Raw genomic sequence first — 72,089 nt, 5'->3', positions numbered from 1 at the left:
ACCATGCACCTGCTGGGTCACACCTGTTTGGAGAGATGCAACCTCTTGTTCTGGCTGGTTGCTTGGCCCTTGTGGAGCTGGTGGAGGTTGAACAGGGCCTGTTAGTGAGGGGCCCGCTTGGTCTTGCAGGCTACTTCTATCTTGAGCCCTCCTTCTCCGCTCCTGTTCCCTCTTCTGCAAAGCTTCAAGCAGGGATTCTGCTGTAGCTCTCTGTAGAGCGTCCTCAGCTGCGGAATCGTCTGAGCTAGACATGTTTGCAGCAATTCTGGCCTGCATCTGACTGAATATTTATATGTTAATCTCCCGCCATGAACAAGGGGGCGTATATTTTTCCCCGCAATGTAGTTGCTAATTTACGCCGATATTTCCGCTTAAATTACGCAGGTCTCAACGCACCTGATCAATCACCTGTATATGCACATACACAGGTTGTGGAGCATTGTGTGCTACATCGTGAAATGTGTGCACCTGTCATTCCAATGATGAGTGTTGTCAGCTGGTATCTGTTGGAGTTTGTGTATGCTTTGTGAGTCACATTTCAAAACATCACGTTATAATGCTTTCCTTACATATGTAATGAGTATGAAATTGTCATACACCAACATGTTGCATTGTGCCCCTTTTAGCAGCGTATTTATTAGTAGACGGTTGCGTGTATTCTTTTCCGCACACTGTATATACAGTACGTCTCTCCATGGAAATCGGTGTATGGTGCCCCTTTTAGCAGCGTATTTATTAGTAGACGGTTGCGTGTATTCTTTTTCGCACACTGTATATACAGTACGTCTCTCCATGGAAATCGGTGTATTGTGCCCTTTTAGCAGCGTATTTATTAGTAGACGGTTGCGTGTATTCTTTTACGCACACTGTATATACAGTTCCTCTCTATACATTGAATGCATGCTGTTGGTTATGGTGTGTGTATATCGGAACGGTCCGCGTAAGTTTCTATTCGCATCCAGTTTGTTAATGTAAGAAGGATTAATAAAGTTAATACTAAACAAACAATTTTTTACACCAATCAGCAAGCACCAAAAGTGATATATGTACCTGCAATTAATAACTGCGCCATTGCCACTATGACTTCAACCAGGGCTCGCGCGTTTTCGACCCAGGAGCTGCTGGCCTTGGTTGAGGTCATGGACCGTCGGCTGGGGCCCAGGGGCCCATATGTGTCCAACATGGACAAGCGGCGGGCGTATAATGCTGCCCGCCGCCTAATATACACCCGGACCGGCGTCCGCAGAAGCCTGGGCCAAGTCGAGCGGCGCTGGTCTGACCTGCGCCGGCGCCAGCCAGTCATGCTGAGTTGCATTCGCCGCCATATTGCCCGATGTAAGTTTTTATTACCTAGTATGTCTGCGTTTTTTTTCAAATGATTTCTGTACTTTTTATAAATATGTTCCTGAGTATGTGGGTGTATATGGGTGTATAGGGGGTGTATAGGGGGTGTATATGGGGTGTATAGGGGGTGTATAGGGGGTGTGTATAGGGGGTGTATAGGGGGTGTATATGGGGTGTATAGGGGGTGTATATGGGGTGTATAGGGGGTGTATATGGGGTGTATAGGGGGTGTATATGGGGGTGTATAGGGGGGGTTTAGGTAGTTGCTCAGTTTTTGGGTGTAGCATATCAATTAGTTTGCATGATAAATGTCTGAAATATAACAGCAATGATAATTTGGAAGGTTATGAGCATGACTAATGTGAATTTTTCTTTCCCCCTTTTTTATGAAACCCAATCTTCGATTTCTATGCCATCAACATGAACATTTCAGCACGGGCAAGGGCACGCATAGAAGCCCGGGAGCAGGCAGCACGGGAGCAGGCAGCCCAGGAGCAGCCAGACGAGGAGGAGGAAGAGGAGGAGGAGGAAGAGGAGGAGGAAGAGGAGGAGGAAGAGGAGGAGACAATGGGTCCAGCTGGGGCCCACCAAATTTCTACATCCCCTTCCACCAGCCATTTTGTATAGGATATATTAAAATATACTGTAATGTTTTTTTTCCCTTCACTACAGACACAGAACAGCACCAGGATGATGTGGAGGAAATTCTGCGGGAAATCTTCCTGACATTATTTTATTTGACTATTCTTTTTGGCCGACTGGAGGCCCTCCTTTAATTTTTTTTGCCCCCCTTACTCTGTTTTGTTGAAATAAATGTTTTTGAAAAGTTAGAAGTTTCCTGTGTATTCAATCATAAATATGTGAGAGGGTTTGTAAGAGCAGGTACATACAGATGTGTAATGTAAGTTAGATTGGTAATTTGAGGTGAGGGGTAACCATTGATGTGTGAATTTGTGTGTTTTTTGAGTTAAATAACACATAGTGAAAATGCATGAATTTTTAATGTTGTTAGATTAAAACATCACACATAACATCAGGGTAGGTATACATGTTACACATTTTGGACAAACCAATTATGGACATAATTTAGTACATACACACAAACACCAACATAAATTTATTTAAAAGTAAAAGCAATGTGGGGACACATAGATAGTGATTAAAATGCCACATTAGAACATAACAAATATACATGTAATGAGGGTTAAAATGTTGTTTTATTATGGTCTTTATTAAGGTAGACAATTGAGTTAATAGAAAACAATAATTGAATAACAATTAGAATAATTAATTAATTGTCAGAATTGTAGTTGAAAGGCAAGATTTGCAGGTCCATATATGTGAAGGGTATGCCAGCGTGCACGGACGTACGCTCACTCTCACGAGCGGTGACATAAGCTGAGTTTTCTATTGAAAACAATAGGGACCCGTCCGTACAAGCTGGCGTACGCTCAGATAGCCGCAAGAAGTCGGCGGGAAGACGGACGAGAGACGTCCGTAAACGGTGGCGTACGCTCTGTTGTACGCCAGTTGTCGGAGTCTAAGGGGTGGTCCGTCCGTGTACGTTGGCGTACGCTCAATTGTACGCCACTCCCCTTAGGCGTTGTTTCTGGCCGTACGTATGCGGCTGATTTGTGGGTGGACTTAACCCCAACGGCCGCGTACGGAGAGCGTACGTTAAAATGGAACGTACGCACGTTTGGCCGCACCGATCAGAATAACCTCCAGAGTTTGGGAACCACTGCTGTAGTTTATGTCTCCAGGGAATGGATACAATTGACTTACTGGCAGCAGCAGGATGTTCATATAATATATCAACATGCATTCAATGTGAACATTATAGAGGGAGGAATGTAATAGGGTTCTTCAATTTTTAGATCAAGCCAGAAAATAACTTGCGATTTCTAGCGATTTTAACAGCAATGTGCAATTTAAAGTAATGGTGCGATTTCTAGTAACGGGAATGTGTGATTTTGTTTTAGTAATGTAAAATTTTGAAAAAAGGCTCTTTGACAGAGGTAGATTAAGCGAGGGCTGTATAGGCATGAGGGCATTAAAGAGCCTGTGAATTTTGTGATTGTCCTAATAAAGTTGTGTGAACAGTTCATTACCCATAGAAGTTCAGGTGATTGATAGTTAGATCAGCCAATTAGGTAGAAAAGGGGTGGTAGCTTATGCAGGGGTATATATTAGGGGAGTCAGATGATGCTGCTTCCTCTTTGAGTCTGGATTCCCACCCTCTCTCCCTTGCTCTTTTCATTTGCTACCTGGCCTTTCGGCCTTCACCTAATTCGGCTTTACAGAATTAATTAAAAATTGTTGAGAAGGCGCTCTTGACCAGTGGTCAATTTTGAGGTACAGGTGGTCACTGTGCGGTATTGCCCCCCTCTGCCAGGATGGCTGGTGAGTCCTTCCTCAGCCAGGGGCGTTGGCCACTTCCTTGAAGTGTCCTTGCCATGCCATAGGAGGGGCGGTAAGACCGTCACAGTGCGATCTGTGCCTTAAATTCAATGGGGGCGGTTCATCGCCCTGGTTATAAGTTGGGGCATTGTAGTCATCGCCAATACTAAAAAATTTTGACCTGAGCTGGTCTCCAAGTGCTTTCCTGCCCATCCCTTTCAATAGGGTCATACCTCATAAATAAATATCTTTGACCTTTTTAACTTATGTTATGTCCCTGTGATTATATTTAGATAAGTTTTCCGTGTGATTCATTTCTAGGGGTAATTTAGAGTTAAGTTAAGGTAAATGTCAATCATGATAATTCAATAGGCGCCTTATAGTTTTCTTGCGATTTTTGGTCTTGTTTAAAAAATCCCACTCTATGACATCTCACCCAGAATGTCTAAATATTGTTCCTGGTGGCCCAATGGTAATTTGCCTGCTCCTGACAGCTCCAAAGTCATCTTCCAGGTTCTGGCAGTCAAGTGACTGTGCTTTCTAGAGGAGTCATTTAACGGAGCATGATATACCCATAGCCCATACACGCTCCGTTCCTGCTCCGTCCGTTTTGTACTCTGAGATGCGCTTTACATCGTATCGCATCGCATTGCATGCACAATGCATGCACAAGGCATGCAATGCGATACGATGTGTACTTTAAAAGTACAAAACGGACACCACGAACGAAGAGTGTATGGGCTCCTTAAGTTTTATTTATATATATATTCTTTTGTTGAGCCCGGCATTTTTCGATATATTATGCCCAGGTGAAATGCTTAGGTGCCCTCTGGAGACTTGACTGTCCAACACAGGTGATCAATAACTGCGGCACTCACAAGGCTTATTCAATTGCAAACAAGCTTTAATCCTGTCCGACATGTTTCGGGAGAACTGAGGATGGGAGAGTTCTCCCGAAAGCCTTGTTTGCAATTGAATAAGCCTTGTGATTGTCGCAGTTATTGATCACCTATATATTTTATATATATATATATATATATATATATATATATAGAAAAGGTTTTTGTTTTGGACTTTGGATAGCGACTACTGTGCACGTACTTCACATGGGACAATGTATGAAAAATAGATGATTTATTTAAAAACAGAAGAAAAAAGTTTAAAAATACATATGGATATTCACACAATGTTATAAAACCACAATATAAAATGTATCAGATATACACCACAGGGGAGGGGATAAAATGGATACAAAAAAAATGACACTAGATAATACAAGTCTGGGATGGCAATGGTATTAGTTTAGTATGATGATTTGACTAGTGGGACACAGCAAGTGTGCTAAAAGAACTGTAAAAAAAAAAAAAAGTGTCAATGTGCCAACTGGTATATATGCACAACTGAATAGACCAGGATATATAAAAGAAAATTTAGGAAATATAAAATGGAACAAAGAAATATATAAATAGAAAAATATATATAAAAAAAGTGAACTGCTGTTTCAGGCTGCTATCAACAAATAGTTGTAGTTAGAAATAAGGTTAGCTTAACTTATTGGCAGAGTAGTGAGGAGCAGGAGTCAGAAGTATCCCAACATGTTTCGTCCAACAGGACTTCGTCAGGGGTAAGGGACAGAATGACTAAAGCTGTATTTATAGCAGGGATGGGGTCTAAGGTGCCGCCCCCCTCGTTAACGCTGCTTAATTAGACAAAAATTGCGTTTGAAAGAAACCATGTTATAAGACTATGTAAGAGGTACTGGGGTTAATACCACCAATCCTCATAGTTGCGAATTATAAAACGAGTGTTTGAAAGTACACAATTGGCTGAAGGAGGTTTGGAGTGTGTCAGCTCCGTTTACATGGAGCCTGACATCACATCCGCCCCACTTCCGCCACACATCCGGCGTCCGTATAGCTTCACTGCGCATGTGCGCCTAGTTAGTGAAGTCTCTCAATCTGGTAGTTAAGGAGCTCCGTGCGTCTGCGCGCTCCGTCTTTCTTAGTCCTTGTCTGTGCGCATGCGCTGTGTCACTGACGATCTGTGTCACTTTGGAAGCTTTATTAAGAGATGTTCCCATACGCTTGCACTGCGTGGGTTACCATGGTGATCGCATTGTGTCTCATGTCCTTAATAGATGCCCGGATGTTCATAGTAGATTGTTCATATTCTGAAACTGTGTGTATATATATATATATATAGTTTGTAGGATAGCCGGCACTCCACGGTTCAGTGCAGAAACAACAGCACCAGGTGCCTTCCCTTGGAAGACAAACACGTCCCCAAATATATCGTGGTGGTAGGGCGGCACTCCGGCGACTTTTCAAAATAAAGGAGACAGACGCAAGCTTACATCAACGTTTCAATGAAGAGATTAAAAACTCTCGAAACGTTGATGTAAGCAGGCGTCTGTCTCCTTTATTTTGAAAAGTCGCCGGAGTGCCGCACTACCACCACGATATATATATATATATATCGCACTTTCTTCCACAGGACTCAAGGCACTTCTCTAAACCTATCCTCCATTCCTGGACCGAACCCTAATGTGGACATTCGGAAATGTCAACATTTTACAATGTTGAAATAATAGCTGCCAACATTTAAGTGTCAACTTTAAGAGTGTCAACATTGTTATCCTTGACCTAATGACGACATATCAATAGGCATTCTGGAGTCATAACTAAAACTTATGGTGGCCTTCACTTCAATTAGGTGACATCATGCTAGAGCCACTGGTGTCAAACTCATGGCCCTCTAGCCCCGCCGCAGTTTTAACAATCCATTCTATAAAATCTCTGGCAGGGCCTGCTGGGATGTGTAGTTCCACAACAGCTGGAGGGACATGAGTTTGACACCACTGTGCTAGACTTTTTCTACAATGGATACAGTAGTGTGCGTTCCTGCAACTACAGTGCCACCGAGTCTAACGCTGGCTGCATCCACTATTTTTTTTTTTTTCATTATCGGTTCTAATCTTTTATTTGTGTGAAGTTTTATTAAAGGTAAATATTTAATATCCATTATGAGCGTTACATATAAGATTTATACAACAGTGGTCATATCATGAGGCCGATTCAGACCTGTTTGCAAAGGTCCGAATTTGTCCCCGTTCTCGATGGTGGGGGAGTGCACATGCACATAGGCACACATGTGCAAACCCCCCTCAGCGAGCGCCTTCATGTCATTGGACTGCCTGATTGATTAACAAAAAATGGTCGGTGTGCCCATAGAAAAGCTGGGCAGCCTCCTGGGAATACAGGCATGCTCCTGCCTGCTCGGGGCATGTGGATGTCACATAACATCAGCGCCCATCCCCAATTCGCAGGAGACCGGGCATCTTAAAAGTAAGTCCTGGCTTATGTTTATCTGCAAACAGAGGAAAAATGGTGAGCAACCATCGAATGCTTTCTCCTTTGTGAGGGTGCGTGTGATTGGATGTGTACGCGGACACATCCGCTCGCAGCGTAGCACAGACATTCGGACGGCGGGGTGGCCGTGCACTTGCCGCAGGCAAATTCCCTTTGGGTGGAGCATGACACGCAAAGGCAAATTCCTTCTTAAATGGACAAAACCATGTGCACTGCAGGTGGGGCAGATGTAACATGTGCAGAGAGAATTAGATTTGGGTGGGGTTTTACGTCAAAGTGAGATCTATATTGCAGTGTAAAAATAAAGCAGTCAGTATTTTCCCTGCACAGAAACAAAATAACTCACCCAAATCTAATTCTCTCTGCACATGTTACATCAGGGTTGCCTACCCTCCCAAAATTTCTCCCTCCCAGCCCCTCGGAAAGGTGGGCAAACCTCCCGGATTCTGAGGTGCCAACCATTCACCCAGGGTCCCGGTATTTAAATACCGCAACGCAGTGTTTAAATACTGTGATTCACGGCTTTTTGGGAGGGGCTAAAATGACATCATTTTAGCCCCGCTCCGGCCTCGGAGACCCGTAAATTCTGGTATTTACATTGCTGGGGGTGGGGCTTGATGATGCCGATATCAGCCCCCACAGCTCTGCTGACAGTCTCCTCTCCGTGCTTCTTTTGGAGAGGAGACTGTAGAAGTAGGCAACCCTGTGCTACATCTGACCCTCCTACAGTGCACATGGTTTTGTCCATTTGGGAAAGAATTTGCCTTTGCATGTGAACCAGAATAAGGGCCAATGTACAGTATTCTACACTCAGCACAAGCACACTCACCTTCCTTACAGCAAGCTGTCTAGCTATAAGTTGGAAATAAATCATTCTGTGTCAGGTCTGCAAACTTTTACCAGACTCTTGATCTGCACTTGCCACTGGTTGGAACTGTCATTTAAAACCTAAACAATAAGCCTTATCAGTAAGCTAGAGCAGGTCTGAGCCTGCCTGGAGTTGCTGGGAAACCAGGTAGTTAAGAGCAATTGTTATTTAGAGCTCAGCAAAGGTGAGGAGACACACGAGACAGGTGAAAGACTAACAAAGATTGGAGACTGATGAGGATCACAAATACTGATCCGACACACAAAGACCTGAGTACAGTCTGTAGTTGCATTCTTTGTTACATGAAGAACTGAGGGACACAGGAAAAAGCAGAGAAATCAGGAGAAAAGCGGCAGCAAATCATCGCTTAAGAAGGATGTCAGCTTCACTATTAAATATGGTCTCAAAATAGACTTGACCTGAATCTAACATGGAAAGATTATATGCATCACTGCGGGAAGAGCTGCAAGTCTTTGAAGAGCAGGTTCAGAAGTGTCGAGTAAACTTTGACTTGCAAACTCTGCAAAGAGCACTGGCCCTGCTTCTGGAAGAGCACAAAGGACAGCTTGATAACTGGAAACACATAGAGCAATATGTCCAATCAACCTCCCATAGTGGGGATCAGAGAGCGCAGCTCCACAGGTACTTCTCTTGGATCTTATCATATTTAGGGCATCTGCGGGCAATGAAGAATGCCTTTGATGATCATGTTGTTTTTCCATTGAGTGATAACCTCTACGTAAATGATGAGGCAGAAATCACACCTCTGCCTATCCCGCTGTCTCCTCCTAACATCACAGGCACTGCTAGGCAGTTGTTTCACCACAGGCGAAGCTGGGCGCTTTTACTGAGCTCCGGGACCCTGGCACAGAACTACCATAGTTCCAGAATGCCTCATTCAATGGCATTACTGCACTGTATACCAGATATTTTTGAAGAAAGCCTAGTGACAGCTAACTTGGCACGTAACTGGATTCTCCTCCATGAAGCTAGGAGCAAGAATCCCTTAACTTCCTCCCAACATCAACCAAAGCCAGGCGGTAAATTTCATGTAGATGAGCATATTGCAAGGAGACCTTTTGGATCATTCCTATCTTCAACTGACCAAGACAGCCAAACCCAGTCAAGGGACACACGAGAACATATGATGTTTCTTATATGGAGAGCAGGACGTGCAAAAGCCTTGGAACAACAGCTGAGAGACTCAAAATTGAAAGTACAAATTCTACAGCAGGACATCGGTGAGATACAACAATCACTCCAGAAAGATGGACAGGAAGCCTCTGGTGAAAAGAAAAATACCAAGGTGGAGAACCAAAGGCAGCTGGAGAAACTGCAGAGGCAGCTAAACCTGGAGCAGTTCCAGCAGAGGATATTACAATGTGACTGGCAGCTAGAACTCGAAGTCAAGCCATTGCTCATTCGACAGCTAAATACCGTAAGTTTCATAGAATTATTGTTATACTTGAACTATTGTTAATCTTATTGTTTGCTTATTCAATTTTCAAAATGTCCGGTACCTCTTGGGGTGCCATATGCAATGCCCTCCACCCCTAGGAGGGAATTGCTAGTCTGATACCCCTATGGCATATAGTAGTTGTAAGATGGAAAGCGACACTCCTAGCTCTTCAGAGACATGGAAGAGCAGAGTTTGGTAGTACAGTAGCTCAGGTACTTACTAAGCAACCTCCCGCTCTACCTTGCCAGCAAGCAGTCCCTTCCCTGATAAAGACATCAGTAGAAATGACCAGATCTGAACTGCCTAGATCTACTGGGTTACCAGGCAGTTAAGTTGCAATTGTTATGTGGCCCACACACGGGGCGACTGTATTGAGCAATCTGAGCAATGCATTAGTGACGCACTGGGTCACGCATCGCTATCGCCCCTAGGCACAGAGCGATGTAGGGTCATTTTGTAAGCAGTCTAGTCAGATCGCTTAGAAAGGGATAGGTCGACAAGCATTGGGTCAACAAGCATTGGGCCGACATGCAGAAAGGTCGACATGGGTCTAGGTCAACAGGTTGTTGGGTCGACACAAGCATTAGGTCGACATGGGCAAGGTCGACAGTCAAAAAGTCGACATGGGGTTTTTCACTGTTTTTTGAGCCGACATGTGCCGACAGCCAGTATTTCATGCCCTACCATCCACTAGGGCGAGGTGGGAGAATAAAATAGTGTGCCCGAAGCATATTTAACACATCAGCTAAAAAAAACAGTGAAAAACAACCATGTCGACCTTTTGACTATTGACCTTGCCCATGTTGAGCTAATGCTTGTGTCTACCTAATGACATGTCGATTTCTGCATGTCGACCCAATGCTTATCGACCCACTTCTTGTAGACCTAATGATCCATACCCCTTAAAAAATGGGCTGAAATTGCCCGGTGTGTGGGCTCCATTACTGAGGGCCCAACAAAGGTGATAAGATATGTTTATTGTTGCGTAAATATACATACTGATAGCTGTAAAGAAATCAAAGACATACCTCATTTTCTAATCCTTTAACTCTTAAAGAAGGAAAAGGTAAAAGCAAATGACAGTTCTCTGTAGATGATATATTTTCTGCCGACAATCAAAAATGTATATAAATGTATATAATTATATATGTATATAAATGTATACAAAAAGAGCTTTTTTCCAATCGCACAGGTAGCTGGATAGTTATATATATTGCGTACCCCTTTATTAGATTTTATGCTCTCTGAGTATTTATGCTGGGGTGTGCTGCCACTGAGACAGGAATTGAACACAATTTGAAGAGAAAAGAAAAGACTGTCATGAATGTGGCGCACTCGAAATAAAGAAGATTGTTAGTCATAAAAATTAACTTTTAATATTCATTTTTAAAATGGCGACATATAAAAACACAACATACAGGGGTAGAAATGGGGATAAGAGTAAAAAGGAAAAAGAATTTTTCCTACTTAGTGAACCCCGCTATCCCTTGATTCACTGGTGGGTCTATTATCAATTGGATAGTGTGCACGTTACGTATCTTTTATTATTCTCACTATGGAGTGATTGTGTACGTGCATTGATATCACAGTCCTTATTAATTCATAAGGTAAGTGAATCCCCTTGAAATTGAATCACATCCAATTTGATGCGTTATTTTTTCCTTCAGAATCTCCTGGTGTGTATCAAGTATTTCACAATAAATTGGTTACACCCATCATTTGCTGTGGTATTTTCTAGATAACAAATAAATGGTATTACTGTAGGTCTACACAGAGACCGTGTCAACAAGAAAAATTGCCTTATTGTGTACCGGATGCGTTAAATTATCGCATTAGAGACATATGGGTTTGTAGGTTCAAAAGATCCTCAATTGTATGAGGTATCACTGCTCAAAGAGTCTCCTTCCAAATTGTCTATATGACCCAATGTGTCTTGGTGAAATCACCTAGTGTGTACATACCGGGGCAGATAACTTGAAGATGAGTGTTACAATTTTATAGTTCGTTTGAATGAAAACACAATTTATCTCTGCAGACCTGTTGGGGAGCGTATTTGTAAAAAGGAAAAAATAGGGTACAAGCAGTAGTCCAACAATGCATGTAATGCATGTACTATAGAGCAGGATTCACTGTGTGCAATCGTCTGCTCTTATAGATAGGGGACACACAGCACTGTTATTAGTGCTTTTAAGGCTGAAATTGCCTGATGTGTGTTAAAGCAAGTCATGCATATGCTACAGAGACAGATTTGCTGCATGCGATCGCCCGCTATTGAAGGTAAAGACACTTAGCGCTAATAGGTGCTTTTTTCACGCTGGAATTGCCTGATGTGTGTCTGTTACTGCAAATTGATTGTTACAGTTTATTGGTTTGTAACACAGTGATGACTCTAATAGATTGTTGCAGAGTGTCTACAAGAAGAATACATCTATTTATGTTGGAAATGCTTGTACGTTTTTCTCAATATGATTGCTCCTAGCAGTAAAAACTGCTGTGGGCTGTACCCGGAGGGCGCTCGTCCCAGATGCACTGCGGGTTGGTCAAGCTAAATTGCCTGATGTGTATCCTCATACAATATTAAGTGAATTTGTTGGATGATTATCACTTTTAATAGGCAAAATTGCCACTTTAGAGATGGCAGATATTATTTAGCAGGTTTGCAGGGAGGTTTTAACACAGTCGCGTTTATTTCACTTTAATTGTGGCACTCCACTAGTGTGGAGGTTACCGTCAGTTTTAATATTTCAATCTACACGCAGGAGATGTTCTGTTGAGTGTACAGTATATAAATCGGAGTGGGGGGAAAATGACACCGCAGTGGAGCCGTCACAGTGCGACTCTCACTGCCAGTGTCAAACCCCGCTCCGTATTAGCGCTTGTGCTATGAGACAGAGAGTGCAGGTACTGGCTCCGTTTCACAGCTACGTTGCTGGCTGCTCGGCAGCAGGAAGCTTGGAGTCCGTGGTCAGGGTCTGACTCCACGGCTCCCGATCAGTACTGTCTCTAGGTACTGTCTGCACAATGCGCAACTTATCACAATTCACAGAATATACATTTCATGGGGAGGGGATAGGGGGGATTTATCACACTAAGTGTGTAGGTTGACCGACCTACACACTTAGTGTGATAAATCCCCCCTATCCCCTCCCCATGAAATGTATATTCTGTGAATTGTGATAAGTTGCGCATTGTGCAGACAGTACCTAGAGACAGTACTGATCGGGAGCCGTGGAGTCAGACCCTGACCACGGACTCCAAGCTTCCTGCTGCCGAGCAGCCAGCAACGTAGCTGTGAAACGGAGCCAGTACCTGCACTCTCTGTCTCATAGCACAAGCGCTAATACAGAGCGGGGTTTGACACTGGCAGTGAGAGTCGCACTGTGACGGCTCCACTGCGGTGTCATTTTCCCCCCCACTCCGATTTATATACTGTACACTCAACAGAACATCTCCTGCGTGTAGATTGAAATATTAAAACTGACGGTAACCTCCACACTAGTGGAGTGCCACAATTAAAGTGAAATAAACGCAACTGTGTTAAAACCTCCCTGCAAACCTGCTAAATAATATCTGCCATCTCTAAAGTGGCAATTTTGCCTATTAAAAGTGATAATCATCCAACAAATTCACTTAATATTGTATGAGGATACACATCAGGCAATTTAGCTTGACCAACCCGCAGTGCATCTGGGACGAGCGCCCTCCGGGTACAGCCCACAGCAGTTTTTACTGCTAGGAGCAATCATATTGAGAAAAACGTACAAGCATTTCCAACATAAATAGATGTATTCTTCTTGTAGACACTCTGCAACAATCTATTAGAGTCATCACTGTGTTACAAACCAATAAACTGTAACAATCAATTTGCAGTAACAGACACACATCAGGCAATTCCAGCGTGAAAAAAGCACCTATTAGCGCTAAGTGTCTTTACCTTCAATAGCGGGCGATCGCATGCAGCAAATCTGTCTCTGTAGCATATGCATGACTTGCTTTAACACACATCAGGCAATTTCAGCCTTAAAAGCACTAATAACAGTGCTGTGTGTCCCCTATCTATAAGAGCAGACGATTGCACACAGTGAATCCTGCTCTATAGTACATGCATTACATGCATTGTTGGACTACTGCTTGTACCCTATTTTTTCCTTTTTACAAATACGCTCCCCAACAGGTCTGCAGAGATAAATTGTGTTTTCATTCAAACGAACTATAAAATTGTAACACTCATCTTCAAGTTATCTGCCCCGGTATGTACACACTAGGTGATTTCACCAAGACACATTGGGTCATATAGACAATTTGGAAGGAGACTCTTTGAGCAGTGATACCTCATACAATTAAGGATCTTTTGAACCTACAAACCCATATGTCTCTAATGCGATAATTTAACGCATCCGGTACACAATAAGGCAATTTTTCTTGTTGACACGGTCTCTGTGTAGACCTACAGTAATACCATTTATTTGTTATCTAGAAAATACCACAGCAAATGATGGGTGTAACCAATTTATTGTGAAATACTTGATACACACCAGGAGATTCTGAAGGAAAAAATAACGCATCAAATTGGATGTGATTCAATTTCAAGGGGATTCACTTACCTTATGAATTAATAAGGACTGTGATATCAATGCACGTACACAATCACTCCATAGTGAGAATAATAAAAGATACGTAACGTGCACACTATCCAATTGATAATAGACCTACCAGTGAATCAAGGGATAGCGGGGTTCACTAAGTAGGAAAAATTCTTTTTCCTTTTTACTCTTATCCCCATTTCTACCCCTGTATGTTGTGTTTTTATATGTCGCCATTTTAAAAATGAAAATTAAAAGTTAATTTTTATGACTAACAATCTTCTTTATTTCGAGTGCGCCACATTCATGACAGTCTTTTCTTTTCTCTTCAAATTGTATAAATGTATATAATTGACTATAGCATACTGCATATAACATACCAAAGCTATTATAGTAAAAGTACTTTGTGGCAAAAATATAGAATTCAAATGTATTGAAATAATGTTCATTTAGCAAGAAAACTTGATATTTAGGGACCAGATGTATCAAGCTTCAAAACGTGATAAAATGGAGAGTGATAACAACCAGCCAATCAACTCCTACCTTTCATGTTCAGCTCCTACCTTTCATGTTACAGGCTTGGTTTGAAAAATGATAGGTAGGAGCTGATTGGCTGGTTGCTTATCACTCTCCAATTTATCACTTTTTGTGAAGCTTGATACATCTGGCCCTTAGAAATTGATCTTTTACTTTTCTGTAAAATATAGTCATCGTATCCATACAAAAATATATTTGTCTTACACTTCCCAGGATCAATCTTGGACCGATCGTTGGATCACCTGGTGATAAATTTAAACATTGCTGCAAAGGTGACCGTGCAATAAGTTCTTGTTACCCATAGCAACCAAATATTTGCTTGCATTTTCTATATTTTACAGGAGAAATCCCATCATTTTCTGACTTTATCTGTGCACCAGTGTTCCCCCAGGTATTTTCATATGTAGCACAGCAGATTTCTGATCTGACCAAACGTTAGCAGCCTGGGCTGTTACTGTTTGGTGCAGTGAGTTATGCTAGAGTCTTATTTGCAAATAACACTATTCAATGCCACATTCATCAGTCCTGTGCCGAGCAGATAAATGGCAGCAGCCTTGCTATAGGCATAAATAAATACAGTTGATGCAATGTTACAAACTGGCCTTTACTGATTTATTTGTTCCTATTAGCTGTATAAAGGGGATTATTTAGACCTGATCGCATGGCTGCTTTCTGCAGGGTCCTGCCATCAGTTATACGCCGCCAATCAAAGTGGAATCCTGCCCTGTGGAAGGCTGCAATAAGTCTCTGAAAATAATGCCGTCCTGAGATTTGCTGCAAATCCATTTGCAATCACTCACCATCGAAGGATTTTTCTAGTGTGTTCAGTCTGTATGTACACACAGGACTTACTCGGTGGCTACAAGAGAAACAGGCTGTTTGGGGCCAGAGCTGATGTCACATGACTTCTCTTCAAACACTTGGGCACGACTGTGTTTTCCCTGATAATTCCACAAAATGGCATGTTACCACCAACAAGTGCCGTCTTTCTGCCCATAACCTTGCATATGCCCAGCGATCAAAAAAGCAGCAGGATTTTGTCGCAGGATGGCCTCGTCCATGCCAACTTCAAGCTGTACACATGCGCAATGTATAGATTATTGTGAATTGGCAGCCATGCAATCAGGTCTGAATAACCCCCAAAGTAAGACATAAGAAAATGGGTAAGAGATTTAATAAGTTTCTTGTGGCTCCAGGTCCGAGAGAGCTGCACGCAACTGGAGGCCTCACTGAATCCTAGTAAGGAGCGGCACGATGAGTCTTCCCAGGAGTCTGTAGGAGCGCTGAGTGACCCGGATTGGGACGATAGCTCAGTTTTTTCTCAGAGTTCCACGTATTCATCTGAGGTTTTCTCCCCCCACTGATGGATAGAGACTAACAGAGGAAACGTGATTACGAGGATACAACATATGTTGGCATCATGGGCCTGATCGGAGGTGGACACAGAAGGTCACGCAGCAATGTCTATTGGCGACTTTATGCCCCTTGTGTACATCTGTGCACCCAAATGTGCAAGGACTAAGCTGTTGTAGTACCGATGTTTATGCCACCATTGGTCGCACCATTGAAACCTGCAACAGCCTCATGGCTGGTGCAGCTGCTCCATCGGACTACGGACTCCTGTGTGACTCTCCCATAAAATATGGACCACTTCTGCATAAAGTAATAGCCACCTCTGAGTCACCGTCAAGATTTCAGCAATTTTGTATATATAGCTTTCGGCTGCTGCTGTGCCTCCTGCAGTTCATATTCACCCTCCACATTCACTTCCACCACCCCAGCAGCACCAAGGGAAAGTAAGGACCATAGCACAAGCCCATATGCAGATCCAGTGGGCCCATGTCCCCATGTTGTTTCTGTGAGTTTTTATGTAAGGCGAGCAGCAGGCAGTCCGGCCAAGAGAGGAGCTGACAGCCACTGGGCACCAGGAGATGAGCCCTGGCATAATCTTCTGCGCATGTTCGTGGTGCTAAGAGGAGGAGGAACGTACTAATTGCACAGGCCCAGGTCTGATGGTGGGGCCCAGTGGTACACTTCCCAACTGTTTCTATTTTTGTGGGACGGTCCCATTTTTTGAAACTGTCCCGCATCCCACCCATGGCCGCCAGTGTCCTGTGGTTTGGGGAGGGGGCAGTTGTGAGTCCCCCCTGCCACTTGCTGCTCTGCTTAACAGAGCATCAGGAAATAGATGCTGTGCACATGCACACAGCATCCATTTAGGAAGTCAGAGGGATGGAGCTTGGCCAGCAGCTGTCAGAGGACTGGTCATTCCAACCCAGCATCGAAACGGGCGCGTGGCCTTGTGATTGCGGTCTTTCCCATGAAGTCACACCCCTTCACCAACGGCCTTGCCCTCATATCATTAACGGATGCGGTGGGCCATTAGAATGTTGGGAAGTATGCAGTGGGGCCCTGTTACCTGGCAGCAGCTCTTCTCAACCCAACACTTGCTGCCGTGTGCTGGGCAGTAGTGTAGCCAATGTGGTGCTTAAAGTGCTATTTTTTTTCAGTATTTTATTCTAAGGTTGCCTGGCCACGTCTCCCATTCATAAGTCACGCCTCCTGAATAGTACCTGGGCCTGGGACTGTGTGTCCTTGCATGCTAGGGAAAGGTAGAATGCCCGGCCAGCTCAACTAGCACACACACAGAGAAAAGGACCCTGGCCCACACAGCCAGAAAATCAGCAAGAACAGTCAGGTCGTGGCTTATAGAATGAGAGGGAGATAAATTAATATGGGAGCTCCGCTTATTTAGCAAAATTGGATTAAAGGGGAGGGGATCATGTGCAAAGTGGGAACATGCATTGTCACCCTGAGCATGACCCACTGCCCTACTGTCCCACTGTGTATGTCCCACTGTGGTTCCATGTACATGGCCTCTGTTTCCCCTTTACATGCCTCCTGTAGCTCCATGTATGTTGCCCTGTGTATCTGGCCCAATGTATGTCACCTCATAATACATGCCCTCTGTCAACTTGTGTATACCCTCTGTTGCCTTATGTATGCACCCTCTGTTACCATGTGTTTGTCCCTCTGCCATGCAGTTTTAAATAAAACCAATGTTGCTTGCTCACAAATGTACCCAGTACTACTACCCTATAAGGATTCCATCCCTGTCATATTTCTCTGGATCCACCCCTGCATATGCCCCCTGGGCTTCCTCCTTATTTCTGTTCTATGGCTCATAAAGCAGAACCTAGAGCAATAGGCAGTGTTCCCCAAATCACGGCTGGTGCCCGGAGACAATTGCCTTCCATTGTCTCCTGAATTGATGCCCCTGAGTGAGTTTTAAATGTGGAAGAGGCGTGTCGAAACTCAAATTTAAATTGCAGTGAAAAAATACAGTTGTTCATTTACCCTGCATGCTAATAAGAAAAAGGATTTGCACCCCTTGTAATGCTACATGGTTTGTTAAGGTGAAGAGCTAAGGTGCCCATACACTAGAGCAATTTGGACTCTTATTTACCTGATTTAGAAACATTGGTCTGAGAAATTGAGATGCTTGTGGACCTTCAGTCAAGTTGACCTAGTGGAGTAACCGTATCCCAGGGTTGCCGACTTTTGAAGTCGCCTCTCCGGGAGAAGCCCGTACAGGAGACTTTCAGCATGACTTCGTGGGCGGGGCTTGAGTGTGACATCATTTAGCCCCGCCCCCAGGATGGGAAATAACCCGTTTTGCCTATCTCTATGGAGGGGCGGGGCTATAATGACACATTTGTGACACGTAAGCCCCGCCCCCTCAGCAGAGATCGGCAGATAGGGTTATTTAAACGCTAAGGGCAAGTTGGAGGTAGTGGCAATCAGGGGGTTAAGCGGGGGTGCCCAGGATTCCGGGAGGATTGCCCACCTCTCCGGGGGGCTGGGAGGGACCCGATTTTCGGGACCTTCCCGGCCATTCCGGGAGGGTAGACAACCCTGCCGTATCCCGTTAAGCTGTGCTTCAGCTACCTTATACCCCCAAGCTCATTCCTTATGATACCCTGCTCCTGAAGAAGCTGGGAGGTTTTCCCAGAGAAACGCGTTGAGCTCCTTTTAATTGGACATTCCTTTAAAGCACACCACAGCAATCCACAGTAAATCCACACAATTAGGACACCCAGAAGCACCAACCCATCCGGATAAGCCATTCGAGGCAGCTATTTGGACTGAGACCAAACCATCCAGGTTATACCATCCCATCCCGTCAGAGGAACCTATTCCAACATTGGACTCTGCTCTGGGACTAAATTGGCCACCTGGTTATCTGCTACTATGGGACCAATCTAAGATGTCCGTGTGGTAATATGCATATTTATATGCCCATTCATTTATTGCAATTGTGATGTGCCTGTATAACATTGAATGTCCACATATTTTATTGTACCCCCCTTTTTTATTATTATTATTACCAATTCTTTAAATTACAGCTATAGGAATTAATCCTACTAACAAAATAAATTTTATTGTAAAGGATACCATTCTTATCATCATTTTTTCAGCCTGCGCTGGTTCAATATCTCTTCATTCCTTATGCTGCCTGCATAGCTACAAAGCCATTGCTCCTATGTATTTTAGCACACTATAGGAACCTGATACAGTGGCGTAAGTTGGTCCCAGCTGCCCGGAGGCAAGGTGTATACTGGTGCCTCTCCCCCACACAAACAGACAAACAACCTTATATAAAATATATATATATAGAGAGAGAGAGAGAGAGAGAGAGAGAGAGAGAGAGAGAGAGACATATATATTTCTAAATTCAGCCATAGAAGTAATATCAATGGCTTTCAATTAATGGATTTAAACTTGCAGGGAGGAGAGGTGCCCCCTTGGGAGCAGAAGCCTGGAGGCAGATGACTCCATTGCCTCCCAGAGTTCTGCCTCTGACCTGATATAATGATACTCTCTACATGATGGTTATATAGAAGTGGTTGGCATTTAGCACCAAATGACACACCAGCTGAAATAACAATACTTGTCATTTTTAGGAAGCAGCTTTATCACTAGCATCACAGTAGAGGTAATGGGAAATATGATACATACGATAAATAGTTAGAAAGAGGTTATTAGGTCCTATGATAACCAAAAAGAGGTGAAAAAAATCTATTTTAATTAAATTGTAATTATTAAATTATGCTTGTGTTAAATCCTCTATATCTGTCAGCTACAGTATACTGATATATTCCAACATATTTCTGTATACTTTTGCTGATATCTTATTACCTGGAATCGCTGATTACTTGTAATAGTTTTGCTTGCGGCTATCTAATTAGTCCGAAAATCCGGAGCTTGCCATGGCTTATCGTGGATATTGTTTTTCCTGCCTTGGGCAGGTGAGGCACAATCTCTGAGAGCAGCCCCTTTTCCAGCAAAAACACACAGGTTTCAATGAACCTGTGTGTTTTTGGGAGAGCTCATGCTTTATATTGGGCAATCCAAATTGGATAGCCCAAATAAAACCTTGGTAAAACATTGGGGGGAAAAAAATGCAAAAAGCGCCCGATGTTTTATCTATCTATCCAACACATTCTTATATGGGCAGATGTATTAAAAAGGTGAAATATATTGACTGTCTATTTACTAAGCCTTGGATGGAGATAATGTGAGTGGGGATAATGTACCACCCAACTTGTTCAATTTGTTTACACACAGACCGTAATATAGCAGTTGGGAGCTGATTGGTTGGTATTTTAACTCTCTCCAAGGCTTAGTAAAATGACCCCTAAGTTAAGTACTGTGCCACACACACGTAAAGGGGGGCACCCCAGAAAGGTAGACACGGACACCCCTTGTTTTTAGATTTCAAGTCACTGTCCTTAGGAGAGGGGTGTATTACATATGTGACTGTGGCACCCTTTTTTGTTAAATGAAGTGTTGTCAAACATATTGTATAGCAAGGTGCATGAGCAGGCCTGCATAGGGATGACCATCAGCGGGATGACCATCAGCGGGTTACAATCAATAGTACCATCCGTGGTTAACATAGATATTATAAAGACCCTTTCTGGGGGTGAGTTTTGCAGGTGCACCAGGATACTTAGCTATGCTCTACCATCAATAACAAAAAAAAAATTGCCATAGGCTGATAATAGGCTGTTTCTGTATGTAAAACTTGACTTTATAGTTAAAAAGTAAAAAAAAAAACTTTGCATGCGCCCCCCTATACCCATAGCATAATCAGTCCCTGCTTCTTTCAGTGGGTTCTAGTTGCAAAAATAAAGGGGAAAAAATTACTTACGCCCCTCGTATTTTTTCAACCAGCATTGGGCTCCACTAGCAAGGGAGGTAATCCCACAGACTGGAGACAAGGCTATAGCATTACCCTCCCCTACCCCACACACCCCATCCCCCCACACCCCACCCCCAAGCCTATCCCGGCTGAGGTACTCTGGGGGGGTGGGGGCAATGAAATGTTCTCCCCCTCTAGGCACCCACGCCAGGGCTGGGGCCTAAGTTGAACTAATAATTAAAGTATTTTACAAGTGGGACTGCGGGACCACAAGGTTGACCTCTATTGACCTTGTGGATAACCACATCATGCCATGGTTCCCACAATAGGCTTCTATAGAGAATTCTCACAATGGAGCAGGGACTGATGTCAATGTATGATATGTTCTCTGGAAAGTGCTGTGTAATATCAATGCATGATAGAGATAACTGCTAATTAATAAATAAATGGTGAGCGACTAAATGATGTCCTTAATAAACAATGAGGTTGTAGAACCTTAGGTAGGCAAGATCATGCAATGTACTCTCTGCGACATATAGTAAAACATTGTCTCCTGGCATATTAAATCTGTCCTTGAATAAAGAGAAGTAGATTTTTCATCTGTGTCCTGGTTAGTTCATGTGCTTTACTGGAAGTCAGAGAATCCTGACTACTGTATTTCATTGCAGCCTTTGAAGAAACCATTAGGACTAATGCAGAATCTTGTGTTCTGTCTCTTTTGATCGCTCCCTTTATGTCAGAGTTGCAGAATCTTTGCGGCTCATTAAGTACAATTAGGGTTGTTTTCATATCTTTTTTCAGACTGGTACGTGTGAGCTGGGATCCTGGCCTGGCCCTTTGCCAACACACAGAGCATGAAGTCATGATTCACAGCTATTTACAGCCTCCGGGAGGGCAGAGGAAATGGTGCGTTTGTTGATAAATTATACCCCTTTTCCACTAGTAAATTCTACCCAGGTTTTTGCACGGGGACACGCACGTCACAGGTTTTTTGCTAGTGTGAACGAGTCCGACTTCTAAAACACGGGTAGAGAGACCAGGGAATTCTACCCAGGTATCTACCAGGGTAAAACACGGCAATGACACGTGTCTGTGCGCAGCTGTTCATTGGTTCTTCAGGGGCACCTGAAGATGATGTCATCAGCTGAAGACGCTGGAGACATGCTGGGAGACGCTGACCACAAGCAGGCTTCCCAGCAGCAGCTCTGCAATGCTGGGCACAAACATCTTCCCTCCTACGCTGGGCACAAGCAGTATCACAGCAGCTTCCCTCCTACGCTGGGCACAAGCAGCCATCACAGCAGCTTCCCTCCTACGCTGGGCACAAGCAGCCATAACAGCAGCTTCCCTCCTACACCGTGCACAAGCAGCCATCACAGCAGCTTCCCTTGTACGCTGGGCACAAGCAGCCATAACAGCAGCTTCCCTCCTATGCTAGGCACAAGCAGCAATAACAGCAGCTTCCCTCATACTCTGGGCACAAGCAGTATCACAGCAGCTTCCCTCCTATGCTGGGCACAAGCATCCAACACAGCAGCTTCCCTCCTACTCTGGGCACAAGCAGTATCACAGCAGCTTCCCTCCTACGCTGGGCACAAGCATCCAACAGAGCAGCTTCCCTCCTATGCTGGGCACAAGCAGCAATAACAGCAGCTTCCCTCCTACTCTGGGCACAAGCAGTATCATAGCAGCTTCCCTCCTACGCTGGGCACAAGCATCCAACATAGCAGCTTCCCTCCTATGCTGGACACAAGCAGCCATAACAGCAGCTTCCCTCCTACACTGGGCAAAAGCATTATTCACAGCAGCTTTCCTCCTACGCTGGGCACAAGCAGACTGGTACGTTTTGCTGGTGGGTCAAAACTATAGGGGAGTGGCTTCAGGGGGAAGGAGTGTGGTCACAAAATAATACAGATTTATATTACGCAGCACAGTTGTCTCCAATATTCAAATGAGAGTCCCCCTTTTTACAACACAATGTAACGATACACACCATGAATTGTATTGAAAGAAATCAATGCCACTAGTTGACTGGCAATGTCAGTGGCAGCTTCACCCTAATGAGAACTGACAGGGGCATCCAAGCCATGAACAACCTGTACAGTCCCTACAAGGACATGACTGGCATGGGCCAAAGCTTGTCACCCGTGACCGGCAGCCCCCTGGGCAATGGTTTGGGCTCCATCCACCCAGCAGAGCCTCCACAACTATGGACCACCTGGGCACAAGAAGATGCTCAGCCCAAACTTTGATGCCCACACTGCCATGCTGGCCAAAAGCGAGCAGCACCTCTCCAGGGGTCTTGGCACGCCACCTGCTTCCATCATAGTACAAAAATATTTGTATCAATATCAACAGTTATCTGTGCATCACTGCGTGCTCAGTGTGCACATATTTAACACCTGACAGAGTCAGTCACTCACTCACTAGTTAGATGCTGGGCCTGGGACAGGGACCGGGTAAGCTGCCTCGCTCAGAGTCCAGACCTCCTTGCGCAGGCTCGCACTGCTCTGCTACATCAGCCGTAGGTGGCAGGCCAGGCGCGCTGTGTGACTAATGGCGCACGGAGGAGAGGGAGGGGGAGGTAGTTGGCGTGATGCACGCAGGAGCGTGATGCACGCAAGATGCGTAAGTGTGCGCAGGGTGTGGACAGCAAAGGGCGGAAGTGTCCTATAGTAGGGCGGCAGTGGCGGGTATGTTTTTTTTGTCTGCTAAATATTCAGCACTGCTGCAGCGGCCAGCGGGACTCACGGGGTGGCCGCCAGTGGGTGCCCATGAATTTCCGTGGGTGCTCAAGCCCTTGAGCACCCACAGAATCGGCGCCTATGAGCAGCAGTAGGCCTAGCACTCAAGGATCCTCCCAAGGAATCCAGAATGGGAGAGAAGTAAGATATGCCTATGACATGGCCTGCAGGACTACGCCCGGTCCGGATTGAGGAGAAGAGTGACGAGCTGGGAGTTGGTGGTGTGGATTGCAGGCACTTGGCTGCAACAGATAAAAAAGATTTAGGTGTCACTGGACTGGTTACGCTCTTATCCAAAGTTTCTAAAGTTGACATTGACTTATGATTAATGCGCTGCAGGTGATGTATAGGGGGGAATGTTCCTAGGTGGTTAGTATCCTTACCCCTACATTTGGAGAGACAGTTGTCCGAATTTGGGTAGAAATAATTCCAGACTGAAGAGGTGGATTTTTTGGTCTTCTACCCAGGCATGACGATGGGCTTTTTCATCCCATGGACAACAACTGTCTCCACCTGTACCTTTTTTAAACAAACCACAGCACCATCAGTATCCTCTACGTCAACTTCCTCCTTAGCGCCAGCTACACCAATATCCTCATCCTGGTGTACTTCTATACTGACATCCTTATTGTCAATATCAGCAACTGGACTGGTGGTGCTCCTCCTAGCACTTGCAGAGGGCGTGCAAATGGTGTAATGAGCCTCCTCTTCCCATTCACTGTTGGGAGGGCCAGGCCTCGACCGCAACTTTATTTTTTAGGTACTTGTTTCCTAGCACGGGCCACAACGATCATGATCGGGGGCATCGCGGCCATCGCATGCACTAAACAATCGGGTGCGATGGTTGCCCGCGATTTCCCCATAGGGAACAATGTTAAATGCCTCAATTTACCCGCGATGCCCCCGATTTCCCATAGGAATCAATGTTAAATGGCTCAATTTACCCAAATCATCATAGGGAACAATGTGAAGCCCGCGAAGGGACGCGTTTACCTGTGAAGGTATCCGCGTCCGCTCGCCACGCTTCGGGCTCGCTGCGCTCGCCACACTATTCTATTCTCAACTCCACGCCGACGTGGATAGTGGGGGTATGAAAAGGTCGGAGGACGCATACCGCCGCCCCACGCGGGCTCGCTGCGCTCGCCACGCTTTGGGTTCGCGTTGATCGTGGGGTGGCGTCAACTACTTTTGGGGGGACATTTCACGGTTCAGGGGTGTTTTTTGGGGTTTTCTGGCCCATTTACCATTGTTCCCTATGATGATTTGGTTAAATTGAGCCATTTAACATTGATTCCTATGGGAAATCGGGGGCATCGCGGGTACATTGAGGCATTTAACATTGTTCTCTATGGGGAAATCGGGGGCATCGCGTCTGGACCATTTAAGCCTTTTTTAGCCGCATACGACGCGACCGACGCGATATTGACTGTTTTCAATGCATTTCAATGGGAAAATCGGGGGCATCGCGTCGGTCGCGTAGCAGACCACTAAAAATGACACCCGATGCCCGCGATTGTGGCCGTGCTAGGAAACAAGTACCATTTTTTAAACATGGGCCATGGCCTTATCCTTTCCCTGGCACTTGTGTGTCGTGCTTGGCATATTACCAATTTCACATTTCTCATCAGATAGTTTATATTTTTGGGGGGGTTATTCATTTTAGCTTCTTGGTCTTTACATGCTCTCTATGACATTGGACATCAGCCTTAGCAGACGACGGTGGAAACTTACTAAGATAGGAGTTCTTAGGGATACGGATGTTGCTATAGGCAAGCAATCAAATCTACTTATTTATTTACTGTAGCACCTCTAGAAGATAAAACAGTATCTGATTGGTTGTTTATAGCAACATCCCATCTGAAATAGAACTCACATCTTGGTAAATTTCCTTGAATGTTGATGGAATTGCATCAATGTCATGACTAGTGGCAGAAGCTTCACCACTAGGAAATGGTTCTTACACTATTTTTCCACCAATTTAATATTCTCCATTTCACAGGACAGCACCCCTTTATATTTTTCATTGCACCGTGCAGCAGCTCTTCACAGCACCTCTATACAGCACCTCTATACAGCACAGGACAGGGCAGCGCCCCTTTATTTTTACAGCACACAGGGCAGCACACTTTTACAGCACAGGGCAGTTCCACTTTAGTTCCTCAGCACACAGGACAGCGAACCTTTATTTTTATTTATTACAGCACACAGGACAGCGCAACTTACGAATGGATTAGGACATACTGTATTCGATTATTAAATATTTGAATAGATTTACAGCCATACACATCTTTTTGCACAGTTAGCAGATTAATTCACAAGGTGGCATTTTGCTGTAGAGGGTCGGCATGTACTTGATCGCTGGCCGCTGCTATTTTGTTGCCGTGTGATCAGGTCTAAATTGGGCCCATGGGCACGACTACTTCTTTGCACATACTAAAGGCCCATACACACTAGACGATTTTCAGCTGCAAAACGCTCATTTTGGCCATTTTGAGTGATTTTCCAAGGAAAATCGCCAGTCTGTATGGGCCACCGCATCATAGCTACCAAAGTCTCTTGTCGGCTGGTTTTACCAGCATGCCTAGCGATGATGGATGGTTTTTCATCCATCATCGCTAGGTGTGTACGGCCGCCGGGCTGAAAGATTAACACTATCAGTGCGGCGGACCACCCCGCTGCCTACCCTTCTCCCTCCCTCTGCTCTGATCCCCCTGCTCTGTATATTTACACTGCACAGAGCAGGGTGCCTATCTGCTGCCGGGAGACTACCTGTCCGCCGTCCGGAGGATGCCTGTCCGCCGGCCGCAGGGTGCCTGTCCGCAGGGTGCCTGTCCGCCGCTGCTGCCACATAGAGCAGGGAGTCTGTGTGCCGCTGCGCTGAGTCCATCCGCCGACCTGACCTTCTCCTCATCAGCCTGCAGCAGCTCCAGCTCCCCCTGCCCACGGCAGCTCCAGCTCCCCAGCACACAGCAGCACCCGAATATGTAACACTGCCCACCAATGTCTATATTAGCCAGTTATATATAAATTGCTGGCCCATGCCAGCAATGTATATATTACTGGTAGAACTGCCCACCAAAAGCCAGTAATATACACATTGCTGGCACGGGCCAGCAATGTATATACGGGTACCCCTGCCCAGCAATGTTTATTTTTTAGCCAGTAATAATATGCTACTGCCGAACGCCTGGGATTGCTGGTCGTTGTCTGTCTGATGGACAGCAGGAGTCTGTTTTGGGGCAGGCTACTGACATTTTGTGGGAGTTCGCCAGAAAATGCAGGTGCTCCTAAGCCATCAGCATTGGTTTTCTGCGATCCTCGCTGTTTAACCCCCTCACCGGCCGCGGTGAGTGGCATTGAATACTACCCACAGTCTCTTTGAGGAAAATAGTTCAGTGTGTCCCCACTACTTTGGTGACCGATATATCTATCAGAGATTTTGGCAGTCTTTCGAAATGAAAATTACTAGTTTGTATAGGCCTTAGTAGTAGTAGAAGTTAGTTTATTTATAAGGCGCCACAAAGTGTTCGCAGCGCCGTACATAGCAAACAAAAAAACAAATTACACGGTAACGTACAGGGTGTGTTGATAAAATACAGCATAAATAGGGGTATAGCTGGTAGAGCTAAAATCAGCATCAGTTCTGAAGTAGGTGTTGAAATTTTCGAGGAGACTGAAGATGAAATAGAGGAAGGGAATAACAGGGCAGGAGCGCTGGTTAGGTAAAGAGGTAGGGTAACTACGTGAGGAAGGAGGGCCCCACTCATAAGAGATAACAGACTAAAAGGAGGTGGGTGGACGAACGAAAAACAATAGGATAAGTAGGAACGGATGGGAACGGATGGAGGGGTAGGGTAGGCAGGATGGGAGGAGCTAAAGAGGTTAGGGGGAGGAGGGATAGGCTAGTCAGAAGAAGTGGGTTTTGAGGGAGCGCTTGAAGGAGGTAAGGGAATCAAAAAGCCTGATGGGAGGCGGGAGGTTGTTCCAGTGCAGGGGGGCAGCGCGAGAGAAGTCTTGGACATGGGAGTAGGAGGAGGTGATTAGGTGAGAGGTCAGGCGGCGGTCGACGGTGGAGCGAAGAGGACAGGAGGGAGTGTGGATAGAGATCAGTGAAGAGAGGTAAGGAGTGGTGGAGGAGGAGAGAGCCTTGTATGTGGTGGTGAGGAGTTTAAAGAGAACTCGGAAAGGAATGGGGAGCCAGTGAAGAGATAGACAGAGGGGGGAGGTGGAGGTAGAGCACCGGGAGAAGAAGATGAGCCTAGCAGCGGCATTAAGAATGGATTGGAGAGGGGCGAGGCGGGGGAGAGGTAGCCCGGAGAGAAGGATGTTGCAGTAGTCAAGGCGGGAGATGACAAGAGAGTGAATGAGAATTTTGGTCGCGTCAGTGGAGAGGAATGGTCTGATGCGCGAGATGTTGCAGAGGTTAAGGTGGCAAGACTGTGAGAGAGCATGAATGTGGGGGGTGGAAGAGAGGGAGGAGTCAATGATGACACAGAGGCAGCGTGTTTGGTCGGTGGAGGTGATCTTCTCGGTTTCACCAATGCTGATGGAGATAGTGGGAGAAAAGGGGATGTTTGGGGGATGGAAGATTAGAAGTTCAGTTTTAGCCATGTTTACTTTCAGGAAGCGTTGGGTCATCCAGGCTGAGATGGCCGTGAGGCATTCGGAGACCTTGGACAGGAGTGATGGGGATAGGTCAGGGGAGGAGAGATAGATTAGGGTATCAGCATAAAAGTGGTAATGGAAGCCGTATGAGCTGATGAGGGTGCCCAGAGAGGCTGACCCTTGGGGAACACCGACTGGCTGCGGGAGAGTAGGAGTGATCGGAGAGGTATGAGGTGAACCAGAAGAAGACTGTGCCAGTGATGCCAAAGGAGTGGAGGGTGTTGAGCAGGAGAGGGTGAAGAACCTTAAGAACCTTAGGCTGACCTTTTTTTTTGCATAATCTGATTTAAATCATGAACCTGAAAGTTCCATACCCTCACCAGTCAATCAGATTTGAACATCAGGTAACATTATACAATAAATATATTTTTAAGAACATAGACAAATGTTATAATGGTTATAGTGATTCCCATGTTCTTCTTGCTCAGTACTATTCTATCCATATATATACCAAATTAGGTTCTCTCTTAATTGCTAATTATATACCACTGCAGAGATCAATCGATCTGTCTATCTGTCTGTCAAGGTTCCGGACAGGTAGTAGCAAAAATACATGGAAAAGGGACTTGAGAAATGCAATCAAACTGAATTGCTTATAGTGCTCACTACTCACACAGCCAAAGTATGTATATATATATATATATATATATATATATATATATAACGTGGTGTGCGAGCCGGCACTCCTTTAACAATAACAACGTGCCCCGGGTGCCATCCAACAAATACTGGATACGTGCAAAGAACTGGCGTCACTCAGGGGGCTTTTAGTCAGAAAAAAATTCTTTTATATATGCAGGTAAAAAAAACGTCTACACCAACATGTCAACAAAGTCGACGTTTCAATGTCACTAGGACATTTTCCTCAAGACAAGACATGTAGGGTACATACACAGATGTAACTGTAATTGCGGGATGACGTCCGGCGGCTGGGGACGTTAGCTTCATGTGTCTCCCAGGCAACGGGAGCAGGACGCTGACGTCAGTACTCCGGGACTCCTCATCGTGGGGGCGTGACGGCGTTTGGTAAGTGCTTATTTAAGACATCAGTACCACTATGCACTGTGTATGTACCCTACATGTCTTGTCTTGAGGAAAATGTCCTAGTGACATTGAAACGTCGACTTTGTTGACATGTTGGTGTAGACTTTTTTTTCACCTGCATATATAAAAGAAATTTTTTCTGACTAAAAGCCCCCTGAGTGACGCCAGTTCTTTGCACGTATATATATATATATATATATATATATATATATATGACACAATCTCCAACTTGCGCTATTGGAAACCTATTTGGTCGCTGTTGACACTTAGTTCCCCACTAGTAGGAATTAACACATCAAAATACACCCATAGTAGTGTCTTCAGCGCCCTAGTTTCGTGTTTTCCTTTAACATTAATTTAAATAAAATGAATTGAATAAAAACATAAATAAATTCAAAATACAATAGAAGCTTCTTTAGTTTTTGAAGAATATTTTCTTTTATTTTCAAATGCTTTACATCAATACCCACCGCGCTTCGTCTCTCTTGTAGACTTCATCAGGGGTTTTATTCTCTATGGTATACACGCCTATCTTGCTATTTTGGCTCTGATTGATTGGCAGTCTTGATTTATGAACCACTCAAAAAGATGATAAATAATGTGACCAATCTCTAACAATGGTATACGTGCCTTAATGCATTTAGACAAAGAAAAAACCTCTTAAGTGCTGAGTGAGCCTTAATTACTGAGGGCCCATATGATGTGAATTGGATCCAGTACCAATAAATTCATTCAAAATACAAATTTCCATCCAAAAAAGTTCAAGAAAATATTTCAAAGCTGTATATCAATTGGATAAAGATCATATAAGGGAAATAATCCCTGTCCTTATCCTAGGTCTGTGTACTCCTTACGGTCCAGCCAGCCTCCTAGGAGTACACATGGCTTTAATGTTAAAGGACATCACAAAACTAGGGCCCTGAAGTCACTACTGTGGGTATATATATATATATATATATATATCCTTCAAGCTGGCGACACTTAGCGCATACGTAGTTAGCGGAAGTGTCATGTCTCTCCCTGCAATTCCTCTGATGATGATGATTACATCTTTAATTATCTTGGATTGGTGAAGCAATGCTATTATTAGGAGTGTATTGTCTCCACTATTATAGCATTTAGGCAGATCCCAAAGCGAATCTGATCCTGATAACAATTCACTTGGCCGTTTCTTTAAAAATATCTTTTGACAGGTTGCATAGATAAATGGGACAGCATAGTAGCACATCACACATAGCAATGACCATATTCTTCTGTGCTGCTACAAGTGTATTAGGCTAGGGCATCCTGAGCCCCTATCCAGGGGGGCCAGACGCCGACAGACGGGTGCCCGCTATTTTCCCTCGTGGGGGTCCACGACCCCCATAGAGGGAGATTAGAATAGGTGGCGAGCGTAGAGAGCCACCATGCCTGCAGCGTGGCAGGCACGCTGGCCCACAAGGGGCTTTGTTGCACGCACCATGCTGCCTGAAAAAAAAAATGAATTCTTCCAAAAAAACACGTTTTTTGGAATAGTTCGGATAAGGGATCTACGGATATGGGATACTCAACCTGTATTGTAAATTTAAATGACTGTTTATCGCCCGAAGTGTGGCAAGTGCAGCGAGCCCCGCGAGGGGACGCGGATACCTGTGAAGCCCGCGAGGGGACGCGGATACCTGTGAAGCCCGCGAGGGGACGCGGATACCTGTGAAGGTATCCGCGTCCCCTCGCCACGCTTCGGGCCACTACATATGGCATGCGATGTCATGCAATGGGAGCCGTGATAGTATACAAGTACCTCTTGTTTTTGTCTATGTAAAATGAGAACACATCGGTGACACTACTGTACTTGATTCACAACGGAGGACTTTATGTTGCTCGCCCATTAATTGTTTTATACTATTTATAATGTATAATCTATAGAAGACATCACTCTTATTGTGGCTGTGATGTCAGCGCTAGTGCCCGTTTGGCGCAGCAAGTAGTACCCATGTCTCAGAGTGCCACACTGCACAAGCTGCTGGCTAATGTATTTTCAAAGAGCCACGGGTGCAACTGATGTGCGCTTGGCAGTGGGTGCGCACCGGCATGACAGAGCTTGTATGAGGCTGGCTACATCTGTACATAGCGGAGTTGATTGAAATGACTGCAGCCACAGAAAAATATTAAAGGAGGGATTGATATCCTAATTTCCACTAAATTGTGCTCCGGTTTCTAGCCTACACCTCATATATCTCCCTTATGCACTTATGTTTGCATGTTGATGCTGCAACCACAGCTGAATGTAGCAATAAAACCAGATGAAAATCTGCTTCCTGTCTTCTCTCCTGAAGATAAAAGGTGAAGTGCCACTCAGCAGAATCTTAGTTAACCCTTTCAGCACATCTTTCTTGCACATCCCAGGTCTGTTTATCCGTGTTATAGTAGACAGTAGGTGAATAATGCTTCACGAAAGAACTGCATGTATAAAATTGTCTTTTTTGAACAATTTACTGAAACATAATTTATATTTAAAACTGTTATGTTTAGCAGACAGTGCTTGTCATCCTGTACAAAACAAGCTTATACCCCTTTCACATCACACAAATACCCCAGGCTGGACCAATCTGGCATTTCAACCCCGGTTATAAGAAAGGAGGGTTAAACCCAGGTTGCCCTCTAGATAATAGGCGACCCGGGTTTAATGTGATTGCGCCAGACCTGGGTCCGACCCAGCCTTGCGATCTGAAAGGGGTATTACTAATATCATAGCTGAGAGATGTTTTGCGTAAAGCAAGACTTTTACCAGTGTGCATTGTAACCTAGCCAATAAGGCAGCATTGCAGCTTCCATTCATAATAGTCACTGCACACCACACAGAGGGTATGCAGTCAGTATGTCGACTTTCAGCATGTTGACACCCATACTGTACACCAGAATGTCAACATTTATGTTGACATGGTTAAATGCCGACATCTGCATAATGTCTATATATCGCGCGGCTTATGGTTGGAATGCTTTACAAATATATTGTGGATATTATAACCATGGTGTTTGCGTTCATCTATGAATTAGGTCCGATATATCGAAACAACACAGAGACTAAAGTAAGCACTGAATCTATGCTCATCTGTTTACTGGAAAGTAAAATAAAAGTGAAATAAGTCAACTTAAAAAATATATATATTTTGCCCTGAAACCATGACATCAAAAGCCAATCCCAGCATCATCCTCCTTTGCCTTACATATAAGAAAATAGACTGTGAGCCTTGTTAGGAAAGCATTTATTTACAACATTTTGCCAATGGTCTAATAGCATTTTTGGGGAAAAAATATTACATTGGATTGTTAGAACATTAATGGCTCCCTGAAAATTCCCCTAATGCTGGGTACATGCTAGACGCTGTGTACACAGAAGAGAAAGCGAGGGCTGCATAGGCATGAGGGCATATAAGAGCCTGTGAATTTTGTGATGGTATGACAAAAGCCAGAATAAGAGTTTCTCTTACCCATAGAAGTGCAGGGTTGTTAGGTGTAGCCAATCAGGTGTAGAAGGGGTGGTAGCTTAGGCAGAGGTATATAAAGGGTAGTCAGGTGATCCATCTTCCTCTTGAGTCTGGATTCCCACCCTCCCTCCCTTGTTTCTTAAACTACCACCTGGCCTTTTGGCCTTCACCCAAATTTGGCTCACAATAATTTCAATTATAATTGGCGGGAGGGCGCTCTCGATCAGCCGCCAAGTTTGAAGTACAGGAGGTCACTGTGTGGTATTGCCACCCTCTGACAGGAAGGCTGGTGAGTCCTGCCCCCGAGGGGGGACGTTGGCCACTTACTAGAACTGTCCTCACCATGCAATAGGAGGTGCGGTGCGGGCTGTGCTTTGAATCCAATGGGGGGGGCGGTTCATCGCCCTGGTTACAAGTTGGGGCGTTGTAGTCGCCACCATTGTTAACGTTTTATGACAAGCGCTCTCCAGGCCATCCCTTTTCAATAGGGTCATACCAACAATAAATACCGTTGACCTTTTTTAATCTTACGCAGTGGTTGTCCGTGTGGTTATTTCAGGTCATGTGTCCATGTGATTTATTTCAGGTCATGTGTCCGTGTGATTTATTTCGAAGGGTAATCAAGGTTTAAGTTAAAGGAAAAATGTTAATCACAATAATTCAATAGGCGCCTTATGACCTTGTTAGCTACAGGACTTGGTGGTGGAGCCTGTATCGGCAAGTACATGCACACTTGCCGATGCCGACAGTAAAGGGAGAGATGGCTGGGGCGGGAGGGGGGGGATTTAGAGGCCATACGGACAGTGTAAGGGTTAGCATTACTGCCTCACAGCACTGAGGTCATGGGATCGATTTCCACCATGGCCCTAAATGTGCGGAGTTTGTATATTCTCCCCGTGCTTGCGTGGGTTTACTCCGGGTACTTCGGTTTCCTCCCACAATCCAAAAATATACCTGTAGGTTAATTGGCTTCTAACAAAAATTAATCCTAGAATGTCTGTGTGTGCGTGTACATGTGGTAGGGAATATAGACTGTAAGCTCCACTGAGGCAGGGACTGATGTGAATGTTCAACTATACTCTGTAAAGCACTGCGGAATATGTGTGCGCTATTACCAGAAACTGGTAATAATAAATAAATAAATAGTGGGGCCATGCTGCATTCGGCATCAAAGCATATCTTATGACATCCCCCAATTGAGATACATATATATAAATAAATATAGACGATATGGGATGTCACTAGCTACACACATAGCCAGCAGTGTACTGGGTACACACTAGATTGGTCGTTATCATCAAATTTGTTTCAAATACAGTATCATCTATTGTGTACCCAGCTCTAGTCCTGTTTGCCACGTTTTTTGGAGATTAGAATTATGAGGGATACATTATGTAATAGATACAAATTAAGTGGATAAAGCGTTAACAGACTCCGAGCCAGATGCACCAGGCTTCAAAAAGTGATAAAGCGGAGACACTCCGCTCCTAACTGTCATTTTTAAAACACTATGACAGATGTATTAAGCCTTGGCAAGAGATAAAGTGGAGGGTGGTAAAGAGAGCTAAAGGACCAGTCCATCGCTCCAAACTGTCATTTCTCAAGCACAGCCTGTAACTTGGCCATTAGGAGCTGATTGGTTGGTCCTTTGTCCCTCTTTATCACCTTCCACTTTATCTCTTGTTAAGGCTTAATCCAACTGCTCCAGAGCCTGTAACATGACAGTTAGCAGCTGATTGGCTACTTGTTTATTACTCTCCACTTTATCATTTTTTTTTAAGCTAAAGCCGTGTACACACACAGTGAGATATTGGCTTAGTGCAAATTTTGACTAGTTATTTCATTTTTTTTATTTTGCCGGGCGATAGTAATGCTACAGGGCACACATCGCAGTTTGCAGTGTACACACAGAGCGATTCTGGCCAATTGCTGGGAGATTTTGACTATCTAGTCAAAATGGCCTGGCTAAATCTCACCGTGTGTACTCTCCTTTAGTGCATCTGGCCCATAGACTTAGTTGTTTTAATCTCCTTTGTTACCCCAGCACACACTGATGTATCTTAACTTGGGAGATACAGTACATGCAGTGAGGAACACAGAGAACAGTACATGGCTTGTTACAGTATGTTGAATAAATATGTGCCAATAAGAACATAGATTTAGAACCGGTTCATCATTTTCAAGAGCCCAGATGTAAAATGGGGAGGTGAGACGGCTGGATCTATGGAAATACGAAATGAACACACAGACAGATATGACATCAATGTCTCAGACAGGCATATGCAGCTCATTGTATTCATCTTGCCCGTCTTCATCAAAGTTTGGTTCAACATCTTCAGAATCTAGCTAATACGGAAAGAAGAGAGGAAACACATGTATGACAAAGATGTTATTTTCTGTAGTACTGTAATAGGTCATCTAAACTATCATGTAAGCTTCCTTTGCCACAATGGCTACTAGCCGCATTCATAAAAAGGATCTGAATTGAAGATATCTGGGACACACATTAATCCACATGGAAGGTTTTTCTAATGTACATTGGAATCTTATGTACACTGCAGTGAGCAATAATTGCCCAAAATCAGATAACAATAATCAGACCCATATCAGACCTTGTGTAAGGCCCGGTGATGAGCGGTGATCGCTGCTGTGCACTCCCGTATCATCGCCGGGAAAGCCGCTTATCTGCTGGTATTACCAGCAGATGAGCGGCTTTGAGGATGGCTTTGCATAGTGCTGCGCTCTGCAAAGCCGTCCTCCCCCCACTGACGGTGCCGGGCAGGGGGATAGCGGCTCAGTGTGTATGCACTGAGCGGCTTTCCCCCCAGCAATGAACGTGATCATCCATGTCCATACACGCTGGGCATAATCGCTCAGTGTGTATGGACCTTAAGAGCTAGCACTAAGTATATATGAGGTGTGCAACTCTCACCCAAATACGGATAGTCACTGCATGCAACTCGGAATCAGGCCTGTGGGGTAGTATAACATTGCACTGTTCAGATTATGTTCTTTAATGGCCTCAATTCAAACAAAAACAAAGATATATTTTAAAAATAAAAGGTACTTGTGTATTATAGCGGCGCCCCCGATGTACATCGTACGATGAACGCTTCGCATCGCATCGCATGCCATGTTACAATGTTAAATGCACCCCCACGCCACCCCCCCCACTATAAACGTGAACCCGAAGCGTGGCGAGCGCAGCGAGCCCGCGAGGGTCGGCGGTACGCGTCCTACAACCTTTTCATACCCCCACTATCCACGTCAGTGTGGAGTTGAGAATAGAATAGTGTGGCGAGCGCAGCGAGCCACCGAGCCCGAAGCGTGGCGAGCGCAGCGAGCCCCACGAGGGAACGCGGATACCTTCACAGGTAAACGCGTCCCTTCGCTGGCTTCACAGGTATCCGCGTCCCCTCGCCACGCTTCGGGCTCGGTGGCTCGCTGCGCTCGCCACACTGTTCTATTCTCAACTCCACGCCGACGTGGATAGTGGGGGTATGAAAAGGTCGTAGGACGCGTACCGCCGACGCTTGCCACACTTCGGGTTCACGTTTATAGTGGGGGGGTGGCGTGGGGGTGCATTTAACATTGTAAGCACCCATTAGGGTGCTTAACATTGTATAAGCACCCATTAGGGTGCTTATACAATGTTTAATCGCAACGCATCGCATCATATGGCATTGTATGCCATGTACAATGCCATACAATTTGAAAATTGTATGCCATCGTACACTATCGAACGAAATCGCGTCGCATCGCATACCATCGTATGCGTTATGGTATGCGATGCGATGGGCGCCACCAAAATACACAAGTACCAAAATAAATATTATGCTTGGGGGAACTTAACTAATACCTCTTTCACATTGCAGCTATAACGCAGTATATTGCCGTTTTTATACCGTTTTAAAATGGGAACAGCTGCAGTGTGAAAGCTCCATTGTCAATTTACCAGTTACAGAATACCGGTATTTTGAAAAGTGTTAAAAGCAGGATCCTACACGTTTCTGAGCCATTTCCCCTGCAGTCTGAACAGCTCAGAAACGGTATTTGCTACAAATGATAACCACACAAGGGTGATAGGTTATCTCCCTGCATGATCCCTGCCCATAAGCAGGAAATAATCAATTAAAATGACATTTTATGGCTTTCTATGGGTGAAACGGGTTGAATCTGAAAGGTACAAAAACGGTATTGAAACTGCAATATACCATTTACAACATGCAATATGAAAGGGGTTTAACTGGCTTTTGACCCGTTTTAAGACACGTTTACAAAAACGGGTGGGAAGCAGGTTTGCAATTTGAAACCAGTATTAAACGTTCCAGACAATAAATTATTTTCTATATCAATAAGGACAATTTCACACAATATTTATACTACTACTGTACAATTATAACGAATATCTTTGTATGACTTTTCAGAGTATGAAATGTCATACAAAGATAGAGGTTCGAGAAGAAGACACACATTAGCCAGGGCTTTAAGGACTCTGAGCTATAGAAAGTTGAAATGTATAAGGGGTAACTCACAGCCTTAAGTTCTCTCTCATGGAAAAACCTTGGCAGGACAAAACGTCTCAGAGGAACGGTGAGGATGAGGAGGAATGGGAACGCTAGTGATGCTGGAGAAGACTTCACTACCCACAATAGCACAATGCAGGAAAGCTGGACGCAGGTGAACAGATGCATCCGCCACGTGCACACCTAGACACAGACACACATTATTTAGTAATAAGTACTTACATAGCATTCCAAGCTCATAGAACACTAGACAACTCTAGCCTTTTAACTCCGATGTTTGATATTTTACACATAGTGGAGATTTATCAAAGCTTGGAGAGAGATATAGTGGACATACTGTAGTACTATTAGATTGTAAGCTCCTGAGAGCAGGGCCCTCTTCCCACTTGTTGTCAAAGCCCTCTTCTCTTCACATTTGACTCACAGCTCTCCCATACTCACACACTCAGGGGGTTATTCTAGTTCAATCGCAAAGACACAATCACTCTTTAATGGACAAAACCATATGCACTGCAGGTGGGGCTGATGTAACATGTGCAGAGAGAGTTAGATTTGGGTGGGGTTTGTACCTCAAACTATCTATTTTGCAGTGTAAAAATAAAGCAGCCAGTAGTCACCCTGCACAGAAACATTAAAACACCCAAATCTAGCTCTCTCTGCACATATTACATCAGCCCCACTTGCAGAGCATATGGTTTTGACCATTAGAGAGTGATTGTGCCTTTGCGAGTAAACTAGAATAACCCCCTCAGTGACCATCTTCGTCCACATTCTCATCTCCATCATTGGCCACAAGCCCCTCACTACTTACACTACTGATCAAGTCCTCACTAATTACACTTACGCTGTAATGTGTATTGAACTGTGGCGCTCTTTTTACCCGTACTCTGTTTTTGTTATTTACTTACTGTAATGTTGAGTTTTGTCTCCCTGTATTGTTCCTTTGAATGGCACTGCTAAACACTTGTGAAACCTTATAAATAAAATTAAAATAATAATAGTACTACTAACCAGCTACTGTAATTTTTCAGGCTGTGTTTGAAAAATGAAAGACAGGTGTTGATTGGTTGGTACTTTTACTTACTCCACATTAGCTCACTCCAAGCTTTGATAAATCTCTCCCCCACCTCCCCTCCCAAACATTTAAAAGAAAGATTTTCAATCTTTAACTTGCGTGCTGGGAAAGTGCAACTAAGTTAAGGCCTGATTCAGAGTTGATCATACATCCAAAACCTTTCTGAAATGTCCAAAAAGATTCTGCACTGCAGGTGGGTCAAATGTAACATATGCAGAGAAATTTAAGGGGCATACACACAGGGCGATTTAAGCCCTAGTTCTAAGCGATCTGATTAGATCACATAGGATTGAAGCACGGATTGCTGTGTGTACAACGATGGCGATGAGCTGTTTTGCTTTTGTGATCAACCTTGAATCATGCCCTTAGTTTGTGTTACTTTTAATTCAACAATAGCAAGAGAGACACAGGTTGGCTAACACTGGTCTATCCAAATGGTGTTGAGATGGGAAGGTTCATAACAAAGGCAATAATGTACACTCTGCCGAGCATACTTCACTACTTTGTGACTGCATTGGGGGCGTGGCCAGCATAACTGCATCGCTGTGGCCCCGCCCACCATGCAATGTTGGTATTACACAAATTTGCACAATGGGAGGGTGGGGCTACGATGACACAATTTTGTTGCTGACATAGTTTGATCCCCACGGACCCCACGCAGAGGGGGGTTGTAGGGACTTGCCCTCTTTTCCAGGGGCGTCCAGGAGGGTAGGTAAGTATGCTGTAGAGCAGTGATCCTCAAACTATTTTGCTCTGGGAACCCATCAGACAATAAAAATAATTACAGGACCCCAGTAAGTTACCGTAGAAGGCCTCACATCATATGTGGAGTAAGCAGAAAGCACATACTGTACATGGCAGCATTGTGGAGGCACTAAATGATGTGAGGAGTATAAAATAATAGACAATTCAACAGATTTTTTAGACTGAGATTAGAAAAGTCATCAGCCTGGAGTCGCGACCCCATGCTGAGAAGGTCGGGTCCCACTTTGGGGTCAGGACCTACAGTTTGAGAACCGCTGCTGTAGAGACACTTTCTGACTGCAAAGTCATTTATACATAGTGAATATTGTCAGGCAGGCACACCTTCACCACATAGGGGTGCTCCGGGTGATGTTTGGGGTGCATAAGGATGAGGAGGAGTCGCTCAAATAGTTGGATCCCAGTGAGGGACGTCACCCCCATGTACAGAAAAATCCCAAACAGAACAGCCAGTGGGATCTGCCGCAACATCTCCCCCATGACTATGGAGAGTCCTGCGGACAAGATATGAACAAAAATACAGCATGAGCAATAAAATAGTATAGTAATGGAAACAATAAAATAACTCCTAGAAATAACAGAAACTATATTAAAAAATCTAGTTAATCATATAACAAATACTTAAGGTGGCAAAATATGTCTCCCTTATATTATTATAACAATAATGAACATCAATTTGTAAGTACTACAAGTACTACCCTCCCTGTGCTGTGGCACAAATAAGATTTAAACACAATCTATTATTACACATAGATTTGATTTTCAGCTTTTGAGAATACAGTACACTTTTAGTTTCTAGAACAAATATACAGTATATATCAATATAATATGGAAATATGGAGGATAATGGGTCCACTTAGCTACAGTGTTACTGAACTGTATTGGAGGAAGAGTCAATGCACATCTATTTACAGTGACAATTTAGCCTCAAGGGACATCACAGAATAGAAATCCTGTCATGACTTTCAGGTCTCTACCAGCCCAATGTAATCAATATTTTGTACAATAATTGTGTATATTAGTCTGTAGGTGTCATTCATTTTCCATCTGTGTATATAGAGCTAGCCATCAGCCACATATACAGCAACAGTGACACCAAGAGGTTAGGATAAGGTACTGCAAAACTATTATTTGCATATTAGCAAAACTCTAGGGGAGATTTGGAAAGAGGAAAAGTACCAACCAATCAGCTTCTGCCATTTTACCTGCTGTGTTTGAAAAATTACAGGAGCTGATTGGTTGACACTATATCTCTCCCAGTTTATCTCTCTCCAAGCTTTTATAACTCCATATGAGAAAAAGTGTCCTTTATTTTCTAACTAAATGATTAGCTCAGTGTAATTATTTAAAGTTTTTACACATACACAATTTATATTTGATAATAGAAGAGCTGTGAGCATTGTATCCTCACCGACTAAAATTGCAATCAGTACTCCTGTGACTCGCTGCTCCTTGACCTCAGCGATCCGCGGCCTCTCTCCTGGAGCCGTTTTGCTCATTAGAGTCAGGGCGTTAACATGAGTTACAGAGCGCACTGTGGTGGCAGTAAGCCAGGGTAGTCCTAAAAGACCACAAAATCCCCCCAGGAAGCCTATCAGGAGAAGATCCAGGTGGAACCCGCTGCCCTTCTGCAGATGCCTCTCCTTCCTGCTGACAATGAGACTAGCAGAGGGAAGGGGCACAGAGAACACTTTTAAAGTAAAACGTTGTACTTCGATGCACCACAAAGTATGACAATTTCATTTCACAACTTAAATTATCATGTATCTAAATTAATGTTTTCTAAAACATATTTATGTTGTATGATGTCATGTCATTTTAGAGTGCAATACGAAGGTGGATCAATGTTAACCTGTGTTAAGAATAAAGACAAAAATGTTTCATTTATTTTTCAACATAATCTCCTTTCACGGCAATACACTTTTCCCAACGCCCCCACCATTTCTTTAAACCCTCTAAAAAATATGATTTGTCAAACTCACGTAGGTTCTGTATCGACGGTGACCTCGTTCGAGCTGAATTTTTCCCCGCAAGCCACGTTTTCAGGTTAGGGAACAGAACGAAGTAGCAGGGAGCCAAGTTGGCGAGTACGGTGCATGCGGCAACAATTCATAGCGCAAATCATGCAATTTGGCCACAACAATTCCGGATGAGGGAGCTGGTGCATTGTTGTGGTGGAATAAAAAGTAACCTATGCATCAATCTGTAATTTGGTATGGCGTTGTTTGAAAGATTGTAGTACACGATAGTAATACCAACTTTCCTCAGCGACGCCACCTGTCTTCAAACACAGGTACTTATTGATCCACCCTCGTATATATTAGGGATTGAGACTGAATTTTTCATAGAGCGCAGTCCTGTAATTTCATTACAACAATTACAAGTGGGAGACAGATGACCTGATTATTATTATTATAGAATAAAAAATAATGGTGGTCGTCACTTCTATAGGGGGGGATTCAAGTGTTCTGCGAGCCGGTGGCCGCTAGATGGCGCCTGACAGGCAATTCAAGTGTTGCTCTGCTGCACATGGGCACCACCGCTGATACTACTGTTTTGTTGTTACATAATTTTGACGGTCTGGTATCTAGTTACAAATAATTTAAAAACAGAAATAGTAAAATGTAACAAGTTTATTTAAAACAAATTCCCATCAGAGAACACTACACAATACCCCTTGCACATAGCAAATGCCGTGTCGCACCGTGAATTTGGACATGGGTCCGTCCCGGGAGTGACCCAACATTTGTGAAGTGAAGCTCCCCTCAGCGACTCGGCAGGCTGTATATGGGCACCTTTAGGCTCGTTTTTTAGCTGCAATTTTTTTCCCTGTACCCTGTAGCTTTTATCTGTTTCATTTGGCACACTCTAGGCAATGATAGTAAAGCTGTGTACACACTAGGTGATTCCCGTCACTGCTGATACTGTTATCTTTATCGATGGTGCCACGAGAGTAATGATATAAATGATATAGTACATACACACTGATTGGTATCTATAACAATATCGGTCAGTGACGTCACTCACCCTACGCGCCGTATACATGCAGTCATTAACTAGATAGTCAAGACTGAGCTGCTTATATAGACAACAGGAGGGGGGGGGGGGTTGTTGCCATTAATGATATGCGGGAGCACGCATCATTAATGACATTGAGTGTACACACTGGACGATTTGCACTATATATCCTTAACGATATCGATATAGTACATTTCGTTAACAATATATCATTAAGTGTGCACCCAGCTTTTCTTTTGCAACGAAATGGCTATAACTTTAACGCTGGAGTCTTTCTTGTCCAGGACACATCTACAGAAACAGTGGCATGTGGCATTCTACCATCTTCACTCACGTTGTGATCTGAGTCTCCATAAAGATGAGGATAAAAACTAGAAGTGCTGGAATAGCCGATGCAAACATCATCCAGAGGGGAAATGGGCTCGATGTCCCCATGGGATGTACAAACCAGCCTCGTTTCGCTGGTGAGGTGACGGACAGACCCGATGGAACATTAAGTTTCTAGAAATAAAAGAGGAGAATTTGAGAAGTGAGCATCTCTTATGAAGGATTCGGTCTGGTTCAGACCTCATCGCAGGACTTAGCAAATGGACAAAGTCATGTTGCAGGGCAGGTGGAGTTAGATTTGGATGGGGTGTGTTGAAACTGAAATCTAAATTGCAGTGTAAAAATAAAGCAGCCAGTATTTACCTTGCACAGAAACAAAATAACTCACCCAAATCTAACTCTCTCTGCACATGTTACATCTGCCCCACCTGCAGTGCAGTATGGTTTTGTCCATTTGCTAAAAAAGCAGCCCTGTAATCAGGCCTGAATCAGGCCCATTGTTCCATGTATTGTAAATGTTCCTCTAACACTGAAATAAATATGAAGAACACCAGATTTTTTTTTATAAATCCAGATTATAAAGATATACCTGTGTGTATGTGTCAGTTATTGTATAATCAATAAGGACCATTACTAGAATTGATATAGGAATTCCAAAATCTCCAATGACTCTCCGTGCCTGGAAAAAAGAGACCATTACAGATAGAGTGCATACTCAGACAGTAAACCAGCTTGTTGTGAAAAGTATACATACTGTACAGTGAAGATTATACATACAATACGGTGATGTCATTACCTTTCCTCCCAGAAAGCGACTGTTCTTGAACTTCCGCAGGAAGAAGGCAATAAGAAAAGTTCCAGACATTAGAATAAGTGACAGCAGAGCCGTGTTTGGTTGCATACGTGGACCCAGTTGAGCCGTACGGCTTCCTGACCCCCCAGATGGGTACGTTCTGAGCAAAGGGTGATCTGTGAAGACCTATGGGGTGACATTTAATAGGATGAGATATTTTGACTTTTCCGATTTTTTAGTAAAAAAAAATGGCCGAATTTGCATGTTACACATTTAATAGGATGCAAATTGCGGTAAATATTGCACCTTTTGTCGCGAAAATCGCACATTTTGACATACCTTATTTTCATACATACCTTATATAACTTGTAAAATGTCTCATTGATAAAGATGAGAGAGATGAGGAAAGCAAAGATCTCTTGTGTGAATGGAGAGATGTAACGGACCAGGAAACTCCCCTCAGCTGCAACCATCCCCAAGACAAAAAGGACCAGCCAGAACCCAATCCACACCCGGCCAGTTAGGTACTCTATGTCCTGAGCCTGGCAGAACTGATACAAAGACGACACGTAACTATGAAACCTGGAATTCCTGGAGAAGTTTGAGAATTGGCTAATATAGACCTGTATACAGTAGTTACAGTAGCTGAGCAGATTCTACATACAGCAGCAAAGAAAGTAGGAAATGAGGACCAAGTTCTCCATGTACAAATCTCTTTCTCTACATCACAAATACCCAAACACATTTGCCAAAGCTTAAACTCACTGACTATACTAGCTACTGATAATACAGTAGCTCATGTTCATCATTGCATTGAGAGAATGAGCCATGCCCCTGTGTACCATGTGACGTCACAAAGCTCTGTAGAGTATTTTTGTTAGCTATGAAGCTGCAAAGATCCAAGCAATAAGAATCGATGTTTCAGGCATTCCAAAATGTTGGAGAGAAGCCCCTCCATCAATAAAAGAGCTGGACCTCTCCTTGCATGTGAAAAAAAAATATATAACAGCTTTAATTCATGTTTACTCTAATTGTTATAAATATGTATGTACACAATTTATACATAAAGGCTCTCAATATAGGTAATGACAGTTTATGTGACAAGCAGCCAACTTGACATTATAAAGTACAACATTCAAAGTACTCCTCCTCATGCTTGTTCTAATAAACCCCCCTACCTATGCACTACTACCCCCTCCAGTCCCTACAGGGCCGGCGCTACCCACTCAGCAGCTCCTGCAAAGCAGGGAGGCGCCATGCTGAAAAGGCGCTGTCTCCCTCCCTGCTCTGCTAAAGCTGCCTCAGCCCTCACTGTCACTGCCTCCTGCACACCACCCACAGCGCCTGTCTGACAGCGAGCGGCAGTATGGAGAGGCTGAGCAGCTCCCTGCACCGCACACACACTGTCCTCCTCCTGTGACCTGCCCCCTCTTCCTCACGGACACTTATGCTGAGGCATGTAGCTCTGTCTGTGAATGCCTGGATGACATGTCATGTCCGGATCTGCCCTCTACCCATTGCTCTCTGCGCCTGTCAGCTGTCAATCAAATGATGAACATTCAGCAGCGTCGCCTCCCCTTCCTTCCCACTTCTCAGTGCGCTGTGCCAGTGCCAGTCCTCAACACTCCGCCACCTCTATCTCCTCCCCTCTTGCATGCCATGCGATGCGATCTAGCCCATAACATATGCAACATTTTGCGGACACAGCACTGAGATGGTGTATGCATACATGTACATGCACCCGAGATCCTCCATAGGATCGCATGTTGCATACACTCCCACAATCGGGCTGCAACTTGTTGCAATGGCAATGTGAAAGGGTGCAAAATGTATGGTTTGCAGGAGGGCGCCGGACACCCTAGCACCGGCCCTGAGTCCCTACCTATGCACTACTCCCCCCTCCAGTTCCTACCTATGTTCCACTCCCCCGTTCAGTCCCTACTTATGCAGAACTCCCCCTCCACTACCAGTTCCTACCTATGCACTACTCCCGGCTCCAGTCCCTACCAGTGCACATCCCCCTGTTCTGCCCATTTTTTACCGCAACTCTCTTCTTCCCTGTTCCTACCTATGCACTACTCCCCTACAGTCTATAGCTATGCGCTAATCCCTTTCCAGTCCCTAGCTATACACTACTCCCCTCATAATGTCGATAGAAGTACTGTACATGCTTGACAAACATTTATTTAGAGGGGAGGAGGAAGGAGAATGGGAGGAAGAAGACATGGGAAAGAAGCAAGAAGGGTGATCTATAGATATTGTTACATAGGAGTTTTGAATTTTATTCTTTCACACCTTAAAAAATGCTTCTTCAAAGACAAGAAGAGGACCAGAAAATCCGATGATAAGCAATGGCTGAGCAGCAAGAAGGGAAAAAATGACTCCCAGCACAGAGGTGGACACTATCAGCTCAGACACTCCCATGAACCCTTGTGTCTTCTCTCCTGAAAACATAAACAAAAGTTATTTCTCACCTTGTAGCTTTATTTAAGGATGTGTATTTTGTTGAAAAGGATGCAGATCCGACAGTCCAAGGGCCATTTTCAACAATCGGCATGCCTTCAATGTGGTCAGAAATGGACGCTTTGAATACTGGCAGACATTGAATACCCCCTAAGTGCAGCACTATGCATATTAAAGCTATTTACCTTGTGTATTCTCGGTGTGAATTTGTCAAAATTGGAGTGAAAATGGTCCAGGTCATCATAATGACCTGTAATGTTTACTTACATAGGAAACAAAAGCTTTTTTTTTTTTACACAACATTTTTTATTTGAATTTATATAACAAAAGTGAGTGACGCTGGTATTTTTAGATGATATTTTTGTGCATCTCACAGAGATGTTGGCACTGAAAGGGTTAATTTTATGCAGTACAATAACGAAACACGAGGTTTACAACTTCAGCTAGTTAATGAAATGTTCTGCTCTGATTATCTGTCTCGTCTAGTGTGATGTGTAAGCAGCCAAAAGCAGTAAAAACCAGTTCACCACAAAGGCAGTTTAATGATTGACACCAGTCAATAGCCTGGGATGGGGGAGGATTATCCCAGAAGTATTGTTGTTCTGAAATTCGTAAAATAAAAAGGTAAGATTGTTCGTCCACCTATACAAGAGAGCAAATGATCTGGTTCTGGTGTAAGTTCATTGTATTTATGTACAGAGCCAGAACTGCGGGCCCAATTCAGACCTGCTCACTGGGCTGCGAATTTTCAGAGCCTAGCTAGCAGGTAAACGCCGCCCCACGCTGCCCCGCTCCAGTGAAATCTCCTCCATGTGTATGGCTATGAATGTGTTCGCAGCCGTGAGGGAAAACCATACGGAATCACTCACCATCGGATGGTTTTCCCCTGTGTCTGCAGTGCTGAGTAAGCCAGGACTTACTCAGTGTTGCAATGGCCGTGGGGAGAAGGAGGCTGCTGATGACGTCTGTGGCCCTCCCAATGGCCAGGCAACGTCTGCGTTTTCTGGGGCACTCCCAGAAAATGCTGTATAACCGTCCTCAAACGGCCACATGGGGCGAAATGTAATAGGGTGGGATTTTTTAGACATGTGCGATTTTTGGTCAAAAACGGCCAAAATCGCACTTTTTCCGAAAATCGCACATTTAATAGGTTGAAAATCGCGGTAAAAATCACACTTTTTACCGCGAAATCGCACTTTTGAAAGTGGCGATTTTTAGTCACATTTCAAATCGCATCCAGATGTTTTCCCATTATAAAGTATACAACTCGCAAATGTAATAGGGTGCGATTTTTGGTAAATGTTACCAAAAATCGCAAAAAAAATAGACCAGGTTCTGACAGGCGAATTTGACAGAACCATGCACAGATCATTGAGATGTGTGCATGGTCCTGTTAATAAAAATGTGTAAAAGTGTTTTTATAAAAAAAAAACAGCGTGGGGTCCCCCCTCCTAAGCATAACCAGCCCCGGGCTCAATGAGCCGGTCCTGGTTCCAAAAATACGGGGGACAAAAAATCTGGGGGTCCCCCGTATTTTGAAACCAGCACCGGGCTCCAACAGCCCGCGGTGTCATGCCACAGCCGGGGGACACTTTTTACACAAGGTCCCCCGGCCGTCAGGGCCGTCTTAAGAATATAATGGGCCCCTGGGCAAAATAATTTGAGGGCCCCCCTCCCCTCACAACCCCCCTCCTTTCACAACCCCCCTCCCCTCACCTATGTGCAGCAGCAGCAGGTGGCTGGGATCCGGGCAGAGGTGGGTGGAAAGGTCCGTCCAGGAAGCGGCAACTCAGACCTTGATGTAGTGCTTTTTGCCGCCGTGCGGGAAACGCTGCAGATTTTGGAAAGAATGGCTGGGCGTTGATTGGCTGAGCGTCCGGCCAATCAGCATATGGCCAGTCTTTTCAAAATCAGCACAGCAGCGCTTCCTGCCCGGCGGCAGACAGCACTACATCAAGGTCTCCGCTTCCTGGACGGACCCTGCCACACGCTGCTGCCCGGGTCCCCTGCAAACGCTGCCCGCTGCCCGGGTCCCCTGCACACGCCGCCCGCTGCCCGGGTCCCCTGTACACTTCGCCCGCTGCCTGGGTCCCCTGCACATGCCTCCCGCTGCCCGTGTCCCCTGCACACGCCACCCGCTGCCCGGGTCCCCTGCACACTTCGCCCGCTGCCTGGGTCCCCTCCACCCGCCGCTGCCAGGATCCCCGCTACACACCGCCTGCCGCCTTTCCCTAGGACAATACCATCTTCTCCATTGTGGTGGGCCCCTACTTTCCTTGGGCCCCTGGGCAACTGCCCATTAAGCCCAATGGGAAAGACGGCCCTGCCGGCCGTACCATGAGCACCGTGGCTGGTCAGCCTTGGACGGGGTACCTGGAGGAGTGGGGACCCCCCCAATAAAGGGGTCCCCCCCCCCAGGCTTCACCCGTCCAGGGCTGAAGCCCGGGGCTGTCACCGGCGTCCGTGGCCAGTGGACGCCGGCCTGATAGGGTTAAATCGATCATACGTTACATTGCTTTATACCGGAGAACTACAAGTGCCAGCAGACCTCCCCCGCATGCTGGGACTTGGAGAACCACAAGTCCCAGCATGCGGGGCATTAATGGGCCCGCTGGGACTTGTAGTCCACCCGTAAAAAGAATGTTTAAAAAACACACACACAGAGAAGTAAAAGTTTATTACACACACATCCACACACCTCACTTTTACACCAGCGTTACTTACCATTCCTGGATCCAGCGCTGGTCTGGCTGCTTCACAGCCGGCTCCCCCCGCACTGACAGGCAGCGGGGAGAACCGGCTTTCTCCGTTGCCTCTAACAGCTTCTGTAGCGCTGTTCCAGCGCTACAGAGGCTGAGAGCGCGATTGGCTGAGCTATGCGTCTCCATGGAGACGCATAGCTCAGCCAATCAGGACTGAGCTATGCGTCTCCATGGAGACATATCGGCCAATCGCGCTCTCAGCCTCTGTAGCACTGGGACAGCGCTACAGAAGCTGTTAGAGGCAACGGAGAAAGCCGGTTCTCCCCGCTGCCTGTCAGTGCGGGGGGAGCCGGCTGTGAAGCAGCCAGACCAGCGCTGGATCCAGGAATGGTAAGTAACGCTGGTGTAAAAGTGAGGTGTGTGGATGTGTGTGTAATAAACTTTTACTTCTCTGTGTGTGTGTTTTTTATAAACATTCTTTTTACAGGTGGACTACAAGTCCCAGCGGGCCCATTAATGCCCCGCATGCTGGGACTTGTGGTTCTCCAAGTCCCAGCATGCGGGGGAGGTCTGCTGGCACTTGTAGTTCTCCGGTATAAAGCAATGTAACGTATGATCGATTTAACCCTATCAGGCCGGCGTCCACTGGCCACGGACGCCGATGACAGCCCCGGGCTTCAGCCCTGGACGGGTGAAGCCTGGGGGGGGGACCCCTTTATTGGGGGGGTCCCCACTCCTCCAGGTACCCCGTCCAAGACTGACCAGCCACGGTGCTCATGGTACGGCCGGGGGACCTTGTGTAAAAAGTGTCCCCCGGCTGTGGCATGACACCGCGGGCTGTTGGAGCCCGGTGCTGGTTTCAAAATACGGGGGACCCCCAGATTTTTTGTCCCCCGTATTTTTGGAACCAGGACCGGCTCATTGAGCCCGGGGCTGGTTATGCTTAGGAGGGGGGACCCCACGCCGTTTTTTTTTTAACTTTTTTTTTTAGCACAAAATCGCATTTATGAAAATGCGCACATTTTCATGACTAAAAATCGCCCGAAATCGCGGCAAATCGCATTTTTTTGCCGCAAGTTCGCATCTTATTACATATGCGAATTCGCGGCAAAAAATGCGATTTTTAAAGGTGCGATTTTTTTTTACTCTAAAAATCGCACCCTATTACATTTCGCCCATGGTGTCAATCATGCTGCGAGCCGCCAGCGAGGTCTAGCCATGGCTGGCTGTCTTTGTACAGATGGCTCGAGCATGCACATTGCGGACCATGCGCATGCACGGTTGTTTAATAATCGTTCGGGCTGCAAATTCGTAGCTCAACAGACTGGTCTAAATGGGGCCATATATTGCAAGAAGCATACTGAATACATAATTGTTAGTGCTCTTTGGCCTTCTTCGCTTTTGTGGGACGCCAAGCAGGTTGAAATCCCCAATCAAGAGTCCACCAATAGAATAGAAAATACACTGTTACCTAAGAGACCACCAAAGGTGATGGCTGGAGACAGAGCTGCAAAGTAGATGAACAGAGCTGCTGCAAGACACTGGCTGTTGAGACCATCTTTGATATCACTCCAGTATCTTACATATCGTCGGCGTATATCCCGTACTAGACCTCCAAACAGAAAACCTGAGCGTTTCAATGGATCCAACTCGCTCTCTTCATCATCATCTTCATCATCCTCATTATCAGGTTTTATTAGATTGGCCTCTGAGAATAGAAAGTATGATGTGGATGGAATTCTACAATATGCAGATCGACATATTTAATATTCTCATGCTAATATATAAAGTATAAGTACTGACATCCTCATATAAGGATCCAAATGCATAAAAAAAATAGAAACCTCACTGAGTCCTGTAAGAACCAGATATAATTCAAGAACAGATAAAAACATGCAAATGCAACTTAAGAAAAGCACATATAAAGCTTGGTATTCTTACCTGTCTGTTGTCCCTTAAGTTTGGGAGCTACATTCTCCCTGGCTGAACGTCGCTGTTCCCGTTCCTTTCTTTTCCGGAGGAGGTCCTTCTGGAAGGTGGCAATAGAACGGAGAAGGTCCTTCCCCTGCATCTCGCATGGGGGAAGGACCATACTGCTATCAAGAAACTCATTGATGGCATTCAGGAGGTCCTGGCGTTCAGCTGCCATGTATGCAGCTTCATGAAATACCTTCATGGATGGGTATAAGAAGTTATCAATATTGCATAACTGAATTAATACTTGTTATATGGAAGTTATCTGACAATGGGGAAATAACATTAGGTATTATATACTAACATTTGTGGAAACTTTATCAGATTCATTATTTACATATTGCATTACATGTTGCCTTACAAAAATATTTTAATGCAAATTATACAGATCATTGCCCAGCACATTTTCAATTTGAACTAGGTTGAAGATGACCACTATTGGCCTTTGTATAATAAAGTCACCATTCAATCAGCTTTCAAGCACGGGTGCCAGACAGGGGGCCCGACAGTCAGGATCCTGACAGTCATTTACCCGACGTCGGGATCCCACCTGTTAAAACACCCACAGCCAGGTTCCCGACGGGCACCAGCTATTCTCCCTCGTGGGGGTCCATAGAGGGAGAATAGGTGGCGAGCGTAGCGAGCCACCGTGCCCGCAAGGGGCTTTGTTGCACTCGCCATGCTGTCTGAGTCCGACCTGATGGGATCCCAACTGTCGGAACCATATACCACACCCTTCAAGCACACAAGGCCAAATATACTCAAGTGCTCGGCCCATGTACTAAATGGCTAGTTCTCCTAACTGGCTGAAATGTCCACATATCCTCTCACTTAGGTCTTGGCCCAAGTTATGGGATTGGCCACTGAGGCCGATTCAGACCTGCTCAATAAGGTCTCCGATGGTGGGGGCATGTGCATAAGTGCAAACCCCCACAGCGAATGCCTTCAGCAAGATTTTTGCTCGTCGGGGCATTCACCCATTGATTGGCAGCCAGGGGGTGTTCCGGGGTAGACATTCAGCGTTTCATGGGGCATGCCGACAGGAATTTGCCTTTGCAAGTGAACCTGAATAAGGGCCTATGTTCAATAGACTGACTTTGGAATGTATAACATCAGTGCCCCAACAACATATGTTCCAGACAGTGGGTGACTCCTGAGTGACTGATAACTCATATCACTGCATAAGCAGACATACTGAATGTACACAATTATAATAAATAGAAATGCACACTCTGTGTGACAACACACTGTGGCCACCGCAAGTGTTGACCTGATGACCGCATCCCAAAGCATCCACAATAGTATGGCCACCAATAACTTCTGATTTAGAGCTGCATGTGACCTAGCTGGCGGGTGTGGTATCAGGGTCCGACAGTCGGGACCCCGACAATCATTATCCCGACGTCGGGATCCCGACAATCATTATCCCGACGTCGGGATCCCGACTGGCCGGACCGAGACAGCATGGTGAGCCCCTTGCGGGCTCTCTGCGCACACCACGCTACTGCTACATGAGCCACCTATTCTATTCTCCCTCTATGGGGGTTGTGGACCCCCACGAGGGAAAATAGCAGCTGGCTGTCGGGAACCCGGCTGTCGGTGTTTCGACAGTCAGGATCCCGATGTCGGGTGAATGCCTGTCGGAATACCGACTATTGGGACCTCGTCCGGCACCCCTAGCTGGCTACATTTTAGCTGGTTGCCCAGAAAATAATACCAACCCACTAAAATAACAGGTATAAGGTATTGTAATTGGCAAAGGAACCAGTTTATTTCAGTAATGCAGCGACGTGTTATATACAGCTATATATCACTATACATGATGAACTATATAAAATATACTGGCCCATATTATCTATTGTAATATAATATGGATAATTAGAGTATATGTTACGGCCCTCCAGATGTTGATGAACTACACATCCCAGGATGCTTTGCATTAGTTTTGCTATGTGGCCATGCTGAAACTGATGCAAGGCATGCTGGGATGTGTAGTTCATCAACATCTGGAGGGCCGCAATTGCCCAGCCCTGGTCTAGTGTGATGTAGTTACTGTGCATGTAGTAATGTTAGCTGATTACCTATTAATTAACAAAAATATCAGTCTTGGGTAACTACTGTACATACTTACTATACAGAATAAATCAGAATTGTCTGTTTGCCATTGGGTTACATGGGCATGATTACAGTATGTGGCATAGGCAAAGCTGACCAGTTTGGTATAAGTGCAACATTACAGTTCTAAGAGCAGAATCATTCCATCCTATATCTTCATTAAACTGCAAACGTTTTAAGTCTTCAATCCTGCAGAACTATATCTGTCAGCGCAGCCTAATAATCACCCAATAATTGCTGGATGCTTCTCATTTCCTTACAAGCGGATATATTTCCGGTGCTTGTAAAATAACTATAATTAAAACTATTAATTGAAAAAAAAATAAACCCAGCGAGGAGCAATAATCACATACTGTCACATTTCCCTTTTATAGGCTCTGAAATTTACAGTTCTCCCATAAGACCTCCTGATGCAATTCTATTCACCTTTCCCAATCATGTCAGCACCTTAATGATATTCTATTATCATTCTTAGCTAACATGATCATTTAACATGATCATTTAAGTTATTTCTTTGTTGGACATACAGTATATACAGCTTTATTTCAAGGGTTCTGACTAGTAATTTTGTAGCAGGCAAGAGATCTATTCACAATTGCTCATACGGATTACTATACTTCTGGATTCTATTGTAAAGATAGTATAGTGTTTTAAATACTATTTCACTGTATTATAATTTTTCATTTGCTTCTTAGAACAGCAGCGATATAACTTTTGATTATGGTCAGTCAGTAAGTCAGTCAGTTACACAACCAAAAACAGAGTGACATGAATACTTGCTGTCATTGTAATACAATGTAATAATAATAAAAATAATAATAATAATAATAATGATTTTAGTAATAATTTTAGATTTTATTTATATAGCGCTCTTTCTCCAATAGGACTCAAAGCGCGTCACAGAACACAGAACAGGAAAGTCTTGAGTCTGTTTTTGAAGGATTTTAGAGTGAGGGTCTCTCGAACTATGTGGGGAAGTGGGTTCCATAGAGTTAGTTCCATATAGTCTGAGCCGCATATAATTATTAAAAAGCAGTTTAAGGGGGATATTCAATCACCGGCGAGCATCTCCCATCGGGGGAGATGGCCGCCGGGCCCTATTCAATGCTGTCTTCCCCGACAGCATTGAACAGGGTAGCTCGTCAGAACGAGCCGAACTTCACCAGCTGTCGGGATTGTTCTGCCGAGAAAGGCCGGGAATTGCCGAGCTCAAGGCCACAGCTTGACTATTCCCGGCCACTTCTCGCGGCCACGACCTCTTCTCGCCCCACGGCAGGCGGGACATTGAATCCCGCCTGCTTGTTCTCTGTGGAGCTGACCGAGAACGGGACTGGGTCACGGCTATCGAGCCAGCTCGCCAGCCGTGACCCACAGATTGAATAGCCCCCTTATACTTGAAGTGTCTGAACCATGAAGTTGACTCTTTACTAACAAGTGGATTGTGTTAGGGTCAAGCACGCAATGCCATTAAGAATCAAACCCAAGGTTGCTCAACTTCAGAACCCTGGAAGAATTGTGTTACAGTGGTCTTAACAATTTGCCATAAAAGGCTTCCTCTTTATTAGTTTTTAAGGTAAAATTGGTGATCATTTGGATGACTGTAATTTTCCAAAATCATCTGTTACTACAGTTTCATAATGCCCATATAACAGAAGAAAAACCGTACAGATAATAAAATCCATGAAATCTGCTTCAGGTCCTGGAGGATTTTCTTACCACTACTGTGAACCTAAATAGTAACAAATCTCCTGGCCTGGACGAAATACATCCTAGAATCCTAAAATAGTTGAGTGCTGTCATATTCGAAGAATCAATAAACTCGGGGACGGTACCAAGGGACTGGTGCATAGCTAATGTAGTGCCAATATGGAAGCAAGGTAACAAAACCAACCCTAAAAATTATAGACCGGTCAGCCTTACATCCATTGCAGGGAAATTAGAAGGAATAATAAGAGATAGTAACCAAAATTTCTTAGAACAGGAGTATGAGGAAGTCAGTAGGGGCTGGACTTAAGGAAATCTGTTGAAGTAATACTTGATTTCGCTAAAGTTTTTGACACATAAATTTAGGTAATTTAGGGTTAGAAGATAAAATTTGTAATTGGATTAAAAACTGGTTGCACAATCGGGGTCAGAGAGTGGTGGTAAATGGCATACATTCCAGCTGGGGTAAGGTCCAAAGTGGAGTCCCACAAGCTTCAATATTGGGACCCACCTTGTTTAATATATTCATTAATGATATAGGAAGTGACATAGTGAGTAAAATTGCAAAGAAATTAACTCAGGAGCTGATGTGGATACACTACATAGGGGTTGGGATCGTTTGGTCTACAGCACATTGGTTGACAAGCATTAGGTCGACACCGTTAGGTCGACATGGGGAATGGTCGACATGGTTCTACTTCGACATGGTTCTAGGTCAACATGGGACAAGGTCGACATGGGTCTAGGTCGACAGGTCAATAGGCTGACACAAGTGTTAGGTCTACAGTGTTAGGTTAACATGGGTTTTTTTTTTAAATTTTACCCGAATGTGGACACAGCCGACATGGACTCAGTTTCCACTGCACTGGAAACACTCAGTTTCGGAAACACTCGCTTTGCTCGCTATGCTTCGGGCACGGTGCCTCGCTGCGCTCGACACACTATTTTATTCTCCTACCACACCCTAGTGCAGTGGTTCCCAAACTGTGTGCCTAGGCACCCTGGGGGGCCTCAGGACACTTGCAGGGGGTGCCTTGGGTTGGTGGACCAGGATCAATTCATATTATTTATGGCCAATGTACCAGGCAAAACCAGTGCTTGTGGCTGCCAATCATAATGTATGTGGACAAACAGAAGCAAATCCTCTCCCTCAGCAGATAACTGTGACATATAAACACAATGTACTTAATTTAATATTTTTTTCAGAATCTCTCGATAAGAAGCAATTGGCCTAGGGGTGCCTTGAAAATATTTTTAAGCTCTAGGGTGCCATGATTCAAAAAAGTTTGGGAACCACTGCCCTAGTGGATGGTAGGGCATGAAATACCACCTGTCGGCACAGGTCGGCTCAAAAAACGCTTCTGTCGACCTAATGACCTGTCAACCTACACCCATGTCAACCGATCCCCGTGTTGACATAACGGTGTCGACCCAATGCTTGTCGACCAACATGCTGTATACCCAATGACCGCATCCCTCTACAAAGTGACTTTAAACTTAAATTAAACTGGAATGGTGGGCAAAAAGGTTGAGAGGTAATATGATTAGCATGTTAAAAATACAGGAGTGGGAATCATATGGAACTGGGAGATGATTTGTTCACTAACAGGCCTATATTTAGGACACGTGGGCATGTACTGAGGCTCAAGGAAAAGAAATTTGGTTCTGAATTAAGAAGAGGATTCTTCATCATTAGAGCAGTAGAATTCTGTAACTCATTGCTGACGGGGGTGATTACAACAACCACTGTTAATGAATTTAAATATAAACTGGATACATTTTTGGCCACTAAGGCAATCCTATAGATATGACTTACTCAAGTCAAATAGGTTGAACTTGATGCCTTTTTTCAACCTTAATTTAAATGTTACTAAGGGCAGTATTCAATGAGAAAAATTCTCCGTGTTTTATGGAGAATTTTTGCTTTTTTCGTGAACCACCCTATTCAATGTGAAATATTCGCCGTCTTTCTAAGTGATTTTCGCCATCTCTCATTCTCCATCTTTTGATGGAGAGCTGGAATGTGAACTTTTAAACTAAAAGGTTTTTTTTTTTAATTTTGGTGTCAAAAAATCAGATATTTTTCTGTGAAGGGGCATGTTATTTTTATTCATGTGCTTATAGCACATGAATATATTTTTAATAAAAAAAAAATATATATTTTTTTTTACACAGTGCAGCCAGCAGGGGGCCGGAGCGCTCGAGCCGCTCATTAGATATTCATATATTCACTGCACCCGATCGTTAATATGCACGATCGGGTGCAGTGAATACTGGGTCCGCCGCTGGCTATAGGGGGGGGCAGCCTGTGCTGCCTGGGTCCCGGGGAGCCCCCTCCACTCCACATATGTTCTGGGGCATCCAGGGAGACTTTAATCTCCCTGGATGCCACCGTCCCATGGCTCCCTGTCAGCTCCCTGCCGTGGACGCTCGTCCGCTGCAGGGGTTAAGACTCGCCGCGAGTGGCGGCGACTCTTAAATACATTGAATAGTGGGAGCAGGAGGCTCCGGAACACGGAGAGTGCATGGCGAGAGAAAAAATCTCTCGCCATGCACAGAGAACTTTTTTCATTGAATACTGCCCTATGTCTGTTTTATCCCCTCGATAAGCCTTTTTAATTGCCATACTGTAAGTGAAATGGAATAAGCAGCCTAGAACAGGTTATTCATTTTGTGGTTTGATTGCATTAACTCCATCCAATGACCAATAACACCATCTGTATCAGCACCTTAAGGGGGACATCACAAATGTACTGTATATAAAGATAATTAATACGTTACACTGCGCAACCCAACACAACCACAATGTTTTCATAATATCCTGCTAAAAGTCAGCTCTCATGTCCACTAAATGTTGGCAGACATGAGCCAAACCTACAGAAATGGGAGACAAGGTTATGGATCAATTTCACTACACATGTAAGTCAAGTTAATATATCTGGAACGTCCGTCCACAACTGTCTGAAACTGACAATTGTGTAACAAACATTCATTATTTCACTGGAATGCGGAATTAGCAATACATTTTGGCCCTTATTCAGATCTGATTGCAGTACAAATTTGTTCTCAAAATGGGAAAAACCACATGCACTGCAGGTGGGGCGGTTGTAACATGTATAGAGAGTTCAATTTGGGTGGGGTGGGGTGAAACTGAAATCAAAATTACAGTGTAAAAATAATGCAGTCAGTATTTACCCTGCACAGAAATAAAATAACTCACACAAATCTAACTTTCCCTATACATGTTACACCTGCCCCACCTGCAGTTCACATGGTTTTGCCCATTTTGATAACAAATTTTTACTGCAATCAGATCTGAATTAGAGCCTTTGTGTCACATTTTCCCAAAACAATCTTCTTTTTGTCAGCAGAAATGTTTAACATAGATTATTTTCCAACATTCATTAGGTAGTTCTAACTGCGAAACATCAGGATGGACACTTGCCCATAGTTTTGTCTGAAATGTTGGTTCAAAAAAATATACAATATAACCGTTCCCTTTACTGTAATGATATATATTGGCAAATATTATTAAATTGATAGCTGTCATATAAATGTATAGAGGGGATTATTCAGCATGGATCTCAAAAGCAAAATCATTCCCAAGTGGACAAAACCATGTTGCACTGCAGGTGAGGCAGATGTAACATGTGCAGAGAGATTTAGATTTGGGTGAGGGCTATATAGCCAAACGACCTGAGAGGCTAGCTGATCCCGTTGAAGTCACTGAACAAAAGTGTGATACAAAGGAGTTAAGTAGATCAATCTATTGCGCATCCAGCAGCCCAACAGTCAGTAATTCATATAGGTCCCTCAAGAAACCTCCACCAACACCATAAAAACAAAATTGGAATGCAACTTATCGGGCACTTGGGATCTTTGAAGACAACAGGATTCCTCCCAAGCAATGTATCATAGAAGATAGTAAAAAATGCATATAAGGGTGAAGTATGTTTTTTTCAAACAACTTAATTTAATGACAAGTAAAAACACACATAAAGATAATAAAATTAGACACTTTAAAAATGGACAATTCCCACATATAAGCACTCAATGGCCGGTGCCTATGCAGCTCTTTAGACTGAAAAAGGACTGGAAATTACTGTGTAAGTGGGAATTGTCAATCAAGCAGTCCCAAAAAAGCATGAATCCTGACCGAAACGCCATCAACGGAGCTCACCAGTGTGATGTGATTTTTTGGTACTGCTTGATTGACAGTTCCCACTTACCTGGTAATTTCCAGTCCTTTTCAGTCTAAAGATCTATCTTCTATGATACATTGCTCGGGTGGGATCTTGTTGTCTTCAAAGATCCCAAGCGCCCGATAAGTTGCACTGAACAAAATTGTTGGTCGATATGTCAGTGTGTACAATCAATATTGGTAGCCCGCGGCTGATATAGTTAACCGCATTGTCTGGGTCGTCTATTTTGGGGCTTACATTTGCCTCATCTGCAGTGCACATGGTTTTGCCCATTAGAGAAACATTTTGCTTTTGAGTTCCTTACTGAATAACCCCCATAAAGAGTCATTTACAAATGGAGATTTAAAGGAATGGATACAGGATATAATTTAAGGTACATTCAGGAACTGGGAGACTAGTCAGGATAGAGGGAAAGATAATTGCCGCTGCTCCAGAGCCCTCCTGACCACAGACTGGGGTGACGGTTCTTTCAACAGGACAACAAACCTAAGCACACAGCCAAAATATCAAAAGAGTGGCTTCAGGACAACTCTGTGAATGTTCTTGAGTGGCCAGAACACTGACTTGAATACGATTGAACATCTCTGGAGCGGTCTAAATATGACTGTACACTTATGCATCCCATCCAACCTAATGGAGTTTGAGAGGTGCTGCAAAGAGTAATGGGCTAAACTGCATAAAGATAGGTGTGCCAAGCTCATGGCGTCATATTCAAAAAGACTTGAAGCTGTAATTGCTGGCAAAAGTGCATCAAGAAAGTATTGAGCAAAGGCTGTGAATACTTATATACAAGTGATTTCTTAGTTTTTTATCTTTAATAAATTTGCAAAAATCTCCCAAAAACTTTTTTTCCTATTGTCATTATGGGGTATTGTGCGTAGAATTTTTAGGGATAAAATACATTTATTCTATATTGGAATAAGGCTGGAACATAACAAAATGTGTAAAAAAGTGAACCGCTGTGAATACTTTCCGGATACACTGTATAATTGCTGCATATAGAAAATGACAAGACAATAGACACAATGCATGTGAGCCAGGTGTACTTACTGTGTCAGACATAAGGGTAGAAATGGAACGCCCAATCTCATGGTAATCCATGTTAGACTGCATGGGACCAAGTAAAACAAACAGGAAACGCACTGGAACTGGTACTTCTAGCACAGACTCCAGCAGCACCGCCTCGCTAAGCCGCACAAATGCCATAGCTGGATTAGCCAGAAACTCCACGCAACCTGCGGAGTACACAGACGTTGTTATATTGTATGGCATCATTATCCACTTATATGGAGCTACATTCACTGTCTAGTAACATGCCTATCTCTGTCTGTTTATATTAGTTATTACGTCTACAGGAAATAACTATTACAGAACTTTTTGTGAGTATAATTTCCTAGGACAACATAGTTAAATCTCGACTCAACTTCATCTTGTTCTCTACACAAAATAATCTCACATTTTTTTAAATGTATTTAGTGATTTGTTCAAACTTCTCATTTTGGCTAATTTACTTTCATATACCGCTTTCACATTGCTTTGCCAGGTTGTACACTGGCTCTCGATTATTGGTCCGACCTGTCCGATCCTGGTCCAGCACTTTCACACTAAACCCGGTTCGCCCATTCTACACAAGGCGACCAAGGTTTACCCGCCCTTTTAACCTGGGTTGAATTGCCGAGTTGGTCGACCCAGGTTATTTAGTTTGGTGCTTTCACACTGCACCTTCACCAGGGTTAACCAGGCAGCAACCCGGCAATAACCCAGGTTTTCTATTCGAGTAATAAATTGCAGTTGTCACTGTTGCTACTGATGTAAATTAACTGATTTAGTGGTCTATGTACTAAGACTTGGGGGGGTATTCAATGTCAGGGGCACGGCTGTCGAGCTAGCGCGACAGCCGTGCCCCTGTCCCGTTCTCAGTGAGCTCGCCTGGAGCTCGGCAGTCGGGATTCAATGTCCCGGCCGCCGAGCGGCGAGAAGGGGGCGTGGCCGCGAGTTGCGGCAGGGAAGTGACGAGCTGCAGCCGGCAGCTCGTCACTTCCCGGCTGTTCTCGGCAGAACGAGCCCGACAGCTAGAGATGTCGGGCTCGTTCTGACAGGAAACCCTGTTCAATGCTGTCGGGGAAGACAGCATTGAATAGGGCCCGTCGAGCATCTCCCCCACGGGAGATGCTCGACGGCGATTGAATCTCCCCCTTGGAGAGAGAGATAAAGTGGATAGAAATAAAGTACCAACCAACCAGCTCCTAAATGCCATTTTCCTATAGCCTATAGAAGCTGATTAGCTTATACTTTATCTCCATTCACTTTTACTTTCTCCAAGGCTTAGTACATAGACCCACAAGGTTGGGACTAAGGGGGGTTATACAGACCTAATCACTCGGCTGGAAGGGCCCTCTGATCAAGAAGAGTGAAATTCTTCCCTGTGAAAGCTTGTTTAAATATTGCAGCCCTGCGATTAGCTGCAAATACATTGGCAATTCATTCACCATATAATTTTTTTCCAGTGTGGGGCTGCAATGATGTCACACACCCTCCCTGAAATCACTTGGTCACGCCTGCATTTTCTCAGACAAAGAAAGTGTCCGGCTTCCTGTCAATCAACTTGCATACAGCCAGTGATTAAAAAAATAATAATATTATGTGTAGGAGCGGGCTGACACATTTTCTGACACTGCATAATGTATATTTATTCAATCAAAATGCATATATATGTTATAGAACTACAAATATGTTTGAAGCTGACCATCAACAACAGGAGGATTTGTGGACACTTGCTGAAATCAAATGAATTACTGAGCAATTGTTTGATCTTAAAAGTGTATTAGTTAATGGACAGTCCATTAAGAGCTTCGGGTCTTCAACCTATGGCCCTCCAGATGTTGTGAAACTACATGTTCCAACATGCATTGCCACATTTTTTCCTATAAGAGCATGCCAAAACTGTCAGGGCATGATGGGAAATGTAGTTCCACAACATCTGGAGGGCCACAGGTTGAAGACCTGTGCTATAGACTATTTCTCAAATTCCAATTTCCAATTTTAATATTATGATATCCGTAACCTAGCCTTTTTTTTTAATCTAATTTATCCTAATGTAGCTTTAATGAATTTAAAGCAAACATAGCACTAGCCTCTAAATCTTACATTTCAGTCTAGCAACTGCCCAAATATTTCACCCCATAAAAGCAATAGTAAGACCTAGGAACATTCTAATAGGGAATTATATAGTTACTAACCCACTAGAACAACAGTGGCTTCTGCATTCTCTGGGATCTTCTCCATGAGTTTCCAGTGCTTTAAACGATGACCATCTGGACCATTCAGAGTTTTCTGGATCAGAGCATAAGTGAAGACAACAATAAGTACCTGTGTGAAGGTTTCCATGCCATACCCATGTTTTGTTTTTTTCTTCACTGGGTTCTATGAAACACTCTAAGGGTGGGAATTCAATTAGCAGTGAAATATTTTCAGGGTTTAAAAATGAGGTGTTTTCACAACATTTTCCATGATGTTTTAATTGGGCAATTCAATTACACTTTTTTATGTTTGATATTATTATCCTTGAGAAGGTCACAGTCACAGCCATATATGTTTTGATTGTGGCCACGAAAGATGGTATGTTATCGCCTATGGTAACCGACAAAAAATCCCAATGAGTGCTGACTTTTGGGGCTAACTAGATAGCCCCTGGGGATCCATTGGCAGTGGTAAGTTAACTTGGCTGAAATTAACGACACAAGCACTTAATGAGTAATTATTAACAAACAGCCAAGTTATGTAGGGAATAATACACTTCATAGGATATAGATATCACAAAGTGTACTGTAACCATGAAATCTCGGACTGGTTGCTTTTTACATTGTCACAGAATGTCAAGGTGTAATGGTTAGAATTACTCCCCCCAAACACTGGGGGCATGGATTCGATGCCCACCATAGCCCTAACTATGCAGAGTTTGTATTCTCTCTATGCTTGCTTAGGCTTTCTCTGGGTATTCTGGTTTCATCCAACAATCCAAAAATATACTGGCAGGTTAATTGGCTCCCAACAGAATTAACCCTTGTGTGAATACGTGTATTAGGGAGCATAGATTTTAAGTTCCACTGGGGCAGGGACTGCTGTGAGTGGTCAAATGTTCTCTGTAAAGAACTGTGGATTCTGTGTGAGCTATGTAAATAACTGGTAATAACAAATAATATACATCTCTTACTTTCTTATTGTACATGTTTTATTAATGAATACTGAAGTGATGACATCAGAAGTCAATTTATATGGCGTTCATGACTTCACAATGTAATTGAAAAAAAAAAAATGACTTATACATTTATTAGCATAACTTAGAACACACAAATATATAAAATCTATAATTTTTGGGTTATTCTCGGGAGCCATAAAAGTCAAAAATATTTTAACCCCCTTTGCAAGAAGTAATATTAGTTCCTAAGGATCCACATCTCACCTGCTTGCTGTCTGGGTCATTATGAGCATTATGGGTGGTGGTTTCTTTGGATGGGCTGTTGGTGATGACATGGTTGCCGACAACAGAAGTGGTACTGTTACGAGGATGGTGGGAATCTCTTCCATCATTGGGGTGGCTAGCAAAAAGAAATGCATTGATGACAATGTACCATAGTCTGACTTATTCAAAACCAGTTAGTCAACTTATTTCTCAGGAGAAAAGAAGTGACTTTGTGGCTCTGGAAAGTGTATCTAATGTTCTATATTAGGTATCCAACACACAGAATCCATCTTCCCAGCACTCTGATTACCTGTGTTTTAACATAAGTGATCGGAGAATATTGGCACGATCAATAGCTCTGATCTGCTCAGAAGCAGCCATTGTCTCTACAATCATTTGGGCAATTCCTGGCATGGTCGTCTGATCCAAGTCCAGAAGGACAGTTCCTATAATGAGAAATCAAATGTGAAAGAGGCCTCTGCTACCTTCTTTGCCTATCATATCATTTGCATGCAACATTAAGGGAAGCTGACTACCCACTTATCATGTGGTTCTAATAAACTTAGCATGACATCTTAATAAAAAATTAAATATGCGAGGTATGAACCTCATGCGTTGGAGGCTTATTCTTTAGATTTAATGCATGCGTGTAAATAGGTACTTGCTTACTAACGAATTTGGAGCCATCCAGTACAATTTACACTACTGGTGTAAATAAAGTATTACAGACTCTATTCTTAACCAAAAAAGATGATGGGGTGGTGTGGCGCAACCCTCTTAAAGGATGTTTTTAAACAAACAATTCTTACTTTAAAATAATTTTTGGCAGCAATGGCAGCAAAAAGATTTCTACAACTTGAATGAAACTAAACAATATTGTATGCATTTTAGTAATCAATGCCTTTCCTGATAATAATGTATATATTGCTGGGGTGTCTCAGCTTGGAACCCCACTATGAGTACCAACACTTATCTATAGATGAGGCCACTGCCAGAGAAATCCAATGCATTGAACATGAATTCGATACTGATACTTCTCTTCCTATCAGCAAGTTCCTGGACTCTGGTAAATATAGTAAATGTAATTTCCCTAAATTTACTATTATAAGTCAGGATTTACTCACAAACATATTTAAACCTACTTTAAAGTGCTACTACAGTTAAAATATAAACTGGGAGGGGGGGGGGGAGCTTGTGTTCAGTACACTGACAAGAAACCCTTTGACAATAACTAAAATCACATCTCACCAACCTGAAATGTCTAATAACAAAGAGCAACTGCTTGCACTTAACATAACCACACAGCAAAACGTTAATATAAATGTATGGAATGTTTTACATACTTATTTGAGAGTATACTTAGTAGTTACCTAATTAGTAAAAGATTGTGCTTTAGGTTTCGTTTAGATCCACAAATTGCCTCCTTTGCCTGCTATGGGGTCGGGGCTTGGTGACGTCCACTTCGTCCCACCCCCCCTGACAAGTATGAGCTAGCTATACAATTTTATACTTATATTTTCCACAATAGATTAAACAGTAATTCACAAACTGCCAGCACTGTGTTTTCCTGTAATGCCCACCATGAGCAATGGTCTTCCTGAGTTCCAGCAGGCTTCGGAATGACAGTGAGGCTACATGAGGTTTGCCCCACCGAGCTGTGTCCTGCTCCACATCCTCCTCGAATTTTATCCATCGAGCTGTCTCCTTCCACTGCATTTCATGTACACCCTCAGTGATCAGCTCATTCAGCTCCACAAACACCTGGAAATATAAAATGTAAACTGAATGAGATCATCGAAAAGTGCCCCCTACTAGACAACCCACATTTGATAAGAGTGACTCAGCAAACTGGCTTATTGATATTAACTTTCTAATTTGTATCAATCAGTGATGTCACTAGATGCATTTTACTTCAAATACAAATTGCTTCTTCAACTGTCTGTAGGTGACAGGGCAACCATAATCAATACTCAGACCTCACAGTTGAAGAAGATATGTACCATCTGGAGAAAACACAATCCCCCAGCTACAGAAGTACAAGTACCCCAATTTTAAGCAAAAGAAGCCACATGGAAAAACCTTGATTCAAAGTCAATAAGTCTCAATAACGACTTTTATGCTCAGATTCGTTGTACCCAACAACCACCTTTTACATCAAGGTCTCCAAAGAACCAGTGGAGGCAGGAGGAGCAGCAGCTAGATAAACCAGATGGACAGCCCAGTATCATTCTGAGCATCAATTATAAACAATAGTGTCAACTGCAAATAATATCTTCACATAGTCCCAAAATGATCATGGAGGGAGCACACACTTCTATAGGTATAGACATCTCAGTTCTATCTGCTCGTTGCCTTCACCACGTAAGTGACCTAGTGGCTATTTGAGCTTCACTTATAGTTAAGGTAAGCCATCATTGTGGCACTGTCAGACTAGTCCAGGATTACTTAGCCAATGAGGAACAACATCTAGATGATCAGGACTAGTTAGGTGACCCTGAGTTACAGTACATTCAGCATCCCTCGCTCCTAAGGGCCGGGATCCATATGTGTTTTTCGGCGGCACTACCTTAAACCACACCAGGGTGCCACCCACAAATGACTGGAACCTGTCAGTTATCTAGCAAACGCTAGCCATCGCTGGTTTTGTTTGCAAAGGGCCCTCATGCATGCGCAAAGCATACTGTTCACATGCGTGTTCTATTGATAATCGCCAGCCCTGTATTCTAACCTGAGGCAGCCCCGTAATTTCCTTCTGAATATCTGCCAAAAGTCATACAAGCATTTGTATCATCTTGATTAGACTAATGCAATGCCCTCTAATTGGTCTCCAAGCAAAATAATTGCTCCACTTACAGCTGATACAAAACACAGCTGCCAGGCTGTTAACCAACCAGCCCAGTTCCAACCACATAACACCCATTCTATACACTGGCTACCTTTGATGGTGAATCATCTTCATGATTGACTTACTGACTTTCAAAGCAATAGGTGACCAGAGCCCAAGGTACCTAAAGCAGCTGCTTGATTTCAGACTACTTGATCAATTACTATGATCTGCAGATGAAAGACTTTTAGCAGTGCCTAGAATCTTCTGTAATTAATATGGTGGACAAGTTTCTAGACATGTGGCTCCAACTGTATGAAACTCACTCCCCTGTACAAATTGAGAGGCTTCTACTCTAGAATCCTAAAAAAATACTGAAGACTTTTTTGTTTATTCTAGCAATTCCATCATTGTCCCTTTACTATGTCCATTTTCTCTGTATTTTATAAAAAGCTTTTCTGTACTTCATTGTTTCTGTTCTGTATTATGTTATTTCTTGTAAGCACAATAAGTCAGACTCCTACTGAAGAAAGAGGGCTATAAATAAAATGATCATTAATAATAATAATAACAACAACAACAACAACAGGTATTTGTAGAGTGTACCCTCAACAGTGGAATTTAAAGGGCTATTCTGTTATTGATCACTGAACACAGAAATGTTATAATTTCTGCAGTGGGTGATTAAGGGGTGGGCGGGGCACCTGGGCACGTGCCCCACTTGTCATTTAATTTTGTAGCTGAGGACCAGGTCTTTCCAACGAGCCCAGTCCTGTGTCTCTAGCCCCCCGGGAACGTATATTTCGCCTGGCAAAGCTGTAATGTTTTTTCCCCATAGGATAATATGGGACCCGTCAATTCATATCGGTCAATTGGTTCCAGAGATATTGCGTGTAAACCAATTTTTTTTATTTTGAAATGTAATTTCAATGAGGATAGTCCTCAGCAGACCCAAATCAAATGCAAAGAAAACTGTTTTAACAGTTTCAGCAGCCTCTGAATGTGAACTGTGCCAAGCATCACAGGATCTCTAGGAGCCAGTGATGCTTGGCACAGTTCACATTCAGAGGCTGCTGAAACTGTTAAAACAGTTTTCTTTGCATTTGATTTGGGTCTGCTGAGGACTATCCTTCTCCCTGATTGGAGAGATTCTTCCCTTAAAAATTGAAGCTGCATACCTCCTACTGTGATAGGAGAGACCACGGGTAGAACACCCATTCCTCTGTGTGAATCCACATTTATCAAGTCCGAGAGACTAAGATCACTCAAACGTGGTGGGATATAACAGAACTTCTGTATAAATCAATTAGATCAATTATTACCTGAGATAGTTCTTCTCCGCCAAACTGCTGGTGGTTACCCTATTAAATATTCTGAGACCTTAATTCATAAAGGAAATATCTCCATATTTTTGCTTCGATTGGTTCATCGCCCCTGATGAAGTCCCAAGGGACGAAACGCGTTGGGCAGCGGATCTGAACTATATGTGGCATTTATGTAAAAACTGCGAAATAAAAACTGAATGCTGGATTTGACCTTATAATAAATGTTATTTGCTTTTATTCTAAGTTTTATTTGATTCATTGTATGTAAAGCCACAGTGTGGTATATCTAGCGCACCCCTATCTCCTCTCTCTTTATATATATATCTATATAGACTATATTAGACACTAGACTAAATATATATATATATATATATATATACGGAGACTGGAGGAGCGGCACTCGTGGCTTAGATGTTGATAAATCAATAAACACACCGTGACACGGTAGTAGTGATCAACGTTTCAAATAACTTTGTATTTTTCTTCAGGATAAAGGTCATGGACCTTTATCCTGAAGAAAAATACAAAGTTATTTGAAACGTTGATCACTACTACCGTGTCACGGTGTGTTTATTGATTTATCAACATCTAAGCCACGAGTGCCGCTCCTCCAGTCTCCGTATGTATCACCCTTGAGAGGGCACCGGCTGCAGCTAAAAAGCTGTCCCACGGGAGTGCCAGACCTCTGCTTCATATATATATATATATATATATATATATATATATATATATACACATACATACATAGACGATTAGGTGCTGTGTGTGGGGAGCACCAATATTTAGCTTGCCTCCGGCAACTGGGCAACTGGAATGAACTTATGCCACTGGTTGTGACATTACCTACTCTACATGTCCCTCATTGTTTTTTCTTACTGATGACATTTTATATATACTCTTTGTAACCTGCTAGTGAATTAAAATATTGATCATAATGGTTAGTTATTTCTTTACTTTACTTGACATATCAGTGCAGCAAAATGGTTTGGATCTTCCTAGAGGTGAAGAAGACAGTGAATAATGTATGAAATGTAATGGACTCACCTCATGGGGTCCTTTCCGATCAGATTTTTTTTTAGTCCAGTTCATTTGTGGGGGGACAATGGTGGCTTCTTTTCTGTTTCCACGGTTTTTTATCAGCTGCCTACGGAGTACCGGAGGGTCTTCCAAGTCCAAAACTATGGCAGTCAGACAACCAAGTGTTAGCTGAAGCCACCTAGCCAAAACTCCACAGAAAATTCATATTGTGTACTTTAAAGTTAATAAAAGAGTGGAATACTAGATAGATTGATAGATAGATAGATAGATAGATAGGTCCTGGGGTCCGTCACTACCAATAAGTATAATATACTGTATGGCAGGGGTGCGGCACTAGGAAATAATTAGCTGATCAGGCGAGGCAATAGCAGCAAAGTTTCAGTTTAATACAAACTGTTTTAAAGCAAAATAACAAGTGAAACATACATACCTATATACCAAGTTCCTTGCCGCTATATATATATATATATATATATATATATATATATATATATACATGCTACTCCAGTAAAATATATTTACATCTAACATAAAACATGTAAATACACAACAATGCTCTTTTCTAGTCATTATTGGTAGTTATCATGTTCTAACATACTCTCATGCACAGTAATTCATTTAAATTACTCAATTGCATCATTATTTTATGTTTTTGCATACCGAAAGAGTAGAGTACTGTGTTGTTCAAATGTTTTGCTTGTTAAAGCCCATATACCAATTATACACAATGGAAGCCGACATTTTGTGGAATAAAGCAACAGTTATGTTCAACTCTACGTCAACTGATTTATGAGCAATTTTGTGATGCATAGGGGGATGCAACTGTTTTTTGAGGCAATCCAATATTCAGCCTATAAATTGTCTGTATAGCAAGCACATTGAAATTTGGCATGGACAAAAGCCACGCTGCTACATTGTAGCACTTTGTATACTGATTCATAGTCTCAAATTAAGGAGCACAATCTTTGGTGTACAGTGACTTAAGGTCCATACACACTGGGAGACTATGCCCAGCGTGTATGGACAGCGATGATCGCTATCATCGCTGGGGGGAAAGCTGCTCAGTGCATACGCGCTGAGCTGTACTATGCAAAGCCGTCCTCAAAGCCGCTCATCTGTTGGTAATACCAGCAGATGAACGGCTTTCCCGGCGATGATTCATGAGCGCGCAGAAGCGCTCACAGCTCATCGCCGGGGCATACACACTGGGTTGCTTTGAGCTGAAGGATTTCAGCTCAAAGTCGCCCAGTGTGTATGGGCCTTAAGATGCATTTTCAGCAAAAAAGAAGCAAAAAGGGCCACTTGAAGCTAGCAGAGTCTCACAGGTCATGGTGCGCCAAAAGGGTCTGTTTGGCATAACTTGAGCAATTATCTATCCGTATGCAACAATAACAAACTCAAGTTTTTGAGGCAAATGTGACACAAATGATAGACTCTCAAATGTTATATAATTTATATAAGCATAAAGAAGTATCACATAACCTACAAGTCAATTTAAGGGAAAGTGCATTACTTACAAATGTTGTCTCCCTCTGGATGGGTGAGGTGGGTTTTTATCGACTCCCACAAATCATAATCTTCAAAATTCAAGACAAATTCTTCGAAGTCCTCATGTCCCACCGAGTCTCTCATATTGCGGGTAGAACTCTCTTTTCTACCCACCCTTTTGGTGGATTCCTCCTTTGTTTCACTCTCATCTCCTTCTTGTATGGTTCTCATCCTACTTCTCCTAGGCCTGTGTTGTGAGCTTCTTTAACCAGTGTAAAGTTCTGTATCCTACTCTGGCTGTTTGGAGAAACTATCTTTGCAATATATTAAAAAGTTTCAAATCTGGAAAAGGGTCAGGTGCTTGAAAGAAATGTATTGATACAAGGGAAGAAGTCTGACTGCTCCCAGAATGCCCACATATCCCAGGTGGACCTTTCTTACCTACCCTGTAGCCAGATGAATGTGCAAGACATATTGCCCACAATCAGAAGATCATCAAACCCACACGTTACTCTAACCCTAGTTACCCAATCCCCTCTCTATTTCTCCCTAGTGGAACTGGAATGATTGCTTGGATATAAACTAACAAAGGCTAATAGTTTTCCAACTTTATACACCCTAGATTTACCTGCTTCCCATGACTTCCACCATTTAGGGTTTGCTTTGATTACAGTCTGTATAACTGTTCTGATGCTGTCTCCAACCTCTCTGTCTGGTATCTGTATCTTCTCTGTGTGTCCCTACCCATCTGTCCTATTGAGTTATCCATGTCCCCAGGTTATGTCCATGGATTTCCATGACGTTTCTCAACCCATTGTCAGATGGTGATAGTCCGTAGCACTGGGTTCTGTTTTTAGAAACTAAACTAACACGTGAGATGGTTCCCTCTCTCGCTTGCATTAGCAAGATATAGGATACGCTTGAGGTCAGTACAAACCAGGAATTCAAACCAAGTATATTACCATTTCTGAACTAACTACTGATGTAATTATCAAGGGAAAAAAAGACAGTTAAGCCATTTATCTTATGCAAAATGCACAATATATGTATGCGACTGAATAGGCAAAACAGTGACAGAACTACAGAAAATCAATATCTCTGCTTGGTGTAATTATTGATCTACCAGTGATTGAACGCTCTACTGAGCCCCAAGCGGTTGCTGCACTTCATTCAATGTCAGAGCACACGTATGATGAATGAATGGGGGATTTGTCTGTACTCGTAACTCGTTCATTTACAAGTTTAGAGAGGGGTGAGCCTGTTTACAAAATTTGTCAGTATGTTTCTAAAAATATATAGAAATATAGAGACAAATACAGTATTCAGAAAAGAGTCACATGCATGGTATAAATAATGCAGATCTTTTCTAATAAATGATGAGAACACAGAGCCAGACAATATCATTCATAACTGCAAAAACAAGATTTTAAAAGACGTATTTAGAGAACATATCGAAATTGCACATAAATGCAAACTTACAGATGGATCGCAGAACACAGTAATTTTCCTTAAATGCTAAGACTATTATACCATGCTAATATAATACAGTATATAATAATATACTGTATGTATCTCTGAAAATAAATGTGCAAACTGTGGAAACTCGTGGAATTTAATTTAAATATTAGTTATGGCTTTGTCTAAACATCGTCTTTTAGCAGGATGCAGTCGAACAGGAGCTGTTTAGCAGGATGCAGTTTTTGGCAGGAATAAAATAGTAGGGGTCCCCCGTATTTTCAGAACCAGCACTGGCTTTTGGAGGCGGCCCTGGTTTCCAAAATAAGAGGGGAAAAAGAGAAAGAGGGCCCCCAGTATTTAGGGTCCAGCACCGGGCTCTTGAACCAGCAATGCTTTCCAAAATACAGTGGACAAAGCAAGTAAGGGTCCCCAGTATTTTAGGTACCAGAACCAGGCTCCACTAACGGGGGGGTGTAATGCCATTGCCAGAGACAGACTCGATGGGGCCTCGTGGCCAAAACATCACCCACTCTAACTAGTCATCCCAGGTACACGTGTGGGGCATTAAAGGCCCGCTGGTACCTATAGCCTCCTTGTAAGGGAAATATGAAAATAAAAAACCAAACACTGGTTTTTAAAATATTTTATTAAACTGCATCTTCTTTCGTCACCCAGGGGGCCCCTGTCCTCCTGGGCCTTCTGCAGTGTCTTCACCCCCAGAGGGGGTGCTCTTTTGCATGGCTGCCGCACCCCTGGAGTTTCAACGTCTTCATCTGTTTTCTTCAGCTGGGGCCGCAGACTTTTAGGCTCTTTCGCATGACTGCCGCCTCCCTTCCGCAGTAAATCTACATGCCGTCCGGTGAGAGGGAGGAGCGGGGCCATTTGCCCCGAGCCGACATTTTTCATCTGGCGGTGGGACACCCTATATGATTTCCCTGCACAGAAAATCAGCTCCGGACACCACAAGCACCACACCGTCTCCCTGAGAGGAGACAGGTAAATAAATACCTTGCCACAAACCAGTACCATTGTTTTTTCACAATTACTAACTTATTAAATGGATGAAACCAATATACAATAATTTATCCAAAAGGAGGACTATATTTTAAGTCAATACTGACCATATGGTTATTTTTATATTTTTTTTAA

At 43.6% G+C, this 72,089-nt stretch overlaps 2 protein-coding genes across 2 annotated transcripts; one reads left to right on the top strand and one right to left on the bottom strand.

Moving 5' to 3' along the window:
• Nucleotides 1-8,410: 8,410 nt before the first annotated feature.
• Nucleotides 8,411-17,966, top strand: LOC146021235 (uncharacterized). The gene is made up of 2 exons (XM_083155030.1): nucleotides 8,411-9,418; nucleotides 15,756-17,966. Exons 1-2 carry the CDS (start codon nucleotides 8,411-8,413, stop codon nucleotides 15,921-15,923), a joined length of 1,176 nt encoding a protein of 391 aa, XP_083011156.1. The 3' UTR covers nucleotides 15,924-17,966.
• A 16,480-nt stretch (nucleotides 17,967-34,446) lies between these two features.
• Nucleotides 34,447-70,322, bottom strand: SLC4A3 (solute carrier family 4 member 3). Its single transcript, XM_083152055.1, has 18 exons — nucleotides 69,512-70,322; nucleotides 68,001-68,134; nucleotides 64,388-64,568; nucleotides 63,118-63,253; nucleotides 62,808-62,943; nucleotides 61,585-61,678; nucleotides 59,396-59,580; nucleotides 50,292-50,520; nucleotides 49,822-50,058; nucleotides 45,481-45,629; nucleotides 43,542-43,736; nucleotides 43,189-43,371; nucleotides 42,982-43,071; nucleotides 42,400-42,566; nucleotides 40,459-40,709; nucleotides 39,372-39,541; nucleotides 37,220-37,393; nucleotides 34,447-35,030 (listed from the first exon to the last, which is right to left on the bottom strand). The coding sequence occupies exons 1-18, from the start codon at nucleotides 69,711-69,713 to the stop codon at nucleotides 34,953-34,955; spliced, it is 2,991 nt and encodes a 996-aa protein (XP_083008181.1). The 5' UTR covers nucleotides 69,714-70,322; the 3' UTR covers nucleotides 34,447-34,952.
• Between the last annotated feature and the right edge of the window lie 1,767 nt (nucleotides 70,323-72,089).

Source organism: Crinia signifera, chromosome 7 (genome assembly GCF_055691185.1).
Source record: "Crinia signifera chromosome 7, ASM5569118v1, whole genome shotgun sequence".
NCBI classification, from domain to species: domain Eukaryota; kingdom Metazoa; phylum Chordata; class Amphibia; order Anura; family Myobatrachidae; genus Crinia; species Crinia signifera.
The sequence above is the reverse complement of the archived record's forward strand: the minus strand, read 5'-3'. Positions and strand labels throughout refer to the sequence as shown.

Excerpts from the sequence above, each read along its gene's own strand:
- LOC146021235 (XM_083155030.1), top strand. The coding sequence starts at position 8,411 with ATGGAAAGATTATATGCATCACTGCGGGAAGAGCTGCAAGTCTTTGAA. Across the intron at positions 9,419-15,755 it reads TCATTCGACAGCTAAATACC|GTCCGAGAGAGCTGCACGCA; the intron begins GTAAGTTTCATA and ends TTGTGGCTCCAG.
- SLC4A3 (XM_083152055.1), bottom strand. The coding sequence starts at position 69,713 with ATGAGAACCATACAAGAAGGAGATGAGAGTGAAACAAAGGAGGAATCC. Across the intron at positions 64,569-68,000 it reads ATCGGAAAGGACCCCATGAG|GTGTTTGTGGAGCTGAATGA; the intron begins GTGAGTCCATTA and ends TTATATTTCCAG. Across the intron at positions 40,710-42,399 it reads ATGGAGACTCAGATCACAAC|TCTCATTGTCAGCAGGAAGG; the intron begins GTGAGTGAAGAT and ends TCCCTCTGCTAG.